This window comes from Capricornis sumatraensis, chromosome 16 (genome assembly GCF_032405125.1).
Source record: "Capricornis sumatraensis isolate serow.1 chromosome 16, serow.2, whole genome shotgun sequence".
In the NCBI taxonomy this organism is placed as follows: Eukaryota; Metazoa; Chordata; class Mammalia; order Artiodactyla; family Bovidae; genus Capricornis; species Capricornis sumatraensis.
Window position 1 is genome coordinate 47,769,328 of NC_091084.1, and position 72,089 is coordinate 47,841,416.

Genomic DNA, 72,089 nt, shown 5'->3' on the forward strand with positions numbered 1-72,089 from the left:
AACTGACCTTTTCCAGTCCTGTGGCCACTGCTGAGTTTTCCATATTTGTTGGCGTATTGAGCGCCGCACTTTCACAGCATCATCTTTTAGGATCTGAAATAGCTCAGCTGGAATTCCATTACCTCTGCTAGCTTTGTTCATAGTGATGCTTCCTAAGGCCCACTTGACTTCACATTCCAGGATGTCTAACTCTAGGTAAGTGATCACATCATCATCGTTATCTGGGTCATGAAGATCTTTTTTGTATAGTTCTTCCGTGTATCCTTGCCACCTCTTCTTAACATTTTTTGCTTCTATTAGTTACACACCATTTCTGTCCATTGTTGTGCTCACCTTTGCATGGAATGTTCCCTTGGTATCTCTAGTTTTCCTGAAGAGATCTCTAGTCTTTTCCAGTCTATTGTTTTCCTTTATTTCTTTGCATTGTTCACTCAGGAAGGCTTTCTTATCTCTCCTTGCTATTCTTTGGAATGCTACATTCAGATGGGTATATCTTTCCATTTTTCCTTTGCCTTTTGGTTTTCTTTTCTCAGAGATTTGTAAGGCCTCCCAGACAGTCATTTTGCCTTTTTGTATTTCTCTTTCTTTGGGATCGTTTTGATCACCACCTGCTATACAATGTCATGAACCTGTGTCCCTAGTTTCAGGCACCCTATCAGAGCTAATATCTTGAATCTGTTTGTCACTTTCACTATATAATCTTTAATCTTTGAGTGTATTTAATATGCACCGTATAGGACAATATATTCCTTGAAATTAGAGAACAACAGTAAATACTAACATATGTAAAATGCTTTTATTAACCCTTTACACAAGGTAATCTATTTTATTCTCAAAATGCCTCCATGAGTTAGTTACTGTTAGATACTTGATTTTAAATATCAGGAAAGTGAAGCATACACAGAGAGATTTAAATAAGTTACCTGAAATTGTGTACCTAATAAATATCAAAACCTTTATTTGAACCCAAAGAATCTAGCTTTTAAGCACTGTGTTAAGTAATATATGAATCTATGATCATAGCTCTCAGAGAGACTTTTGTTAACATTGGTGCCTCGATCAAGTAATTCAGTACATAAGATTTGTAAATGTGATGAAAAGACATGATGGTGTGGTAGTGATGGTGATGGTAGTGCTCTTTTCAATTATATTGTGTTATTGGTGATCAGCTACCATTGATAATAACAATAATTTTGAGCATTTCTCAGTTCTCATCCATGTTTGAAAGTAAAAAAAGTAAAAGTGTTAGTCAGTCAGTTGTGTCCAAATCTTTGTAACCCCATGCACTGTAGCCCACCAGGCTTCTCTGTCCATGGAATTCTCCAGGCAAGAATACTGTAGTAGGCAGCTATTCCTTTCTCCAGGGGATCTTCCTGACCCAGGGATTGAGCCCAGGTCTCCTGCATTGCAAGCAGATTCTTTACTGTCTGAGCTACCAGGAAAACCCTTCAAGGACTATAAGAGCTTATTTCTTATTACAGGAATGGGATCAGTAGTTTCACGAGGGATGAAAGAATCAGTATTAATGTAACTTTTGCAGCTGATATGTATCTCTTGAAACACTCCCTTTTGGGCTCTTGGATTCTTGTGGCCTTTCATGCTATATATGACTATTATAAGCAAACTAAGAGAATAGCATTACAACAGTAAATGCTTGAGCTGAAATCCTCAATACATCAATACAACATGTTGTTACGTACTATGCTGCTGCTAAGTCGCTTCAGTCGTGTCCGACTCTGTGCGACCCCATAGACGGCAGTCCACTAGGCTCCCCCGTCCCTGGGTTCTCCAGGCAAGAACACTGGAGTGGGTTGACATTTCCTTCTCCAATGCATGAAAGTGAAAAGTGAAAATGAATTCACTCAGTTGTGTCCAAATCAGCGACCCCATGGACTGCAGCCTACCAGGCTCCTCCATCCATGGGATTTTCCAGGCAAGAGTACTGAAGTGGGGTGCCATTACTATAGGTGAAAACAAACACAAATTTTCTAAGGCAAATGCAAGTCTTATATATTATTATGGGACATGCTGACTAGATAAGAAAATATAGACTACCAAGAAGAATTCTATAAAATTGATCAAACTGAGGTTAAAATATGAAAACAATAATCAGAAAAAGCTATTACGACTCCACATTTTGTTCATTTAAAGTTGGAGTCTAAAATTTGTCTCCTTTATATTCTAAGCTCCTTGAATATATTATTCAACATTCCTGTATTAATCTTTCTTATCTATTGCTTTTGAAATGTTACTCTACTGTTTAGTAATTCTTGATTTGTATTAAATAGTATCTACTCATCCTAGTCTTTTTTAAAACTTTTTATTTTATACTGGAGTATAGTTGATTAATATAGTGCTAGCCTCAGGTGTACAGCAAAGTGATACAGCCACACATGTACATGTATCCATTCTTTCACAAGCTCCCTTCCAATCTAGTTTGCCACATAATATTGAACAGAATTCCCTGTGCATTTATTTATTATTTTTAAATCACTCTACCATTCATGAAGCTCAATAATGTCTGACATTTTTGCCACCTGAACCAAATCAGCCTTATTTTTACTGATCTCCAATATGAAACATCCATTCTGATATTAGTCCCTGCGGCACACTCAATAACTACAATATACTCATCTTTCTTAACTTCATTCATTCATTATTTCTTGTGCCCCTATTTCTTGCCAAGCTCTGTGGTAGACTACAGTGGACAACAACTACCAAAAAAAACACATTCTTCCTTCTAATAGCTCAGAGATGAGTGAGGAAGATAAAGGCACAATTGCCTCCAGCATTAAGTGTGATGATATGAATAAAGGGTTCTTTGGAAACAAATAATAGTTAGACCTAAGATGATCAGAGAAAATATTCCAGTAGAAGTAGCATTTAGGCTAACACTTGCAGGAATTAGATAGACGAAAATGGTGGACTGTAATAAAGATCAGGGCTTGCAAACATGGAAAAGGGCAAGAGTCACGAGAGATACCAGCACACTGAAAACCTGAAAGATGACTAACACAAAGTGACATAATGAAGAAAGGGTCACAAGAGGAAGCAGATTCATGCTCACCAACCCAAATTTTACTAATTTGTGAATTCCTCTTACCATATAGGTTTGTGGATATACAGTAAGTTCTACAGAGGTATTTTCAGTCTCTGCAAGTAGTAGATCTTCAGCTTGTTGCATTTTTATCAGGCGAAAGGCAGTCACTTACACAGTGAAGCAGGGACAAGGGGCATTGTCTTTAAATATTCAGCCTCGACCAGAGCACCTGTTCATTTTGAATGACAGATGGCAGTTTGTGCTTGACTCTGAGTATATTGTGAGCTTCTCTAGTGCAGAAATTAACCTTATTCATCCTTGAAGCTATAATACCAGCCTCAGCACTTGACAATGCAGATAGATACTTGACTGTCTGTTTCCCAGGTTTAAGCTAGTTTACTGCAAAGAACTGCTTTATCACTTTTCCCCTTTTAGGTTGCATTTCTTGTCTTATCACAGTAAATTAGACTATAAGATCTGTAGAAGAATTTCCCCAATATATTTTCCCAGTTGCTTCTATTTCACACACTCAGGTTTACTATCTTCTAATAAATAGCATAATCAGCCTTTTAAAACAGCCTCACTGGCAGTTGGGTAAGTGGAAAAATATTGGGAAAGTACATGATCTTGTGAGGAAAATATTCAGCTTGAGACTACAGCATTATCAGTAGTTAAATTTGTAGCTTTTGCAGCAAATTAGAATTTTGGTTTCTTTGAGCTTCAGTTTCCTCATCTGTTGAAAGTAGATCATAATATCTACTTCCAAAGTTGATATGAAGGTTAAATGAAAATGGATATATGTGAAGACATCTGGTACAGCATTTGACACATACTAGAGGAAAAGGAAATGGCAACCCACTCCAGTGTTCCTGCCTGGAGAATCCCAGGGACAGGGGAGCCTGGTGGGCTGCCGTCTATGGGGTCGCACAGAGTCGGACACGACTGAAGTGACTTAGCAGCAGTAGCAGCAGAGGAGAAGGGGACAACAGAGGATGAGATGGCTGGATGGCATCACTGACTCGATGGACGTGAGTCTGAGTGAACTCCGGGAGTTGGTGATGGACAGGGAGGCCTGGCGTGCTGCGATTCATGGGGTCGCAAAGAGTCGGACACGACTGAGTGACTGAACTGAACTGAACTGAACTGAACTGATTCTACATTATCCAACAAAATACAAGGCACAGGATTGCTCATAATATCTTTAAAACTCAACTGGAACTGTAAATCATCTATGACAGTTTTTCTGTTTCTTCCAACTTCCTGCTTGTGCTGACTTATGTCTACACCTATCAGGAAGAAATGACTCTAGTTGTGCGTAACTTGTGTTCAGAGTGATGACATCTTGGTTGTAACACTTTTTAGACTCTATCTTATACTGATAATGATTCAAATATACATCTTATTTAAAACACAAGATTATGTTTCTTTATGTCTCACAGTTACTAAAAGTTACTATCATGCATTCAGTGATCAATAGATATATGAGGAATAAATCCCTGTCTGAATGTCAGACTTCCAACTGATAGCCACAGTGCCCATAACTTCCACATTTTTTGGCTTAGTTCCAATTTTTAAACATCCTGTTCACTCCAACTCCTCTAATTTTTAGATTGAAGCAAACATCATGTCTTTCTTCATACCCATTTCAATATTTTCTAACATGTTAAGGCTGGAAAGCTTAAAATTACAGACCTCAGGTTTTTATTAATATTTAGGTTCCTGTATGGGCATCCGGTCCCATCACTTCATGGGAAATAGATAGGGAAACAGTGGAAACAATGTCAGACTTTGTGTTTTTGGGCTCCAAAATCACTGCAGATGGTGACTGCAGCCATGAAATTAAAAGACACTTACTCCTTGGAAGAAAAGTTATGACCAACCTAGATAGCATATTCAAAAGCAGAGACATTACTTTGACGACTAAGGTCTGTCTAGTCAAGGTTATGGTTTTTCCTGTGGTCATGTATGGATGTGAGAGTTGGACGGTGAAGAAGGCTGAGCGCTGAAGAATCGATGCTTTTGAACTGTGGTGTTGGAGAAGACTCTTGAGAGTCCCTTGGACTGCAAGGAGATCCAACCAGTCCATTCTGAAGGAGATCAGCCCTGGGATTTCTTTGGAAGGAATGATGCTAAAGCTGAAACTCCAGTACTTTGGCCACCTCAAGAGAAGAGTTGACTCATTGGAAAAGACTCTGACGCTGGGAGGGATTGGGGGCAGGAGGAGAAGGGGACGACCGAGGATGAGATGGCTAGATGGCATCACTGACTCAATGAACGTGACTCTGAGTGAACTCCGGGAGATGGTGATGAACAGGGAGGCCTGGCGAGCTGTGATTCATTGGGTCGCAAAGAGTCGGACACCTATATTAAGAGAATAATATAAACACAGTAGTAAGTAAATACTTACCTATTGGATTTTATAATTATTTCACCTAGTTTTATTTTTACTATAGGGTATTAATAAATTGATTTACTATTTAAATTTTCTCTTTGTTTTTATAAAAGTAAAATTTTAAAAATTTCTATTTGTTCTGGTTCATGCATTTTAGCCCAGAAAATATGATCCCATGAATGCTTTATAAATGACACCAAAATTATACCTATCAATATATGTATGTTTGTTCATCTTATCTCTAATAGAAAAGCATTTAACAGGAAGTTGACAAAATCTCCATATATTGGGCAGTAACTGTCATCTGCTCTCTCAACGCTTGCCATTTTCAAAGAGAGAAATATACAGAGGGGATATAGAGGGCAAACACACGTTCTATCACATGTTGGATCTGTGTTCTCAGTCTCCTAACTGGTGATCAGGCTGGACCAGATCTGAAACATAAGGTCATTTCTTTTCTTTTTTTTTTAAAAAAACATTTATTTACTTATTTGACCATGCAGGTCTTAGTTGCAGCTCATGGGATATTCAATCTTCATTTGGCATGAAGGATCATTTTTAGTTGTAGCATGGAGGATCTATAGTTTTATCATGAGAACTCTTAATTGAGGCATGTGGGATCTAGTTCCCTGACCAAGGGCTGAACCCAGGCCCCCTACATTGGAATCTCAGAGTGTTAGCAACAGGACCACAAGGGAAGTTTCCATAAGGTCATTTCTTGTTTTACTGGTCTAACTCCTAGAGTCTGAATAGTCTGCAGCAGTCTCCTTGTACTTTCCCCCAGTGTGTGTATGTGTGTATCTGTGTGTGTCTATGTGTGTGTGTTTGTGTGTGTGTGTGCACGTGCAGTCTCTCAGTCATGTCCAACTCTTTGTGACCCCCTGGTCCGTAGCCTTCTAGGCTCCCCTGTCTGTGGAATTTTCCAGACAAGAACTGGATTGGATTGCCATTTCCTACTCCAGGAGATATTCCTGACCCAGGGAACCACCGTCTAATCATGGCCCATAAAATCTTATTATTCTAATGGTAACAGAGGCATGGAAAGGTTAAATGGAGACACAGAAACAGAAGGTTTTAATCTAAGGTTTAGGACAGAGGAGCCCTCAGCTGCCTGATCCATGTGGCTTTTGCCTTGTCTCTTGCTCTCCTTTGCTTTAGAACCTTGCTAATTTTCTTCTCGGATCTCTAAGAATGGATATTTCTTCCTCCACATCTCTTCCTCAGATTATCCTTAAAAACTAACATGAGACATGAAGGAGAACAATGTAAAACAATCCAAAAAGAAGAGCCAAGACAAAAGAAGCTAAAAGTTAAAGAGCCAAAATTACCTACTGGCTCAGTTGGTAAAGAATCCACGTGCAATGCAGGAGACCCCGGTTGATTCCTGGATCGGGAAGATCTGCTGGAGAAGGGATAGGGTACCCACTCTAGTATTCTTGGGCTTCCCTTGTGGCTCAACTGGTAAAGAATCTGCCTACAGTGTGAGAGACCTTGGTTCAATCCCTGAGTTGGGAAGATCCCCTGGGGAAGGGAAGGGCTTCCTGCTCCAGTATTCTGGCCTGGAGAATTCCATGAACTGTATAGTTCATGGGGTCGCAAAGAGTCAGATGTGATTGAGCAACTTAAAAAAAAAATTGCTTTACCAACCAAAACTTGATTCCCTAGCCCTGTGTGCAATTGTTTCTCTTGAATGTTCAGGGGTACTTATCTCTTGAGCGGGTAAGTGGAGGTGGAGAGAAAGTTCTCTTTGGCACTTAGTGTGTACTGTTAACTCTGTTAAATACTCTTTTGGGTATTTTGATCCTCTCACCAGCACCCCCTTTGAATAATATTAATGACTTAAAGTAATAGGTCATGAGTAATAGTTACTTCCCAGACAACCAGAGAGTAGAAGAAAACCAAGCTTTAGAACTAAGATTAGGATAAATCACCAGATTGATATTCCATAGCTGTTACTATTCTGTTTCTCCAACTGATAATCACTCTGTCTAGTGGCCCTAGGAGGTCGCTAGGGAAATTTCTTTAACTTCTTCATTATTGCTCTTGAAAATCCTATAGCATTTGTGAACCAAATCCCCAAGGATATGTCTTTTAAAGAACAGTTGCCTCTATTGAGCAGTTGGCTCATTGCATCCAGCTCTAGGTTCTGCCTGAATGATGTCTGTGGGAAGAGTCAACATATAGAACCAGCCCAAGTTCAGTGGCAGAGAAACAGAACAAGAGTAAGAAGAGGGGAGTAGGAAGAGGTATACATTGAATAGATACAGAGAAAAAGCATATAAAACAGAAAAAAAAAATCTCTCCCACCTTGGGCTCTTACCATCCAAAAGGGTTATCTAACAGGCCCAGAAGTTACTTTCCAAGTTTGGACTTTAAAGTCTTGTCACATATATGTATTAAGTTGATTTTGCCTTTTCTTTGAGTAAACAGAAGAAAAAATTTTCCATTTCCCTAGTCCATCTGGACCCTAGTATCTTTCTCAAGTGAGGAGAATTACAAAGTCATGGAACTCTTGAGTTTCACAGAGAAGCAATTTTCAAGGATTTAGATTAGGTTATTCCAAAACTTCTCCTTTATTTCCCTTCCCTTCCCCTCCCCCTTTTTATCCCCTAACTTCAAGTCCTTTCAGGTGAAGAGGCAAAGACTCACAGGGGTGGCACAGGTGATTTTCACCAAACACCTCTCTACTGGTCAGAGTACTGGACAACTGAACCAAGATCTCCAAGCTAGACTCGACCAAGATGACCTACTTCACTTGCGTTCCTAGAGCAAAAAAACGGAGTGCGCCATGGTGAGACATCTGATCTTAATAAACATCAAAAACTTATTTGCTTATTTAGTGACAACCATGCTTCAGGAACTAAGCTAGACACCTAGAGATAAGAAGATGACCAAGCTCAAAATAGTATAAGATTGGTATTTTCAAGGTGTTCATAAATCTAGTAGTGGTGATAAGTAAGCAAAATGATACATGTTACCATGATATGATGCTCTTTAGTTCAAAATGTTACAAAACCAGAGAGCTGGAGTGATGGGCAGGAGGTGGATAGCAAGGGGTGGTTAGGAATAGTTTGATAGGGAGGATTAATCTGAGTAGGCATTTACCAGGTAGCAAGATTTGGAACGAATTTCAGGTAGGAGATAGAGTATGTGCAACTACATAGAGTCTTGAAGGAGGATGTTGCCCTAAAACACATCAAATTCTTCAGTGGGGCTTAAGCTTGGATTGAGTAGCTGAGAAAGAATATTAAGAATGTGGGGGTCAGAGCCTGAGGCACTTGCTATGCAGTGTAAGGAGTTCAGTTGTACTGTATGGTCACTGAAGGATTTGAACTGGAGAATCACTTGTTTATGTTTATATTTTAGTAAGATCACCCGGTCTGGAGACAGGATACTATTTAGTAATGTGTTGTCTTATATAGGCAAAAGCCCCTGTATGTTCCCAGTCCTTTGGAGTCCAAGCCCACTTTATCTCTTCTGAAACCTGAACTTTTAATTTTCCTTTCCATCTACCTTTCCCCTGAATTGCACAAACCACCTCCCTCTACTTACAATATTTCTCTTGTTCTCATCTAACTTCTTCTTCCTTCTTGAGAAAATCTTTTTCCCATCTGTAGTATCTTCTAAGTAATACACATCAATCCATTTCTTTGATTCAGTAGGTGAGTCCATTCTCCTTTCTGAGACAACGTTCTTTTCCTAACAAAGACTTACAGCTAGGAAATGGTGACTCAGTGAAACATGCCAGGTCAGTGGCTGGATTAGAGGTCAATATAGAGTGGGGAGAGGTCACATTGATGTAGATACATATAAGGGTCAATGAGGGTTGGGGGAAAGATCACCATGAGTATTAGGATGTCTGGAATATTACATGGACTTAGGAGGCATGTTGCTTAAGACAAGAAAATTAGACAAACCAGATTTTGGAACTTTAGACTGATCTCTAAAAGTTCAGATGGAGTGGAAAGGCTAAATTCAAAAGTGAGGAATTTTTGCAAGAAAGACTTGATTGAAAAGGAAATCGATGTCAGTATGGTCAAGACCAGGGATCAGGAGAATGGGTGGTACAGAAAGTGGGAAAGAGCAGACTAGGGATGCACAAAACAGGGGACATTAACTGGGGGTGTGGCAGTGGGATGAGAGGAGGGAAACAATTATTAAAGAAAGAGGAATGCTGCAGAGTAGAAAGAGTATGGACTTTGGAGGCCTACAGTGTTAGGTTATAATTCCATCTCCACCACTTTTTACTTGTATGAATTTAGCCAAGTTTTTTACCTAGTATCTGTAATGGGAAACCAATAATATCTATTAGGTTGTTGTGAGAACTGAGTGAGATGAAGTATAGGAAAGACTGAATACAAATTCTGCCATATAACAGACACCCAGTAAAGGGTGAATATTTTTTATTATTGGACAGGTTATACAGGCAAAGGCAAGGATGAGGAGTGAAGATGATAAAGGCCAAGTAGGAAAACTGCATAAGCATTCAGCAGGGAGAAAGCATAGGACAGTAGTCTCATGTGGGACTCATGTGTGCTCAGAATGGTGGGTGTATGCAGAGATCTTGGTCATGCCAGAGGCAATACTGTACTGGCTCAAAGTTTTAAGAATAAAATGTGGATCTTAAAAATCAAGGGAGTTCAAAGACCTAGGGATGATCATGCTAAGTGAAGTAAGCCGGTTCAGTTCTTGGGTTGGGAAGATCTCCTGGAGAAGGAAATGGCAATCCACTCCAGTATGCTTGCCTGGAGAATCCCATGGACAGAGGAGCCTGGCAGTCCATGGGGTCGCAAGAGTTGGACACGACTTAGCGACTAAACTACTACTACTACCACTACAAAGACCTAGAGATGATCATGCTAAGTGAAGTAAGCCAGACAGAGAAAGATAGACATTGTTTATACGTGGAATCTAAGAAAAGAAGAATGATACAAATGACCTTATATACACAACAGAAATAGAGTCACAGACATAGAAAACAAATTTATGGTTACCAAAAGGGGGAGGGGAGGAAGGGATTAATTAGGAGTTTGGGATTAACATATACACATTACTATATGTAAAATAGATAACCAACGAAGACCTACTGCACAGCACAGGAAACTATACTCAATATATTGTAATAACCTATAAGGGGAATTAGTCTGAAAAAATAGATATATATGTATATATAACTGAATCTTTTTGCTGTGGAGTGAATTATCAACTTGAAACGACCATTACACTGAAAATCTACTATAGTTCAATAAAAAAATAAATATTTACTATCTTTTAAAAAAATTAAGAGGGTTCAGGCTAATGTTAGAGAATATATAAATGGAACTCATTTTGTTTTCCATATGATGTTAGTGAGACAGGAAGTACTCTGTCAGAAACAGATACTGCATGACATCCCTTATATGCAGAATCTAAAAAAATGAATACAAATGAACATATTTACAATGGAGAAACAGACTGACAGAGAACAAACTTATGGTTACCGGGGGGAATGATGTGGGGAGGGGATAGCTAGGGAGTTTGGGATGGACGTGTACACATTGCTATATTTAAAATGGATAACCAACAGAACCTACTGTATACAGCACAGGGAACTCTGCTCAATTATGTGGCAGCCTGCATGGGAGGAGAGTTTAGGGGAGAATAGATACATCTATATATATGACTGTCCACCTGAAACTTATCAGAACATTGTTAATCAGTTGTATTCAAATATAAAATAAAAAGTTAAAAAAAGAGGTACTTTGTCCGATGTTACCGGACACAGTGTATCAGAAATGGAGAGAACTAGTAGAAAGGTATAGGAAACAGTGAGGAGTAACTGTCTATAACCTCATCTTCCAGCCTTGTCTTGATCCATTTCTTCCTTCCAGGCTATCAGTGCTTTCTAGTCAAAATGCAACTCATCCCATCACTAATGTTTTAATGCTTTATTCTGTGTCTTTGCATTTGCTTTTTGCTCTCTTTGGTATTTCTCCTTCCCTTCAAAATTCTATGATGTCTTATTTCAGTTAAAATGGCACTTTTTAATGACATCTTTCCGGGTTCTTTTAACAAAGAATTATTCTACCCTGGGTTCCTAATACTCAGTATCCTATAACGATGCTTATTGCATTATATTCTAATTTTCTGACCCCTTCTTTGTCTCCTTTACTAGACAGCTCCAATGTCTATTTGTCTTGGTGTTTTCAGTGCATGGAACTATTTGACCCATACTAGAGTTGAAGGTGTGGGGAGTATGGTGAGAAGAGTCAGAGATTAAGAAACTAAGTAACCTTTTTAAGATGCGAAAAGCTGCATATTACCAGAGAGGTAGTAACAGTAGAAAGTAAAGGTAAGGCAAGAGAGGGCTTGACGGATGGTATAGAGTTCTGAAGCAGATACAAAAATATGATCAGAAAAGAAGGATTATATTTAGGAAGAAGAATAAATGACCATTCTTAAAAGTTGTCAGAAATGACTCAGATAGGAAGAACCTGCCAGAAGACTTCTTAAAACATCAGTAAGATTAGGTCAGTCAACTGCTCAGAACTTTCCAAAGTGGCTCCAATCCACACAGAGTAAAGGCCAACGTGATTACAACTGCTTGAAAAGCCCATGGTGACCTGCTCATCATCACCTGTCCTTAATTCTCTGACTTCACTTCTCCCACTCACTCTACTCCAACCGTAGTACATCTGTTCTCTTTTTTGGAAAACTATTTCATGAGTCAGATGACTGTTAGCTTCTTCCTGACTCTGCTCAATGAGGCTTACCCTGACCATCCTGTATAAAACATGAACCTGCTACACTGCCACACACTCTTAACTTTACTTACTTTGCTCTGATTTTTTCACAGAATGTGTCAACTCCTACGTTTATATCCCTATTATATTTATTCAAAGTCTTGAGAAGGACTGTATTTACTGCCTGTATCCCTTCACTAGGATGTAACTTCTTAAGATTAGGAGTTGTTTGCCTTCTTTTTTTTTCTTCCTGTTTTGTTCAGTGAGCTGTTTCAAAAGCATCTAGAACAGTGCCTCCTGGCATGTAATGGTGCTCAAGGAATGTTTGTGTAAAGAATTTAATATACAAAAAGAGATAGGATTTCTGACAACAGCTTCCTAAAAAATGAGATGTAGAACAGATAGAGGGACCAGTCTTAGGTGAGAAGCAAGGAAAGAATGAACAGAGATCTCAGAGTTTAGCATAATGGTTTGGAAGTGGAAAACTAATCTCGTTTGTCTTTATAAGAGGAGAAATTGTTTGCTGAGAGTTGGAGGAGAGAGTGGAATGGCAGATTAGAGATCAAAACCAAGAAATCTTTGGGAAATGTAGAGAGTGAATCAATTTAAAACATAGTGTAGGATACCAGCCATTGTCTGTGGTTCAGCTGAGCTACATGACTATAAATTTATGCTGATATCATCTGTCCTCTTTTGTGATTTTTCTCCAGTAGGGCCCACTTGCCCAGGTGCAGATAAAGCCTTATTGCTTTCTTTGAAGGCCACTGATGAAGGCAAGATCTTCCCAGGGGCTACCTATCTTACTTGTGGCTGTAACACAGAGGACTGTAATGGCTTGTTTCCTTATATTATCTTCTCAAGATCTGAATATAGAAATTTGACCTTTTCATCTTTATACTTTCAAAATGCCATGTGGGACCAAGTCTCCAATGAGCATGAAGTAGATCTTTATCTTATGTGCTTAGACACTCAGTCATGTTCGACTGTTTGTGACCCATGGACTGTAGCCGTCAGGCATCTCTGTCCTTGGGATTTCCCAGGTAAGAATACTAGAGTGGGTAGCCATTCCCTTCTCCAGGGGATCTTCCCCATCCAAGAATAAACCCTGGTCTCGTGCATTGCAGGCAGATTCTTTACCATCTGAGCTACCAAGGAAACCTAGATCTTTATCTTAACCACTAACAATTCTATAACAGAGAAGGCAATGGCACCCTACTCCAGTACTCTTGCCTGGAAAATCCCATGGACAGAGGAGCCTGGTAGGCTGCAGTCCATGGGGTTGCAAAGAGTCGGACATGACTGAGCGACTTCACTTTCACTTTTCAACAATTCTATAAATTGTCTGCATCCATAATTTGTTGCATTTTTTAGTATTATAACCTTTTTTTTTTAAGGGAATTAATGTTTGGTAACTTGAAGTTTGCATCAGATTATAAAGTTAATAAGAGAGAAATCGTGGACTAGAATTCAGGTCTTTCAATTATTTGTCCCACTCTACGGCAGTTTCCTTAATGTTGTAGTACCTTCTGAATACTGGGCTTTCCTTTGTCCATGTCAAGTTTCTTGTTGTATTACTTTTTTGTGTTCTGTTATTCCTGAAATATCAGACACAAGTGAGTGTGCATTCACATGTAAAAATTCCTTCACAACCTTGTTCTATAATTGATAGGATTTAGGCTATGTGCTTCCATAGGGCTTCACTCTCTTAGGCAAATTGACCTCCCTGAGAGAGCTGTTAAGCTTAGTTAAAGGATAATGCTTTTGAGTGGAGAAAGAAGTCAAATTTGAATCCATTTTATTGCAATTTTTCCAACACATATAACCAACTACTTTATTAGAGATCTGGGGGTGGGGGAGGTGGGAGGGTTAGGCTACAAAGTACATACAAATAAGAAAAAAATACTAAATATTTGCATGTGAGTGCTCAATCATTCAGTCTGACTCTGCAGCCCCATGGACTGAGACCACTAGGCTCCTCTATCCATGGAATTTTCCAGGCAAGAATACTGGAGTAGGTTGCCACTTCTAATACCAGGGGATCTTCCCAGCCAAACAATGGAACCTGCATCTCCTACATCTCCTGCTTAGGAAATTTCAGATCTTAGTCTTCTTTCCAGTTCCCTGATTTCTATTGGGTTTCTGTTTTTTTTTTTTAACTTTTTATTTTTACTTTATTTTACTTTATAATACTGTATTGGTTTTGCCATACATTGACATGAATCCACCATGGCTATTGGGCTTCTTAAAGAATATGTTTCTTTTTTAAAATTCATTTAACTTATAATCTCAACCCATTTTTATCTGTTCTTTTTCTTCTGTCTCCATTTATGAAGAAAGTGTTCTTAAATTTCCTCAGATTATATATTGTGCCCTGGGAAGCCCAGGACCCTTTCAAATTGTCAAATCTCCTGACTTCCCGCTCCCAAGGCAGCTTCTTAAATGCAACTTGCCCTCAAGTAGTGTCCATAATAAGGAATTTCAGCGTCAGGAAGTAGATAGAATTAGTCAAGTAGCACTTCTTCCAGAAGTATAAAATATTAAGCCAGTCTTTCAAGAAGATATAGATGAATTATACAGATTAATTTGAGATCAACTGTGAACTATTCTAAAAATATGTAACTAGTAGCTATGTATTGCAGAAGGCAATGGCACCCCACTCCAGTACCCTTGCCTGGAAAATCCCATGGACAGAGGAGCCTGGTAGGCTGCAGTCCATGGGGTCGTGAAGAGTCAGACACGATTGAGCAACTTCACTTTCACTTTTTTTCACTTTCCTGCATTGGAGAAGGAAATGGCAACCCACTCCAGTGTTCTTGCCTGGAGAATCCCAGGGACGGGGGAGCCTGGTGGGCTGCCGTCTATGGGGTCGCACAGAGTCGGACATGACTGAAGTGACTTAGCAGCAGCAGCAGCAGTAGATATGTATATATAATATTACATATGTATAAATGAAACTATTATGTATAGCTATTACATATATAATTATTAGCATTAGTGTTATTAGAAATCATCTAAAACACTAAAATATATTTAATTATTCTGAGGGTAAATATTATTTTATTCAATTTTTTTAAGCTGTGGGCCTAAAAATAGGCAGTGAATTATTAAGTACTGTTGCCAGTGTCTTCAAAAGACATAGGGCATAGCTGAGAATAGACCAGAGTCAGCAATTCTTCTGGCCAGGAGGATCTTTCCTAATTGATATTCTGCTTCTATTTTCTCCAGACTTCAAACTTCCTTGCTTCCTGGACAATCCTTGGCACTTTCTTTAATTGTGATGATTTCCTACGTTATAGCTGCCCCTGAAATCTGTGAATATGATGATAAGGGAAGGATTTCCTCCTAGTACTACCTGGAGGCCTCTTCAGATCCAAAAGCCTGAACCCTAAATCTGACCTCATGATCCTACTTTGAGATTCTTAGCTTTGTGTCTACGTTTTGTTTTCAGGTCCTGTTCTGACACCTGATTTTCTGGAGAAGATGTTGTGGCCTCCAGTGACCTAAATTATACCCCACAACCAGATTATGACCCTAGGGTTATGTTTAATGTAGCCTGAGGGCCCCTTGCGCCAATGTGAATTCACTCTTCAATCTGGTGCTGCCATCACTAAATCTTTCGTCTTTTGATGTCCTAATTATGTGGAAGGAAAATATCACTCATATTAGTGAATTTGTCCTGGTGGGCTTCCCTACTTACCCTTGGCTGCAAGTTCTGCTTTTCTTCCTCTTCCTCATCACCTACCTATTTGTGCTGTTGGAGAATGTAGTCATCATCCTCACTGTATGGGTCACTGGATCCCTGCACAAGCCCATGTATTATTTTCTGGGCACCATGTCCTTTCTGGAGACCTGGTATATATCTGTCACAGTCCCCAAGATGCTGGCTGGATTCCTGCTTTGTCCCAATACCATCTCCTTCTTGGGATGCATGACCCAGCTCTATTTCTTCATGTCACTTGCCTGTACTGAGTGTGTGCTCTTGGCTGCCATGGCCTATGACCGTTATGTGGCTATATGTTGGCCTCTTCGCTATCCAGTTATGATGACCACAGAATTTTGTGTTCAGCTAACCATCAGTTCCTGGCTGAGTGGCTTTACTGTCTCCATGGCAAAAGTATACTTCATCTCCCAAGTTTCCTTCTGTGGTAATAATATCTTGAACCATTTTTTCTGTGACGTTTCCCCCATCCTCAAATTGGCCTGCATGGACTCATCTGTGGCAGAGATGGTAGACTTTGTGCTAGCCATCATCATCCTTGTGTTTCCTCTCTCAGCCACTGTCCTTTCCTATGCCTTCATTGTCTCTGCCATACTGCACATTCCTTCAGCCACTGGGCAGTGGAAGGCCTTCTCTACCTGTGCCTCTCACCTTATAGTGGTAGTCATCTTCTACACAGCCGTGATCTTCATGTATGTCCGACCTCGGGCCATTGCTTCATTCAATTCTAACAAATTGATCTCAGCCATATATGCAGTCTTTACTCCCATGCTCAACCCTATCATCTACTGCCTGAGGAACAAGGAGGTCAAAAATGCCATCAGAAAAACCATGGCAAGTGGCCGAGCCTTTTTCTTGAGAGATTCTCTTTGCTGAAGAAATTCAGATTTCAGATTGTCTTCTTTTTATCATCATCTGCAATGATAAACATACTGACTTAATACAATAATTAAGGAATAAGAGGCTATATATCAAAGAAAATTCCCTTTTCTTTCTTGTATTAATTAAATTCTTTCTTTCAGGAGGCAAAGAGTTAAATAATCAGAATTCTAAAACATATACATTAATAAAATCATTATAAAGTAATTCTATTTTTCAAGAAGATATTCAGAAATAGTTATACAGCTAGTCTTTAGAGTTATATTAATGACATTTTTCCAGTTTAACTTTGTTTTATTTAAAAGCCCTTTCTATCTTAGGAGGCATATACAAAAAGAAGTTCTGCAATAGTCAATGTAATGACCTGTTGCTTGCTTCCTAGTGGGTTAGGGGACTTCTTCCTTTTATAATCAATTGACCTTAAGCTCAACATTCAGAAAACAAAGATCATGGCATCTGGTCCCATCACTTCATGGGAAATAGATGGGGAAACAGTGGAAACAGTGTCAGACTTTATTTTTTGGGCTCCAAAATCACTGCAGATGGTGACTGCAGCCATGAAATTAAAAGATGCTTACTCTTTGGAAGAAAAGTTATGACCAACCTAGATAGCATATTCAAAAGCAGAGACATTACTTTGCCGACTAAGGTCCGTCTAGTCAAGGCTATGGTTTTTCCTGTGGTCATGTATGGATGTGAGAATTGGATTGTGAAGAAGGCTGAGCACTGAAGGATTGATGCTTTTGAACTTCAGTGTTGGAGAAGACTCTTGAGAGTCCCTTGGACTGCAAGGAGATCCAATCAGTCCATTCTGAAGGAGATCAGCCCTGGGATTTCTTTGGAAGGAATGATGCTAAAGCTGAAACTCCAGTACTTTGGCCACCTCATGCAAAGAGTTGACTCATTGGAAAAGACTCTGATGCTGGGAGGGATTGGGGGCAGGAGGAGAAGGGGACGACCCAGGATGAGATGGCTGGATGGCATCACCGACTCGATGGATGTAAGTCTGAGTGAACTCCGGGAGTTGGCGATGGACAGGGAGGCCTGGCGTGCTGCTATTCATGGGGTCGCAAAGAGTCGGATATGACTGAGTGACTGAACTGAACTGGACTGACCTTAATGATATCTCATTTAATTACTTTTTTAAATCTATGAAAAAATGAGAAAGAAATACCTTTCAGACTCCAAAAGAAACATTGCAAGATAGTGTGCAAAACTTACCATGGTAGAGAGAAAACAGGATTTTATATACATACATATATATAATATCTTTGCCCATTTTATAATAAAACCCACTTATAAAATGTATTATATGATATGTAATATAAATTTTTAGAATATAAAATACATACAATGTAAAATTTCTAACAAATGGGATATATTTATAAAATACGTAATTTCACACTTTAGTTCTCTTCCTTTATTGGAACTTCTATATACATAATTTTGGGGGTGTTATAGTTGGGGCTTAGACTCAGAAAAACTAGAAGCAATTCATTAAAGCCCCCTAGTTTTCAGGTAAAGTAAGCATTGGCATTGACAAGAGCCACAAAACTGCTTTTGTTAGTACTTGGAGTGGATGTATAAGACTTTTCCAAGTTTCCCAGAACATCTCCCTTCTAAATATTTTTTTAAAATTTTGTAATGGTGAATGCAATATACTAAGAAGTAGTACATGCTTTCATTCAGCCATTATAAAATGACAGAGGAAAAATGGATTCTGTCTGGCTTAGCAAACATATTGGATGAATGAATTAACAAAATATGTTCTGCCAAGAGTTTAAGGATGGCAGGCATGCCATTTCACCCTAACAACTTGGAAGCCACATTTCATAAGTTTTAATTGGGTTGTTAATTTATATACTATATTTGTTTTGTTTTGACTTTATACTATAACTACATGGTCTTCCTATTTTGTATTAAGTTTTTATATAAGATCAGAAGAGGGGCTTCCCTGTTGTCTCAGTAGTAAGAAATCTGCCTGTCAAGGCAGGAGACACAGGTTTAATCCCTAATCCGGGAAGATCCTACATGCTGTGAAGCAACTAGGCTCATGAGACACAACTATTCAGCTTGTGCTCTAGAGCCTGGGAGCCACAACTACTGAGCCCACCCACAACAGCTATTGAAGCCCACTTCAATAAAGCCCAGTACTCTGCAACAGAAGAAGCCACAGCAATGAGAAGCCCCCCTATTGCAACTAGAGAAAGCCCAGGCAGCAATGAAGAGCCAGCACAGCCAAAAATAAATAAATTTAAGAAAAAATGTCAGATAAGATTGTTTTAATTTGGTTTTATAAACTGTGGTAGTTTTCAGCTTATCTAAACCTGATATATTTTCCTGGCCCTTGTGATTTTTAGTCTAACCACTATATAATTTCTAATAATATCCGTCATAGCTCAGTTGGTAGAGCATTCGCCTGCAATGCAGGAGACCTGGATTCGATTCCCAAGTCAGGAAGACTCCCTTGGAGAAGGAAATGGCAACCCACTCCAGAATTCTTGCCTGGGAAATCCCATGGACAGAGGAGCCTGACAGTCTGCAGTCCATGGGATCACAAGAGTCGGACACGACTGAGATACTTGACTACCATCACTACCACTTTTCTTTAGTCAAAAGGTAATGGTATGGGTCATGGCCCTCATATAAGCACTAAAAACAATATAAGATACTTTATCTTGAATCATATAATTCCTATCCAAGTGTTAGACTTTTCAGTCTTTTGTCGAAAGATAACAGTATATATTTATGCTTGAAAACCTTTATTAATCATTATTGTACAATTAATGTTATCTTGAAATCTCATGGGCTTCCCTGTTAGCGTAGAGGGTAAAGAATCTGCCTGCAATGCAGGAGACCCAAGTTTGATCCCTGGGTTGGGAAGATCCCCTGGAGAAGGGAATGGCAACCCACTCCAGTGTTCTTACCTACAGAATTCCATGGACAGACCACAGAGTTGAAAAGTGTCAGACATGACTGATCAACTAACACTTTCTTTCTGCTTTGAAATCTCATGAGATTGTTTTTATTTTAAAAATGTTTTCATTTTAATTAAGCAGCTGTATAATTATTTATTATTATAACCTCAACCATCATCTATATTCATAAACTGATGTTCCTTTTCTGGTTTAGACCACCTGATTTAAAAATTTTCTGTCTAGCCATTAGGTTATATGTTATACAAATCCTGTGTGTCCTTACTTATGTTCTATTTTACTTGATGAATTGTATTTCCAAAGGAGGTATCTTATTGTCCATTCAGTAGTTCATTTTTCTCTCCCCTTTATTATTTTTTGCTTTTAATATTTATTTTACTTTAATATTTTAAAAGTATTTTTTAGTATTAATTAAAGTATTAATATTTTAATATTTTATTTTTAAATGTTTAAATCATACAGAAAAGTAGAGAAAATAGTATAACTGAAAACTTTGTCCACAATTCAGGTTTCCTAAATTAATGATTAAAGGCTGTACACACTACTAGATGAAGTAAATCAGACAGACGAGAAATATTCTATGACATCCCTTATATGTGGACTCTGAAAAGTAATGATACAAATGATTGTTACTTACAAAACAAAGAGACTCACAGACTTAGAAAATGAACTTATGGTTGCCAGGGGAAGGAATAGTTAGGGAGTTTGGAAAGGTTATGCACACAATGACTGCTAGAAATGGTTAAAATGGATAATCAACAAGGACTTCTTGTACAGCACATGGAACTCTACTCAATGTTATGTGGCAGCGTGGATGGGAGGCGGGGTTTGGGGGGAATGGATACATGTATATGGATGGCCGAGTCCCTTTGCTGTTTACTTCAAACTATCACAATGTTGTTAATCATCTAGACCGCAATATAAAATAAAAAATTAAAAAAAAGGAAAAACATTGTACATGGATTTTATAGTTACATTGCCTGTTTAATATTGTACTCCAATTATAACTATGCTACTATATTCAAAATCAGAAGAGTGGCTTTCAAGAAAGAAAGATGGAATGACTTGTAGCTGACTAGAAATCTTCAGAGAAGGATGGAAATAGGTAAAGGTTTTCCTGGACAACCATCAGACAGTGAACCAGAAAAAGTAAGATAAATTGTCAAAGCTGATCATAGCAGGAAATTTTCCAGGTAACTAAATTGGTAAAATCTCCCCTTTGTTGCAGGAAAAAAATGTATTGACTGTAGACCCAGTAGAAGATATGTATTAAAAGATATATTACATGGAACTAACTTATGAAACTGTGGGAATTGGCGACACTAACTTGAAACTTGGAGTGCAGGTGGTTGGGAAGGGTAGCCTGGAACTCTTGGGCATGAGATTAAGCTACTTCTCACAGGCAAAATTTCTTCACCCTCAGTTCTCCTCTTAAGGCCCTTCACTTGATTGAACAAAGTTCCTCTAAATTATCTAGAATAATTTTTTATACTTAAAGTGAATTGAACATGGACTTGAATCACCTCTAATAAAATACCTTCACAGTCACACATTACTGTTTGATTGAAAAACTAGGAAATAAAGCCTAGTAAAGTTGATACATAAAATTGGTCACCATGGTCCTCCCTTGTCAACTTAGAGTTCACATTTATCTCCTTAAATCATGCAATCTCCAAAATAAAGACAATAACAAGGTCATTCTTCCACCTAACACAATACAAGTATCCCGTGTAAAACCAAAACTACGCTAATTCTTTCTCCAGAAGCAGCAAAGTCCTTGGGGATGTTCACTCTTTTCCCTTGATATCTGTAACTTAAACACTGTGGTATAAATTTAATTTATTAATATATTTTATGCTAAATGATATATATACACATATATGGGTATACATATACTTATAACAAAATAAATATTTATAATATTAAACTATTACAAATCTTATTTCATTTCTGCAACTGGTCACATGGTCTTTACTAATGTTTGTAATTGTCTTTAACAACCCATTCCATATTCTCTTTGCTCTCAAAAAAGCACCTCAGCTGTCCATTGTTCTTTGTCTAGTATGGTGACTGAAACCTTCATTCCTGAAGGGTCTGGGCCATTAGAAATCCTGCCTGAACCAAGTTGTTGTAATTTTCCACTAACTTTAATCATGGTGCTAAGAGATTTCCTGTATCCCAGTCATACTCTTTCCCGGTAAGATCAGTGAATGCCATGAGCATGGACACATTGCTGTATTTCATTTTCTGTGAAACACATTTCGTTTATTGATCAGAAGCAATGCATTGTGGAAGAACTACAAGAATGGATAAATCATTCTGTAAATCCCCAGATGGTAGCTTTGACAGAAGTACTGCATTTAGGGAAGGCAATATTATGTCAAAGGTTAGTGTCTATTCCAGGAAGAACATCGTGTTGCCCCTTCCATGTTGGAAGTGGTCCAAAGTAACCAGTCATCATCAGGTAATTGGCAGGAAGTAGTGCCATATTAGGGACTCAGTGTTGGTCTCTGCTGCTGACAGATTGGACACTAGCTCTAGCCAGGTCATCCTTAGCAAGTACATGTCAATGATTCTGAGCCCATGCACAAATTCCACCCCTGCCATCATGGTCATTTCACTTATAAGCCCACTGGGAAATGACAAAAGTGGCTGGGGAAAAAGACTATTGTCCACAGAAAAGGTCATCCTATCCACTCATTAAAACAATAATTTTTTGATGAGGTCAATTTTTGGTGAGTATTCACATGGAACACAAAATATCTTTATGATTTTTTTTCCCATTCAGTTCAGTTCAGTTCTGTCCCTCAGTCATGTCCAACTCTTTGCAGCCCTATGGACTGCAGCATACCAGGCCTCCCTGTCCATCACCAAGTCCTGGAGCTTACTAAAACTCATGTCCATCAAGTCAGTAATGCCATTCAACCATCTCATCTTCTGTCGTCCCCTTCTCTTCCAGCCTTCAATCTTGCCCAATGTCAGGGTCTTTTCCAATGAGTTAGTTCCTTGCATCAGGTGGCCAAAGTACTGGAGCATTTCAGCTTCAGCATCAGTCCTTCCAATGAATATTCCGGACTGATTTCCTTTAGGTTGACTGGTTTGATCTCCTTGGAGTCCAAGGGACTCTCAAGAGTCTTCTCCAACACCACAGTTCAAAAGCATCAATTCTTTGGTGCTCAGCTTTCTTCATAATCCAGCTCTAACATCCATACATGACTACTGGAAAAACCATAGCTTTAATTAGATGGGACCTTTGTTGGCAAAGTAATATCTCTGCTTTTTAATATGCTGTCTAGTTTGGTCATAATTTTTCTTCCAAGGAGCAAGCATCTTTTAATTTTATGGCTCCATTCAGAGAAGTATAATCACATTTCCTCTTCCCTGACTTCCTTGTCTCCAGTTTTTGAATCATGCTCCTTGTAAATCCTGGACCATCCAGAAAAACCATTGATTAAGTATATAGATTTATACTTTTGATCATTTCTCTTACTAGGCAAAATGGACAAACAGGTGTTCTGGTCAAGGTTCTGTCCATTGGGACAAATTACCTTTACCATGGTCCTTCAGAGATATCTGGAAAAGGGCTGTACTGCTGTAACTGCCCATGTTAGGGTGGCTCCTGCATATTGTGCAGAATCATCTGTAAACCGTGTCCAGGTTTTCTCTTCCTCAGTCAACTAACTGGTCACAGAGAATTCCCCAAGATGCTGTATGTGTGGCCTAGGAGATAAAAGGTAATGTAGCAAGAATAAGAGCCACGGGAAATTGGGCCACTTCCCCATGCAACTTATGTCTTCATGGCTTGTTCAAGCCCCACCTCATACATATCACTTCCATTCTATAATGGGGCACTACTGTCCGTGCCTAACCCTATAGCTTGGTGGGTCAGATAACACTCAATTTATAATGGCAGCCAGGTCCTTCATGGCCTACGGTTAAGTGTTCATTGTCTGACAAAGCCCAATAGTAAGCTAAAAGCTGTTTCTCAAAAGGAGAGTAGTTATTCACAGAGATGTCAGGGATTTACTCTGAAATCCTAAGTGTTTGTTCTGTGATTCATATAAAAGGGTTTCTTAAAAGCTCTAAACAGCATCCCTATGTACTACTGACACTTCCAACACCATTGTATCTGTTGGATCATATGGCCCATAAGACAGAGAATCTTAGACCTATTGCAGAGCCTTTTCTTATTCTGCTGCTGCTGCTGCTAAGTCGCTTCAGTTGTGTCCGACTCTGTGCAACCCCAGAGACAGCAGCCCACCAGGCTCCTGTCCCTGGGATTCTCCAGGCAAGAACACTGAAAGTGAAGTTGCTCAGTCGTGTCTGACTCCTAGCGACCCCATGGACTGCAGCCTACCAGGCTCCTCCGTCCGTGGGATTTTCCAGGCAAGAGTGCTGGAATGGGGTGCCATCGCCTTCTCCGTTTCTTATTCTAGAGCCTGCTTTTTGAGTCATTCGGTAGATGAGCTGGAATAGCTCACCCATGTGAGGAATATTGCCTTCAAAATCAAAGCAGCATACTAGATATTATGCCTCATTTTTCCTTACCTTACAAAGGATGTCTTGACACGCCCCTCACTGTAGTGGCGGCCTTCCCGGCCTGAACCCGGAGGTGTGATGCGCCCTTCCCTCCCTGGCGCGGGCTTGTGCTCGTTGAGGCAGCGGCCTCTCTGTCGCACCTGTCCACTGGCAGCCCTCACTGAGCCTCACCTGGTCAGGCCACCGCTCCCGTCACTCACCCACCCCAGGCAGGCAGGCAGGGCTCCGCTCCGGGTGCGTCAGCTCCAGGGCCACCTCGGCACTCATGAGGCTGGCTGCTGGGGCCAGCAGCAGGCTGAGCCCACAGTGCCTGTTGCCTCAGACAGTGATCACGACTGCCTGACGTGTCAGCCATCTTTATGCGGCCACCATGTTGTCTGCAGCCTGCACGCCTCGGCCACCGAGGGCTGGAGGACGACACTGCTGGAGCAACTTGGTACTTTGGACTTGCCGGCTTTGTGGAGTCGCACCTCTATGCTCCGGGTGCAGAGGCAGAGAGGCAGGACCAGCTATTTGCCGCTGCACTCAGCCTTCACCACAGTGGGCCCCTCCCCACAGCAGGAGACTGTTAGTGAGAAACTGTCAACTAGCTGCCATTATCGGCCCTGCTCGGCCATTGGTCAGTGCCAAAATGGGGCCCTCCCCCTCTTGATTATAAAAGGAGCCCCAATTCCGACTGAGGGACAATGTTTTACTTGAGATTGCTAGTTGCTGTGAAAGTGCTGCACTCAATATGCCAGCAAATTTAGAAAACTCAGCAGTGGCCACAGGACTGGAAAAGGTCAGTTTTCATTCCAATCTCAAAGAAAGGCAATGCCAAAGAATGCTCAGACTACCGCACAATTGCACTCATCTCACACACCTGGAGAATCCCATGGAGGGAGGAGCCTGGTGGGCTGCAGTCCATGGGGTCGCTAAGAGTCGGACATGATTGAGCGACTTCACTTTCACTTTTTACTCTCATGCATTGGAGAAGGAAATGGCAACCCACTCCAGTGTTCTTGCGTGGAGAATCCCAGGGACGGGAGAGTCTAATGGGGTTTATGGGGTCACACAGAGTCGGACACGACTGAAGGGACTTAGCAATAGCAGCAGACGCTAGTAAAGTAATGCTCAAAATTCTCCAAGCCAGGCTTGGAGAATTCTCCAGCAATACGTGAACTGTGAACTTCCAGATGTTCAAGCTGGTTTGAGAAAAGGCAGAGGAACCAGAGGTCAAATTGCCAACATTCACTGGATCATTGAAAAAGCAAGAGAGTTCCAGAAAACATCTATTTCTGCTTTATTGACTATGCCAAAGCCTTTGACTGTGTGGATCACAATAAACTGTCGAAAATTCTTCAAGAGATGGGAATACCAGACCACCTGACCTGCCTCTTGAGAAACCTATATGCAGGTCAGGAAACAACAGTTAGAACTGGACATGGAACAACAGACTGGTTCCAAACCTGAAAAGGAGTACGTCAAGGCTGTATATTGTCACCCTGCTTATTTAACTTATATGCAGAGTACATCATGAGAAACGCTGGGCTGGATGAAGCACAGGCTGGAATCAAGATTGCCGGGAGAAATACCAATAACCTCAGATATGCAGATAACACCACCCTTATGGCAGAAAGTGAAGAGGAACTAAAAAGCCTCTTGATGAAAGTGAAAGAGGAGAGTGAAAAAGTTGACTTGAAGCTCAACGTTCAGAAAACTAAGATCATGGCATCTGGTCCCATCACTTCATGGGAAATAGATGGAGAAACAGTAGAAACAGTGTAAGACTTTATTTTGGGGGGCTCCAAAATCACTGCAGATGGTGACTGAAGCCATGAAATTAAAAGACACTTACTCCTTGGAAGAAAAGTTATGACCAACCTAGATAGCATATTGAAAAGCAGAGATATTTACTTTGCCAACAAAGACCCGTCTAGTCAAGGCTATGGTTTTTCCTTTGGTCATGTATGGATGTGAGAGTTGGACTGTGAAGAAAGCTGAGTGCTGAAGGATTGATGCTTTTGAACTGTGGTTTTGGAGAAGACTCTTGAAGTCCCTTGGATTGCAAGGAGATCCAACCAGTCCATTCTAAAGGAGATTGGTCCTGGATGTTCTTTGAAAGGAATGATGCTAAAGCTGAAACTCCAGTTTTTTGGCCACCTGATGCAGAGAGCTGACTCATTGGAAAAGTCTCTAATGGTGGGAGGGATTGGGGGCAGGAGGAGAAGGGGACAACAGAGGATGAGAGGGTGGCATCACTGACTTGATGGACATGAGTTTGAGTGAACTCCAAGTGTTGGTGATGGACAGGGAGGCCTGGTGTGCTGCAGTTCATGGAGTTGCAAAGAGTCAGACACGACTGAGTGACTGAACTGAACTGAACTGAGTCTGCCCTCTGGGTCTTCCCAGTTGGTGCAATGGTAAAGAATCCTCCTGGAATGCAGGAAACACAGATTTGATCCCTGGGTTGGGAAGATCAGATCCCCTGGAGAGGGAAATGGCAGCCCATTCCAGTATTTTTGCCTGAAAAATTCCCATGGACAGTGAAGCCAGGCGGGCTATTGCCCATGGGGTCACAAAGAGTCAGACACAACTGAACACACAGTCTGCCATTTGCTCAGTCTTCTAGCTTCTGATTAAACTCATTATTCCTTGTTTAAACAACTCATCTTTCAATTTATTTGTCTGTTATGGGGCAAGCAGAACAAGCTTGGGCTCGGTAACAACACTGCCAGACACCTAGAAATTTCACTTCCATGGAAGGTACTTGAATTTTTGTCACATTTATCTACAATCATCTGATAGGTAAATGTCTCATTGAAATGTCTAGAGTAATTGCTGCTTCCTGGTGTTGTTGTTCAGTTGTGTCCAACTCTTTGCCACTCCACGGACTGCAGCATGTCAGGCTTCCCTGTCCTTCATTATCTCCTGGCGTTTGCTCAAATTTATGTCCTTTGAGCCGGTGATGCTATCTAACAATCTCATCCTTTGTCACCCCCTTCTCCATTTGCCTTCAATCTTTCCCAACATCAAGGTCTTCCCACTCATTTCCAGTGAGTCTACTCTGTGCATCTGGTGGCCAAAGTACTGGAGCTTCCTTCAGCTTCAGCATCAGTCTTTCCAGTGAATATTCAGGGTTGACTTCCTTTAGGGTTGATCTGATCTTGTGCTCCAAGGGACTCTAAAAAATCTTTTCCAGCACCACAATTCAAAAGCATAAATTCCTCGGCATTTAACCTTCTTTACGGTTGGCCTCTCTCATCCATACATGACTACTGGAAAAACCATAGCTTTGACTATAAGGATCTTTGTTGGCAAACTGATGTCTTTGCTTTTCAATACATTGTCTAGGTTTGTCATAGCTTTTCTTCCAAGGAGCAGCATCTTTTAGTTTCATGGCTGTGGTACCATCTGCAGTGACTTTGGAGCCCAAGAAAATAAAATCTGTCACTGCTTCTACTTTTTCTCCTTCTATTTACCATAAAGTTGTGGGACCAGATGCCATGATCTTAGTGTTTTGAACTCTGAGTTTCAAACCAGCTTTTTCACTCTCCTCTTTCACCCTCATCAAGGGGCTTGTTAGTTCCTCTTCACTTTTTGTCATTAAAGCAATATCGTCTGCATATCTAAGGTCGTTAATTTTTCTCCTGGCAATCTTGATTCCAGCTTTGATTTATCCAGCCAGGCGTTTTGCATGAAGTACTCTGTGTATATGCTAAATAAATAAGGTGACAGTATACAGCCTTGTCTTACTCCTTTTCTAATTTGGAACCAGTCAGTTGTTCCAGGTAAGCTTCTAACTGTTGCTTCTTGATCCGCATATAAGTTTCTCAGGAGACAGGTAAGGTGGTCTGGTATTCCTTCTCTTTAAGAATTTTCCACAGTTTGCTGTGATCCACATGGTCAAAGGCTTTAGGGTAGTCAACAAAGCAGATGTTTTTCTCCCTTGCTTTCTCCATGATTCAGTGAATGTTGGCAATTTGATCTCTGATTCCTTTGACTCGTGAAAACCAGCTTGTACATCTGGAAGTTCTAGGTTCACATACTGCTGAAGCATAGCTTAAAGGATTTTGAGCATAATCTTACTAGCATGAGAAATGAGAGCAATTGTCCAGTAGTTGGACTGCAAGGAGATCAAACCAGTTCATCCTCAACGAAATCAATCCTGAATATTCATTGGAAGGACTGATGCTGAAGCTGAAGCTCCAATACTTTGGCCACCTGATGCAAAGAACTGACTCCTTGAAAAAGACTCTTTTGTGGGGAAAGATTGAAGGCAGGAGGAAAAGGGAATGACAGAGGGTGAGATGTTTGGATGGCATCACCGACTCGATGGACATGAATTTGAGCAAGCTCCTCGAGGTGGTGAGGGACAGGGAGACCTGGTGTACTGCAGTCCATGGGGTCACAAAGAGTCAGACATGATTGGGTGATTGAACTGAACTGTCCAGTAGTTTGAACATTCTTTGTCATTACCTTTATTTGGGATTAGAATGAAAATTGACCTTTTCCAGTCCTGTGGCCACTGTTGAGTTTTCCAAATTTGCTGACATATTGAGTGCAGCATTTTTACAGCATCATCTTTCAGGATTTCAAATAGCTCAGCTGGAATTCCATCACCTCCATTAGCTTTTTTTGTAGTAAGGCTGCCTAAGGCCCACTTGACTTCACCATTCCATGATAAGAAAAAACAATAAGCATGATATCTTTGTAATAGAGCCAGACAAGTGCAGCTCTTTTCATGAGGCCATTGCTGTGCCTTATTCCTCCCGTCTTCCCCTACGGTGTTACCAGGCAACAGTTTTCATGGGACTGGTACTGAGAGGATAACAGGCAGGAATGCCAGGGGTCTCCAAATGGAGGAAATAGGCTGCAAGTGTTAGACATTTTTTGTCTCTCCCTTAAGCAGCAGGAGGAAACAAACTCTCCAAGGAAAGGTTTTTCTTAAGCTGTATTAATGAAACTATGTGTTTTCTTTGGAATTTGCCTTTCTTCAAAATGAGTCCACCTAAGACTAACTTTTTTTCTTTTCTCAAACCTTGGGCTGATAATAATTCGACAAATCAGTATTCATATTGATTATTTTATGCCTGGGGGATGACACACCTTGTGCCATCCTATCTCAAAAACGCATATTGTGGGGGAGGGGCCTGGTGAAACTCCCTCAGCCTTGAGGTGTCTATCTTATCTGATTAATAACTTTCTAAGTTGGGAGGAATTGGGGGCAGGAGGAGAAGGGACGACAGAGGATGAGATGGCTGATGGCATCACTGACTCGATGGACGTGAGTCTGAGTGAACTCCGGGAGTTGGTGATGGACAGGGAGGCCTGGCGTGCTGCAATTCATGGGGTCGCAAAAGTCGGACACGACTGAGCAACTGAACTGAACTGAATAGACATAAAACTGCTTGCTAAAACTAGCACGGGGGTCACTCTCCATCCCATTTTTGATGTCAATGTCAGAAGCTTTCTCAGTCCCTTTTCACTTTAATAAAACTCTGCTATCTGGTCCCAAAGCTAAATCTTCTTCTTTGGAGATCATGAATCCATGATGAGCCATGTTAGTGAGGAATTCAGCCAAAGTTCCAGTGGGAGTGGTGGTTGTCAGTTGGAGAGCGAGGTGAGAGAAGGATCCTGGCCTTCTCCCTAGAGTCTTCCAGCTTGCCTGGCCCTGGGCCAACGGTCGAGTTGAGAGACCAAGGAATGAGGCTGGGGGCTGTGTCCTGCAGATCTCCAAAGCCCTCACCAAGGCTACCCACTGGCTTGACCCAGGCCTTGAGGTAGTGGTGAGCTTCTCCCCCATCCCTGTTTCTGTGACCTAATAGCAGTGGCTATTAGTGTGAACCTAATAGATTGGGTTCACAGTCTATGGGACCTAGCCGACTCCTGACCCCCACCCCACTGTTTGGGGAGCCTGAGAGCCAGTTGGGTCCTGGGTGCCTGGTTCCCTCAGTGATGACAGCTGGGCAGGGCCTGGGGACCTGGTCCTGAGGAAGCTACCAGCTGAGATCTACCTTCTCTTAGTCAAGACCAGGACCTTGGCAGGGGAGAGTTGTGCCTTGGCACCTTGCCTTTCTTGTCAGATCAGAAAGTGACATTTGTTTGGTGGACATTTATAAGAATGTCATTAGCTGACCATGACTTAACCTCAAGAACAAAGGATTTGACGCCAAGAAGTTATTTTCTAAGAACATCATCATCAGCTAACCATTAGTCTCTGTGAGTCAGACTGCTATGCTTACTGCTTTCACTCTGCCACCCATTACAACAGCCACGTTCAACTTATCTTTGGTGATTAAGATATGATGATGGCCATGCCACATGAGATTCCATTATCCCATTGCATTTAGAGATCCCAGTTCAGTGGTAGCAGCTCCCACTATAATTTCAGACCTACACAGAAGAGCAACCACAGGGCCCTTAAACGATGCTGGATCTTCTCTCATAAATTTGTTTCTCACAGTCATAGTGAAAGATGTATTCTCCCAGAGTGGTTGAGCAGGCCTTATTTGATAAACCCATTCCAACAGTTTATCTCCCAAAGCCTTTGGACAGCTTACTCTACAGTATATAAACGTAAATCTTACACCTTAAATTCTATTTACTGTGGTAGACCTACCCTTGCACTCATGTTTTAGCCAGCCAACTAAACAATCTGTAGAGCACTTTCTAACCTCTTGAGCTGAAACGCTGAATCCAAGGTCTCTACATAGTGGGCCATATCAATAAGTTTAGCCTTATCCAACTTTTTTCCTCCCACCATAATTCCATACCCATGAGCTCCATCCCCACACTTATCTCCCAGATTTCTGTCTGTATACTTTGGAAAAATCATGCTGCTTCTTTGATATATATAACAACTCTCACCCTTTGAGTTTGCTGGAATATGAGTCTACTTACACGTTTGGAAGCAAAGAGGGAAGATGAGAGTGGTCCCTGAGGAGAATCTGCAGTGTCTTAATGGCAACAACCTCAGGGGTGTTTATTATATGTTTCTAAGGCAAATGAGGGCCAAACTTTTATGAAACAGCTAATTATTGGTCAAAAAATTAGCAGAACAGTGTCCTCAGAGCCCTGGGAATCTATTTGTCCCTAGTCCAATTGTCAGGTTCCCATTCCTCCCTAAACAATCCCTCACTTTAACAGAAGACATCCTGGAAATTTAGGAATACAATTTGCATTATAATTGAGCTACTAACATACTGAGACTCTGGGTTTGGTTTTAGGGCCATATAAGGAGAATAACATTTCTACCCTTTTCCTCACACTTGAGAGTCATTGAGGCAACATCTGTAGGTCTTCTGACTCAGCAAACATCTACTCTTTGAACAAGAAGTGCTCTCCTCTTGGAGATAATCATGAATTCCCTGCCCTCTAATAATCTGCCCAGGGAACAGAAGGGAATATGGAATGATGACTTATAGATCCCACTTTACCTTAAGAAGATGACTAAACCATGTTAATACAGACCACTAATGTGTGTGTGTGTGTTTCTAGGAAGAGCTTGGTGGTGTGCTATTGTGGAATCTACAGAAATCCACCTCCTTCACAAACTAGACTGTCTAGGATCTTCTGTATTAACATGTGAGCTTTGACTACAGTTTTCAATATCTTCCCCATAACCATATAAGGAGGGCAGAAACTACATACTTTCAATAACGGGGTCACTGAGCCTGGCACCATAGCTAGTACAAAGTAGAAATTAAATAACATTTGATGAATTCATAAAGAAGCTCAGCATCAGAGAAAATATTTAATGGACTAAAATAGAGGCCATCAGCACTAAGTTCTAATCACCTGACTTAACTGAGCAGCAGCAAGCTGACAATACTGACATTTAAAGATACACACATCCTTCCTCTGAATATATCCAGGATTATATCACTTAACAACTCTTCCACTGCCACCCCTCTGGCCCAAGTCATTGGCTCCTTTCTGGGTCATTGCAACAGGTTCCTAAACAGTCTGCCTGCTTCCTTTCTGGTCCCTGTAAAGTTTTTAACAGATTAACAAAGCAAAGTCTTTAACAAAGTGACAATTCCTCTTAAACAAAATTCAAATTATTTCAGTTTCCTATTCAAAGACCTCCAATAGTTCCCTGATTCACTTAGAACAAAAGTCGAAACCTTCACAGTGCTTCTACATGCTTACTCCGCTTACTCTCTGACCTCGCCTCCTACTCCATCCAACCCAGCTTGCTCACTCCAGTCCAGCTCCATTGGTCTCCTTGTTTGCCTACCTCAGCTTGACCTCAGAACCTTTTCAGTGGCTCTTCTCTCTAAAATGATCTTCACATTTTTGCTCAAAGGACATTTTCTCAGTAAGATCTGCTCTAACCTTTCTATTTAAAGTCAACAAATTCTTTCCACATTCTCTGTTCCCCTTACCTTTTTTTAGCTCCAAAGCACTTGAAAACTCCTAATATACAATGTGACACTTATGATATTTTATTTCTTGTTCTCCGCCACCTAGAAGGTAACATCCCTAAGAAAGGATGGTTGGTTATTTTTTTCTAGATTATTGCTATATAATGTGTTCCGTGCACAGTTGAAGTTAATACATATTGAATGAGAAAAAAAGACAGAATCATGGAAGAAAACAAAGCATGCAAAGTTAAGGTTACATATTGAATGAGAGAGAGAAAAAAAAAGAACTATGGAAGGAAAACAAAGCAGGATACATTGTATGCTTTAGTCTTAATTTGCTCTGAGATACTCGCTTCTGCTCACTGCAACAATTACCTCCAGAGGAAAGACTGAAATAGAGCCCTGCTTTCACAGCTCTCCTGAGACCTCACTGGCTCTTCTCAAATCCCTGTGAATTTGGCACAGATGCACAGTACTAGCCCAAGGCCTGGTCATTAGGTGTGAACTCAGGGATTGTAAATAGCCCCCCTTCCGTTTCCTTTACTGGGGTGCAGAACTCATTTACTGAGAGATGAAAGAAGAGTTAAGAGGTCAGGAATCACACCCAGGAGATTTATTAAAATTCCTGTCTCCCAGCACTTCCAGGAAGGGATCAGTTCAGCTGGGGAGAGAGTTCCTTTTAAGCAAAGCTTCTGAGTAGAGGGATAAAGTCATTGTCATCACATAGGGAGGCAGAAGAGCCACCCCGAAGGACAGGGCCCTGTCTCACTGTGGCCCCTGAGAAAGTGAGGCCAGGCATTGCACACCTTCCTTTGGGTCCTCTTCCTGGATCATCTGCACTGGTTTTCCTTTATTCAGCTTTTCCTCCAGAGCCAAGTAGGAGTGAAACTGTTTTTAAAAGTTAAGCATTCACCTTAGTTAGACAATTGCTTTATGGCTAGGAAAATTCCTTCACAAGGTGACTGGGCTAGAGACACAGCTTGTCTTAACCCTTCACATAAGAGAGGGGACAGGCTGTTTCAGGTTCCTATGAGACCCTTCTCTCTGAAATGTAGATCATTCAAAGACCAGGTGGCCCATCCCAGAGAGGCCCTGCAAAGCCAGATGGATGGGAACGCCCTGACCCACTGATCCCACATGCCTCCTCACAGCTGGTCCCCTTCATGCACTGGTACAAAATCTACTTTATTTACTCAACCAATTTCTATTTGCACTTCTTCACCCTCCAAACAAGATACACAGCCAACGGTGAAATCTACCAGCAGTATCTCCTGTCTATCAGAGGTAAGGATTTTATCTCTGTTTGGGGGGTATTATGAAGTTTCTGTAAATGAATGATCAGGAAATGGGAGCAGGACCCTAGTTAGGAAATGTGGATGGTTAGGAAATGTTATTTGTTCCCTAGGTCTTGGACATGTCATTAATGTTGGTCTCATTTATTCAACAAATAATCATTAAGGATATTCTCTAATTAAGGAGCTGTGCCATATACTGAACAATCACTGTGAATAAGACATAATCCTTACATTTAAAGATTAGCGTTAAAATATTTGACTGCAATAGTCAGTGAAGCTACTTACTCTGAGAGAAGCAAGGCAAACTTCTGGGAGGTAGTAACAGAGATGTTCTGAAGTACCAGGAAGTTTTAATTGAGAAAAAGAATTAGAGCATGTGGAATGGGAAAGGGGAAAGAAATGGCGCTTTCTAGGAAGAAGGAGCTGCAAGAGCAAAATCCTAGAGGCAAGAGGAAACACAATTTCCTGGAGAATTTCAGCTGGATCAACATGGAGGAACTTGGGGTCCGGACAGGGATGGAGGAGAGTGGAGAGGCTAGGAACCACAGGCAGAAATGAGGCAGGGGAGGTCAGCTGGCTAGATGATGAACTGATTTTGAGGGCAACTGATAAAGTATGTTTATAGCCAAAAGGGGGGAACAACTTAAATGTCCACTGACAGATGAATGGTTAAAGAAAATGTGATATAAATATAATGGAATTTTATTCAACTATAAAGAGAAGGAAATCTGGTCCTGTGCTACAACATGTAAGAAACTGGAATACACTGTGTTAAGTGAAGTCAATCACAGAAGTCTAAATACTACATGATTCCAATTATGTCATCTAAAGTAGTCAAATTGTAGCAGAAAGAATGGTGGCTTCCAGGGGCTGCTGGGATGTGGAAATGGAAAGCTGCTGTTCAGTGAGTATAAAGTTTCAGTCATGCAAAATGGAAAAGTTCAGGAGATATACTGTACAACATTGTGCTTATAGTTGACTGTACTGTACACTTAAAACTTTAAAAGAGTAGATCACATGTTGTTTGTTTTTTACCACCAATTAAAAAAAAAGAGAGAGTAATTGAACAAAAATCTCTGTAAACTGGTTTCTGTATACTGCTCATACTTTAAATTTATTGAGAATCTATCAACATTCAGAAAAGATGGTGATTGCAGCCATGAAATTAAAAGACACTTACTCCTTGGAAGGAAAGTTATGACCAACCTAAATACCATATTAAAAAGCAGAGACATTACTTTGCTGACAAAGGTCCGCCTAGTCAAGGCTATGGTTTTTCCAGTAGTCATGTATGGATGTGAGAGTTGGACTGTGAAGAAGGCTGAGCACCAAAGAATTGATGCTTTTGAACTGTGGTGATGGAGAAGACTCTTGAGAGTCCCTTGGACTGCAAGGAGATCCAACCAGTCCATCCTAAAGGAGATTAGTCCTGGGTGTTCATTGGAAGGACTGATGTTGAAGCTGAAACTCCAATATTTTGGCCACCTCATGTGAAGAGCTGACTCATTTGAAAAGACTCTGATGCTGGGAGGGATTGGGGACAGGAGGAGAAGGGGAAGACAGAGGATGAAATGGCTGGATGGCATTAGCGACTCAATGGATATGATTTTGGGTAAACTCTGGGAGTTGGTGATAGACAGGGAGGCCTGGTGAGCTGCAGTCCATGGGGTTGCAGAGTCGGACATGACTGAGTGACTGAACTGAACTGAACTCTGTAACTACAGCCATAAAAATATAAGTTAAAATATGACATGTAAAATAGTTATGAAAATAAAAAAAATCATGAGACCACTGAAACAGTTGCATAGAGCTAAGATCACTCCTACTTTACAAGCGAGAAAAATGTGACAGCTACATGTTAAAATGAGATCATGTGATCAGTAGGAAAGATATAACTCAAGCCAAGGAATTTGACCTTGCCTTGTGTTTTATTTACATCTTAGACAAGTCAAAGTATTAGGTATAAATCATTATCACAAAATATCAACAAAAAGAGAGTGAGTGCTAAATTGGTGGTGGTAAGAAGGACACTGATTGTGCTGATGAAGAATCAGCAAACTATGCACCTTGCAAGAGAAAACAGTCCTTGAATTCCAAGCTTTCACATAAAGTCCTATCCATTCTATTCACCTACTCACTCTGAGAAAAATAGATTCTCCGTTCTCATGAAAATTTCTAATCCCTTAAACATACTCAATTCTTCTATTTATCAGCTACCAAATTAGCCCCTCATGACTGAATTCCATCTCAAGAATCATATCAGTCATCAATTGTTGTTGATTCGACTTCCAACATGAATCTTGACTCTATCATATCTTTGCCATGTCCCTGGTCCATCTTACCTAGATGACCACAATCACCTCTGCACATATCCCTGGGTCTGTTCTTGCCCATCTTCTACTTCTACTCCTCCATGGGACTCTCAGAGTTATCTTTTAAAAGTATGAATCACTCTTGTGTATACAGATTAAAGACATCCCTTATATGTGGAATCTAAAAAGAAGTGATACAAATGAACTTACAAAACAGAAACAGACTCATGGATTTAGAGAATGAGCTTATGGTTGCCAGAAGAAGGACGAGGGGAAAGGATAGTTTAGGGAGTTTGGGACAGGCATGTAAACATGTTTATATATGGCGGAATTCCTTCATTGTTTACCTGAAACTATCACAACTTTGTTAATTGGCTATACCCCAATACAAAAGAAAACGTTTAAAAAGGAAAAAAAAAAAAAAAAACAGCTCTCAATTATAGTCTGTATGGGATTCCATGGAGACTCAGTGGTAAAGAATCAGCCTGCAATGCAGGAGAGGTGGGTTCAATCTGTGGGTCAGAAAGATCCCCTGGAGAAGGAAATAGCAACCCACCTCAGTATTCTTGCCTAGAAAATCCCACAGACAGAGGAGCCTGGCAGGCTGCAGTCCATGGGGTCGCAAAAGAGACAGACAGGACTTAGTTAACAAATAACAACAGTAGTCCATATTCCCTGAAAGGCCAAACATAACTTGGAACATGTTTACCTCTCCACGTGTCTCTCAGTCAGTACCGTCCTCACCAATCTTACTTCAGCTTCTTAGAAATTACAAGCTCTTTCAAATATTCTGCATATTATATATCCATTGCTCAGGTAGCTCTTCATCCCTCCTCAACTGGGTAATTTACATTTGTCTGTCAAAATTGAGCTTCGAATTTATAGACTCAGAAGGCTTTCTTTAACTACCAGTCTACATGAGAACCACTGTTCACTTTTTTGTGCTTTAGGACGCTTTTCACAATTTATAGTTACATCTATTTTATTTATTTATTGGCTATGTCATACAGCTTGTGGGAACTTAGTTCCCTGACCAACGATTGAACCCAGGCTCTGAGCCGTGAGAGCGGGAAGTCCCAACCTCTGGACAGCCAGGGAATTCTCCACCTACCTTTCAATGCTCCTCATGAGTGTAACTGAATGTGGTCTGGCATTTTATATACTACATACTTCCCTGTAAGAATGGGAGCTAGCACAGTGCCTGGCACATAATAGGCATGAGAGGGAATGGTTCTTTCTCTCTTCCAAAATGTTCTTTTACATCAAGGTAACATGGGGAAGGCATTGGCACCCCACTCCAGTACTCTTGCCTGGAAAATCCCATGGATGGAGGAGCCTGGTGGGCTGCAGTCCATGGGGTTGCTAAGAGTCGGACACAACTTAGCGACTTCACTTTCACTTTTCACTTTCATGCATTGGAGAAGGAAATGGCAACCCACTCCAGTGTTCTTGCCTAGAGAATCCCACGGATGGGGGTGCCTGGTGGGCTGCTGTCTATGGGGTCGCACAGAGTTGGACACGACTGAAGCAACTTAGCAGCAGCAGCAGCAGCAACATGGGTTTGGGTAGACTCAGGGAGTTGGTGATGGACAGGGAGGCCTGGAGTGCTGGGATTCACGGGGTTGCAAAGAGTCGGATATGACTGAGCGACTGAACTGAACTGAACTGAACGCTAATCCTTAGTCTCTACTCTCTCCTTTCTTCTCAAGTTTCAGGGAGGAAGTTAATCTAATTGGAGAATGAACCGGAATACAATTCTCTTTTTTTCTTAGAAGATACAATGTATCTCTTGTTCTCCTATTCCACCGGTCCTTCTTCAGTGGGAAGTACTGACCTGGTCTTGCTTTGCTTGTGACTGCAAAGGTAATTATGTTCATTTTGAGGTTGGTTTAGGAAGTCCCATTATCCACAAACACAGAAATTACATTCCGTAATTTCTGCTTTATGAAAAATAGGGTGATGTTTTGGCTGCACAAATATCTCCTGTCTCAATTGTTTCACAACCTGGATGCGAGAGAGGGAAATATATGTTAGGCCTTCTCAAAGATGCATCTCCTGAAAAGAAGGGAAGGAAAAAGAAGCTGGATACCATATGTCTGGGCTTCCCAGGTGGCGTTAGTGGTAAAAAATCTACCTGCCAGTGCAGGAGACATAAAGAGACGTGGGTTCAATCACTGGGTCGGGAAGATCCCCTGGAGGAGGGCACAGCAACCCATTCCAGTATTCTTACTTAAAGAATCCCTTGGACAGAGGAGCCTGGTGGGCCACAGTCCATGGGGTCGCAGAGTTGGACACAACTGAAGTGACTTAGTGCACTCCGTATGTCTATATGCCTAGATTTTCCCTTTAATGTTTCCCATTGGTTAAGTTGCTCCTGTTTCTCAAGAGAAGGAAGTGGGATGGTGAAGCAGAGCAAATGCAGAATTACTGCCCAAATGGGACTTGCCTAATATTGAAGGAAACATCAGAAATGGGAAAGAAATGTGCTATTTTAACAGTATGTTATCAGTACATACTTGATATAATTTATGAATGAAAGACTAATACATGTTAGGATAAACTGAGCAACTAATTTCTTTCGATCAAGGGCTGTAACATTGTAAAGGCAAGGAGTCCCTAGTGACCACATCAGAACTACCTTATCTGATATTTCATAATTTCAGATAATGAAAAAAGAACACCACAGAATGGAGCTCTATAACTCCACCGTGGAAAGTGGTTTCATCTTGGCGGGGATTCTGACTGACAGTGGGTCTCCTGGACTGCTCTGCACTACAATCTCAGTCCTGTACATGCTGGCCCTCACCAGCAATGGTCTGCTGCTTCTGGTCATCACAATGGACGCCCGGCTCCATGTGCCCATGTACCTCCTGCTCAGCCAGCTTTCTCTCATGGATTTGATGCTTACATCTGTAGTTATTCCTAAAACACTTGTGGATTATCTGCGTGGAGAGAATGCCATCTCCTTTGAGGGCTGTGCCCTTCAGATGTTCCTAGTACTGACCCTGGGTGGTGCAGAGGGCCTCTTACTGGCCTTCATGGCCTATGACAGGTATGTGGCCATTTGTCATCCTCTGAACTACATGGTCCTCATGAGGCCCAGGATCTGCTGGCTCATGGTGGCCACCCCTTGGACCCTGGCATTCTTGAATTCTGTAATACACACTTCATATACCATGCATTTTCCTTTCTGCATGACCCGGGAAATCAGGCACCTCCTCTGTGAGATCCCACCCTTGCTGAAATTGGCCTGTGCAGATACCTCCAGATATGAGTTCATGGTGTATGTGTCAGGGTCCGTCTTTCTCATGCCTTCCCTTGCTGCCGTCCTTGCCTCCTATACGTTTGTCCTAGTTGCTGTCCTCCACATGTCCTCAGGAGAGGGAAGGCAGAAAGCCCTCTTCACATGTTCTTCTCACCTGACTGTGGTGGGAATGTACTATGGAGCTGCCATGTTTATGTATGTCCAGCCCAGCTCCCACCACAGTCCCCAACAGGACAACATCCTCTCTGTATTTTATATTGTCATTACTCCAGCACTGAACCCTCTCATCTATAGTCTGAGAAACAAGGAGGTAATGGGGGCCTTCAGGAGAGTATTAGGGAGGTTTTCTCTTATCCAGGATGGTGGCTGCCAGTGTCCTATTGAAGCCCTATAACTCCTAGATGGTGCTTCATATCCGCTCTTGTTTTTTTTTTAATATAAATTTATTTATTTTAATTGGAGGTTTTATGTGGTTCTTCTACATTATGAAAATTCTGAAAATTTGCCACATTAGAACTAAGTCCTCATTTGGTCTTAGAGACACAATTTTGTCTCCATCAGCTCTGTATTTTGATAGTTAAGAAGCATTCATTTCTCTGATCAATATCCCAGGATATGCTTGAAATTCTTTTTCTGTTCTGACAGAGTGACCTTACATTTTATTTCAGTTTTTTCTTTTCTTACCCTATGACAATCCTACACCTAATCACAGAGAAGTTTAGCCAGATATTTTGGACAGCTCAATTTAAAGCAGAAGTAAAAATTAGAGAGGAAAAATGAAGATACAAATGTTGAATTTTACTTGTTGCTATTGACAGAATTTCTCAGTTCTTACCTTCTTATTAGTGAGCATTTGTAGTCATATAATACTAGATACTTTACTGTGGGCAGAACTTCCCAAGTTTATATCAGAGTCCTAGACGATGGAAAAAAAAATTCTTATCAGTTACCTATGCCTTGGTTTCTGCATCGACTCCTCAAACTACTCATGTTGTATTAAGACAGCAAGTACTTTCTTTTCACATTATTTACAAATAAATTGCATTATAAATTATCGATGCCTTAAATGTCATGTGTGAAAGCAGCCAGCACACTTGGTAATGAGCATCTAAATTCAAGAGCTCCTTGCTGGGAACAGACTCCTTTAAAGCCTCAGCCCTGATTGGTACTCCTGAATAGGAATTAATGGTTAAAATCAACATCTGAAATGGAAGCAGTCTTACCAATATCTGCATCATCACCACTTACACTTTGCCCAGTGACCTTGTTTTTCCTTTATTAACTCCTTTCTGCCTCAGACCCTTTGAAGATTTCTTAAATTCTGGATTTAAAATGGACTCCTTTGCTCCATCTACCTTGCCTGGAAACTTTTAGCTACTCTATAATGCTTGAAGCTAATTACATAAGGAAACAAATTTTAAAAAAGATAGCTTTCCATGAAAAAAAAAAAAGGACTAATATTTCCTTTGGACAAGATTTAGCAAAGATCCAATCTATCAGCAAGTTCTGTAGTATTTTTCATTCCCTAAAATCATCCCAGTTTTCAACACTCAAATATTCCACTCTGGTCCCAATTACCATTATCTCTGCCCTGGACTTTTACTATAGCAGATTACTAACTGGTCTTCGTAACACCAGGAGCTAGATAATATACCCTTATTTTAATGCATAATGTATCCACAAGTAATATATACATACGTATGTATGTATAAGGGCTTTCCTGGTAACTCAACTGGTAAAGAATCCTCCTGTAAGGCAGGAGACCCTGGGTTGGGAAGATTCCCTGGAGCAGGGATAGGTTACCCACTCCAGTATTCTTGGATTTCTCTGGTGGCTCAGACAGTAAAGAATTCGCCTGCAGTGTGGGAGACTTGGGTTCCCTGGAGGAGCATGGCAACCCACTCCAGTATTCTTGCCTGGAGAATCCCCATGGACAGAGGAGTCTGACAGGCTAAAGTCCATGGGTCACAGAGTCAGACGTGACTAAGCAACTAAGCACAGCACAGCATGTATATATATGAATAAACTAGTTCTATATATGTACATAAAACATTCTTACGTATTCACCATCTAGCATTACCAATACCACCGACACCTTGGCGTCTCTTCCCTAGTCTCATCTTTTTGCCTCTCACCAAATGTTCCAGGTCCTGATGGCAATAACACATGCCTCAGCTGTTTTGTCTCACCACACACACAACACAATCTGGATACATAGCTAGGTCTGTTTATTACATTTTTCTCTCAATTTTTATGAATTTATTTTAAAATTTTTATTTTATTTAAATTATATAAAATATTTGCCTGATTAAAAAATCAACCTATGAAGTAATATCTATCCCAAGAAGTCTAGCTGGTGTTTTTGCCTTCTCCAAACTTCTCACTACCATTCCCTATAGCTAATGATATATACATGCTGCTTGCATAGTAACTATTTCTTTGAAATTTATTGAGATTATGTTTGTAACAATATTTGTGAATGTTCCATGTACACTGGGAAGAGATATAATTTTTATTATGATAGTTTGCAGTTTGATACATATTTGTACTTTTTAATTGACTGTATCTTTAGCTTTTTTATTTTTGCTATTTTTTTGTCCGTTTGCTCTGTCTTGAATTGGGAAAGGTTTATCAAAATCTTCTCCTTTATATATATATTTCTCTATTCCTCTTTGCAACTTCTGTACAGTCTGCTTTTTAAAAGTTATTATTGGATATATGAATATTAGTTACTTTTAGCCTTTAGAACTATAAAGATTAAAGCAGGAAAAATACTATCCCCATTTCACAGATAAAATGACTGATTCTTAGAAAGAGTTGATGGTTTTCCATATTATACAACTATTAAATGTTCTAACTAGAAATGGTCTCTCTTTTGTTTCTGCTGGACAAATTATCTTTATTCAGTGCTAAATGAGTGAATATTGGCCTAATTTTCAGCTTCCTTTAACAGAGAAATAGTCACTGAGCTGTATTGTTCAATTACCCTTTGACATCATTGTAAAAATGTAATATTGTTGATTGTACAAAAGTAAACACAAAGTAGCATTAATGAAATAACTGTGAATGAAAAAAGTCCATACACATCGCTATAGAATTGTGACATATTTTTGAAGATCTATAGCTAACAGAGGGCCTCCCTGGTAGCTGAGCTGGTAAAGAATCCGCCTGCATTGCAGGAGACCGCTTCAGTTCTTGGGTTGGGAGGTTCCCCTGGAGAAGGAAGAGGCTATCCACTCCAGTATTCTTTGGCTTCCCTGTTGGCTCAGATGGTAAAGAATCTGCCTGCAATGTGGGAGACCTGGGTTAGATCCCTGGGTTGGGAAGATACCCTGGAAGAGAGCATGGCAATCCACTCCAGTATCCTTGCCTTGGAGAATCCCCGTGGACAGAGGAACCTGGCTGGCTGTAGTCCATGGGGTCACAAAGAGTCGGACACGAATGAGTGACTAAGCACAGCACACAGCACATAGGTAACAGGAAAGAAAGTGAAAGTCACTCAATCGTGTCTGACTCTTTGCAACCCCATGGACTATACAGTCCATGGAATTCTCCAGGCCAGAATACTGGAGTGGGTAGTCATTCCCTTCTCCAGGAACAGGAGAAACATATCAAAATATGTTTTTGATATATTTTCAAAAAATAGCAAACAGGAGAAACATATCTGCCGGGGTCCACCCCCGGTGGATCCAGGGTGATTTGAAGCGGGGATGGCGTTGGCGAGGAAAAACTTATTTATTTAGAGATATAAGATTAGATTAGGAAGAAATAGTATAGTAGGAAATTAGGCGGAGAAAAGGAGGCTGAATAACTTGGTTTACGGGGAAAACCAATAAAACCTCAAGACAAGAGGTTTGCACCATCTACGTTAGGCCACCGGCACCCACTTGAATATCGAAGGGAGCTCCACCTTAGGCTCCCTTTCGTGTGGATCTTAGCAACCAGGGCAAGTAAGTAGACGTGGTGAGCCTCCCCGCTCCAGATGGGAATTCAGCCAAAAAAGGGGAGAAAAGAACGACATGGGGAAACCCAGCATCGGTGCAAGACTCCAAAAACTTTATTTTTGAAAGTCAGCTTATATACCCCAAGTTGTACATAAAGAAATAATGGAATATGCAGAGTTATGCAGGGGCAGCAGTCCTGACCCTCGTTGAGGCAAGGCTTTCTTTTTGCATACCCTCCCGTATACAAAAGGTCTCAGGTGGTTTACATTATCTTCTGGCCAAGAGGCCTGTTAATATTTTTATGTCTCTCTTCCTGGATAATTGTCTAACAACCAGAAAACTCCTTCTCCCTAGAAGTGTTTTTTCTTTACTCTGCATCACCCTCAAAGTACTAAATAAAGTTACATTCCTGTAGAACAAAGGTGCAGTGGGTTATAACAAAGAAAGTACTTAACTCAAAGATCTAATGTTGCTAATACCAGGTCTACTACCTGTTTTTCTATATACCAACTATATCTACAAATAAAATATATGGAAATTTGGCAGCAAGTATTGGCTCAGCAAATGAAACCTTTAATCAGTCCTATTCTAATGATTTTGACTCCTCAGAAGCCCCTACATTCCTAGGATGTTTTAAGCTTCCTGTGCCTCCCACGGTCGGGGAGGCCTCAAACAATCACATGTGCAGCTGTACAAGTCCTGGCAGGCAGGCTAGAAAGCCATCAGAGGGGTTTTTGGATTGAAACACCCTTTCAAAAGCAGAAGACTAAAGCCCTGAGTTGACTTTTTCCAGAGTGTGTCAGAAGAGTGAAAAAGTACAATACAATAAGGCAGGCATATTCTTACTTTTGGAGTACATGCTCAGGAAATACCAGGGGAAAACCTGAGATCTGACTCAACCTTGCCCATCAGATCTCTGCCGCATGACCTTGTCATGGGTGGGATTCCTCACGTTGGCTCCTGGCACATATCAAAACAAGAAATAAATCAATCAGTAAGTACACAATCAGATATGTGTGCCCATGAGTGTGTGTATGTGTGTACCCCAAGATTTACACAACAAGAGTTTTTATTCCCAGATGAAATATAAATAACTTGTGTGAGAAATAAATCCTGATCAAAAGTCCCTAGACTTTGATTGTTCCTATAATTGCCATCATAAGACTTTTCTTCACCCATTAGCCCTAAGGATAAGATATTCCAATAGCTAATTTTCTACTCCAACAATTATAAAGTTGAAATTGATTAAATATGTTCCCATTCCTAGAAGAAAATATAGGGTGAAATTCCTTAACACTGGTCTTGGCAATTATCTTTCGGATCTCAGACCAAAGACATAGACGACAAAAGCAAAATAAACAAGTAGGGCTACATCAAACTAAAAATCCTCTCCACAGCAAAGGAAACCATCAGAAAAATAATAGGGAAACCTACAACACAATGGGTGAAATATTTTCAAATTGTATTATATATGTGTGTAACTTATCTTACTAAGCATCATATTTTCTAGTGCCATCCATGTTGATGCAAATGGCAATATTTTTATGGCTGATTAATATTTCAGACAGAGAAAGATAAATACTATATGACATCAGTTACATGAGAAATCTAAAAAATAATCTAGATGAATCTTTGTGGAAAACAGAAACAGACTCATAGACATAGAAAACAAATTACAGTTACCAAACAGGAAAATGAGGTATGGAGGACAAATTAGGAGTATGGGATTAACAGATATAAGCTACTATACATAAAATAGGTAAGCAACAAGTATTTACTGTATAGCACAGAGAATTATACCAAATATCTTATAATAGCCTATAAAGGAATATATTCTGAAAAAAAATCACTCTGCTGTACATTTGAAACTAACACAATATTATTTATTAAAATAATTATTTTAATTAAACCTCAATTAAAAAATTAAAAAAGAAAGATAAAATTTTCTTTACAATATACTCACAAAATGAAAATAAAACGTGACAAACAGATTTGAATAAAGAAAAAGCAACAAAGATGTAGTGGAGATAATTTGAGAGTAAATTAGTCCCATTTCTCTGGATAGTTGTAAGGATATATGAAATCACAAGGAGATTTCATAAACCAGAATACATAATGATTTGATTGAAAAAAGAGGTAAAAATTGACAAGAAGGAAAGATAAGAAAAATTTAATCACGTATCTATAATATTAAGAATGCAGTTTGGATTCAACAGAAAAATTACAATGAGAAATATAACTTGACTAATAAATTTTAAAAATTACCTCTGAGCAATAAATAAATAATTTTCCTACTGCCAGAATAAAAGGGAAAGAAAGATGGATGGGAAAATTTAGTAGCAAAGATAATAAATGACTACAGTATTTTTCTTTTATTAAAAAGAACTAAATATCAGTGAGTAAATAAAGCATTGAGTAGTTTAAATGTAGCATGTTTCAGAAAAATATGGATCTGTCTTTAGCATATAGTTCAAACATTTGATTTTTACACAAAGTATCTCAAACCTGTTATTTTCTAAGATGAGTTAAGCTTTTGTAAAATGTAGCCATAATATCCTCAGATTAACAATAATTTTAAAGGCAGTTAAAATGAGAAATATGGGAAAGGATGCATATTTCCACTTTTCTAAGGATTTAAATTAAAGGATGGACAAATGCCTGTTGGCATATATTTTACATATTGCTTCTGCTCCCAGGAAGAAAGACTTGATTCTTTCTCATATTCAGAGCCTATAGATTTTTTTTCTTTGATTAGAAAACGTCTGGGAATTAGAGGATATTCACAGAACTCTATGATTATAAACAGAAGAAAGAAAAATCTACAAAAGATCCCATGGTATCTCATTGTGTAGAGATACTAGAAGGAGCTATGCTCAGTGATACCCTGGGGACCTCCTGCTGGCATCATCTCTCAGGACCTCATCTTTTATGATCCTCTCAGAGAAAGACTCAATTCAGTGTTGGTGCTTAAAAAGTAGTGTAAAATTCACCCAAGAAAACAGTCAGAGATTGAAATAGAATCCACAGAAATGTCCATTTCATACCCAGCTGTTAGGAAAGGAGAATCACTGTCATACAAAACCAAACTCTGGATGTGCAGATTGGATATCTGGATCTCACTCTGTTGGACTCACTGGCATGTCCACTTACCTACAGTTCCTCATCTCTAGAACAAACTCATCCTTGGTCTCCAGGTAAGGAGGAAGATGCTGAAGGCATCAAGTCTCTGCAGAACCAAAGTTTATCCTGGGAGAAGGGCTGTGTCTTTATTTTTTACAATCCACAGTCTATTTAGGAGAAGAGATTTTTCTTTATCTTTCTTCTCATGAATTCTCACTCTTAGAAATCTTGCTACTAGGCACTTACTGAGGTGGTCAGTTTGTGTGCTAAAAGGCACAAGAAATCAAAAGACCTATTGTCTCTCAAACTTGCTACGCCTTTTCAGCTATAAGAATCTTCCTGTGTTCTTACCTTTCATCCCTGCTACATAGGTGTTCTCTTCCTGTTTCACTTTTTCCACACTCTCTGGGTGATTCCCACTGAACTCATAGGAAAATACCTAGGACACAAGACAGAGCTTCTTGTAACGTACTAGGCATTATCTGGGAGGTAGGAAGAGTCCAATCACAGGAGTGCTAGTGTGAGGTGTGTGCACACTTCCTGCTCCAGTACCTAGTATTCAGGCTGCTGCCACATTGCACATCTGCTCTCATGGGTAAGAATGAAAAAGAGAACAGGATGTGTATTGAGGGTCTGTTCCTATTTCTACTGGAAGAGGAAAGGCTACCACTGACGCCTCTCTCTTATACCAGGTGGTCACACCTAGTGTTACTCCCTCTTCGTGGTCACAGGATCTCCCCATCCCAAAGATAACGTGAAGCTGGACCTGCATCACCTGTGTCTTCCAAATTTCATACTATGCTTTTAAAAGGATTATTAGCTTAGGAGTGTTTGAGTGCAGGTTTGTGACAGTGCCTGTGAGTATGAGAGGAATCTATTCATTTCTGCATGTATTCAGTCACTCATATACTAATTCAGTCAGTAAACATTTCCTAAAAATTTACTATATACTGGGTGATGCAGTTATATGGATTGAGATTGGATTTTTACACCAAAGAAACATAAAACCTAGCCTGGGAGACAGGCTTGTAAACAAATAATTATGTCTAAATTAATGAGAACTTTAAAAAAAACATGTAATTATATACATATATCAAAACTCATCAAATTTTACACATGAAATATGCACAGTTCGTTACAAGTAACCTTACAATGATGAAGCAGTGAAAAAAACGTGCTTATCAGAAAGCACTGGGAAATGAAATCAGTAGTGGATTATTTTGGCTACTGAGGTGGCAGTTTATCAGTGATTCTCTGTGTATTCCCTTTACATTGTATCAATGGAAAAGATATTCCTCATTTTTTTTGGCAATTCCTCAAATTACTTCCTGACTCTGCCTTCCCGGTCCCTCAAGGCCAGTACATTATACAGTTGGTTCAGGCTGGCTCCATTGCATTTCCATCTGGATATTTATGAATAGAGACCTCACTGTAACCATGTGGTCTTTGAGTCCTGCTTAGCAGGTCATGAGCAGGTGGTCCAGTCACAACTGATCAGGCCACATTTGTCCTATATTGCCAGTTAGATGTGTGTTTTTATCCCAAGAAGTCCCTGCCAGGTAGCTGACTTTCTTCCCTGACATCTCCTTCATTGTAAAGGGCACTTCTAGGACTAGTACTTCAGCCTTTCCCTGGAATATCAGACTCCAGCCCTGATTCCTAGACATTTGCCCATGACCCTGCTACCTTCCCTAAGTCTTTCTAAACTCTTTCTCCAGGAGCTTGGATTCAGCAGGTTATTCCTTGCTTGTTCCTGAGGTAAAGCTATAGACTTTGCCTAGTGTTTCTTGCCTGGCTGCAGAGCATTGAACCAGTGCCTGATGCACCTCTCCGACTGATGGGATTTCTGATACATCTGCAGCATGAAGGAGCTCAAACATGATTATGCCAGATAAGACACTGCAACTCTGTAGGCAGCTGTTGTGGCTGCATTGAGTCACCACAAAAGGCCCTCCCTATTTCCCAAGTGCGTGGTGCTGCCTAAGTCTGAACTGGTCTCCACTGTCCCGCCTCTCTCATGCAGAAGTCTGATCATGCCTTACTCTTAAGCACTTCCATTAAACCTTGATTTTCTGATCCAGTGAAGAATTTAGGACGTAATCAGGACTGTGGATTATAAAATCATATAAAATGGTCTCATAAAATTTACTTTCTACTTGGAAGGATGATAAGGCATCTCTTGGAATCACAAAGGAAAAATTAATGATTTGTTCTGCTTCTTAATGAAATAAAAGTGAACGTCTGCTGACTAAAAAGTAAACTACAAAAAATAAACACCTGGGTTCTCTACTAAATGCAGAAAACTTTATAATTTTTCACATCCACATAATATGTTAGTGTTCTTTTTAGACAGCTTCAGTAGAAATATTGTGGTGGGAATTTTTAGACATTCATGTCAAATATTTACAAGAATTTTTAAAAATCAAATACATTTTTTATTCCAGTAAGATCTTTATTTTCAGGATCTGATGCTCAAATGTAGTCAGATTTTTATAGCTCTATTGATGCTTATTGTGTAGACAGGAATAAACATCCATGGGTACAAAAAACCAAACCTATCTGACTGAATTCATCTTGCTGGGCCTTTCTGCAGATCAACAGACTCAGATTGTGCTATTTGTGATATTTCTCATCATCTACCTGCTGACTGTATTTGGGAATCTGCTCATCATACTGTTAATTCATATTGACTCTCGACTGCATACACCAATGTATTTCTTCCTTAAAAACCTGTCCTTTAGTGATCTCCTTTTCTCTACAACAATTGTCCCCCAGATGCTATTCCATTTGCTGGTAACAAGAAAGACCATTTCCAAGTCTGGGTGCTCTATTCAGATGATTTTTTTCCTAGTAGCAGGGTGTACAGAAAGCTCCCTGCTAGCAGTGATGTCCTACGACCGCTATGTGGCTGTCTGCAAGCCGCTTCACTACTCCACCCTCATGACCCAGAGGATTTGTGTTCAGCTGTCCATAGGATCTTGGACTAGTGGAGCACTTGTGTCTCTAGTAGATACAACATTTACTTTATATCTCTCATACCACGGCCAGAACATAATTAATCATTATTTCTGTGAACCTCCTGCACTCTTGAAGTTGGCTTCAGAAGAAACCTACAAAGCTGAGATGGCCATCTTTGCCATGGGTGTGATAATTCTCCTCGGTCCTCTCTCCCTTATCCTTTTCTCTTACTGGAATATTATCTCCACTGTGATTCAGATACGGGCAGGGGAGAGGAGACTCAAGGTCTTTTCTACATGTGGTTCTCATCTCATTGTTGTTGTCTTCTTCTATGGATCAACAATATTTACCTATATGCGTCCAAATTCCAAGAAAATGAATGAGGGGGATAAGGTGATCTCAGTGTTCTATTCAGTCATAACATCTATGATGAACCCATTCATTTATAGCCTGAGGAACAAAGATGTTAAGCAGGCATTTAGAAAAGTATTTGGAAGATAGAGTCCCTTAGAGCCAGTGGTCTCTGTATTGACATGCCATCATGGGGATGAAGACATGTTAAAGTGATTCAACATCTGTAACAGCTTTCTCTCCGAGTGTCTCTAGGCTGATACATCAGTAAGGCACACACAGGTGCCCTTGTACATCTAGAATGCTTCAAGTTTGTCCATTGCATCTTGATCTAGATTATTCTTTGTATTTATAGATTACTTGCCTCATAATAGATTATTATTATTATTATGAGGCAAGTAAAATAGAGCTTTGCTCTTATATTGCATAATATAATATTATATTATATTGATTATATTTATACATTACATTATATGAATACTTAAAAATATTGAATAGGATCTTTGTTTACACTGTACTAATCCATATTCCAGAGAAGGCAATGGCACCCCACTCCAACACTCTTGCCTGGAAAATCCCATGGACGGCGGAGCCTGGTGGGCTGCCGTCTATGGGTTTGCACAGAGTTGGACACGACTGAAGCGACTTTGCAGCAGCAGCAGCAGCAATCCATATTCACCCAGTGATATTGCCTTTTGATTCTAAACTTCACAGCTAGTTGTCAGTCTCCTCCAATGCTAACATCAAATACAGTCTTCTACACATCTTGGAGTCCTATGCTAGACTCTAAAAAGTTCTAGTGAGAAGATATTAATGACTTTTTTAACCCTGAAACTCTGATACTGGACTCTTGGTTTTTTATTTGTTTCATTTCCTGCAGTCTCAAAATACTCCTATAGCCAATTCAGCTGCACATGGTGGCGTTGTTGGCTCAGACAATAATGTGTGGGACCTCAGATTCCAGTAAATATGATACATCTTGTGTATATCACGCACTGTTTCTCTCCAAGCATCGTTGCTGGCTAAGGGAACTAGAATGGAGAGGAACACTGCCTACATCAGAACACTCAGGTCCTTTACCTGTGACACCAATATACCACAGTTGCTCCCCCTCAGACATGCTCTCCCCTCTTCTGCAGGTTTGACTTGCCAACACCCATCAGTCAGTCCTCTTTTTTGGAAAGTGGAAGAGAATCACTGACATATGACAAGCAATCCTAGAAGGTGAAGATTGCTCTGTAGGATGAAAGGATGCCTTTGGTCTTTTCTAACTCTGCTATAACCCTCTGTAAGAGCAGAAGCAGCATCACTGACAGACCTGTAGCTTCTAATCAACTTCCAGCCTGGTACACTGCCCCTCCCTTAGAAGAAAATCCACCGTCCTCTTCTCCCCTGCCCTGAACTCTAAAAATCAGGAGTCTGAGCAAACTCCCAGAGATGGTAAAGGACAGGAAAGAGTGGTGTGCTGTAGTCCATGGAGTTACAAAAAGTCAAACATGACTGAGTGACTGAACAACAGCAAAGATCTAACTGCAAGTTTTAAGTGAAATTTCTTAATGCTTCATTGGTAAGTGTGAGAAATCCCAGTTCACATCCATGGCCTGTTTCAGGGCTTATGAGCTATGAAACATAGTTGGGGACCATCTCAATGCTGCCCATTTGCTCTCATGGTTGTCCATTTCTCTTGGCAGAGGTCCCATGACACAAACTCATTCCATTCCTTTTTCCTCCATTTCCAAACTTACATGTACCTCCTGACTCACCCCCACCTACCTTCTGTGGAGCCATATGTAGGGATTCTTGTCATGTGAAGACGAGTGCTGCTAACCATAACCAGATGATCCTTTCACAAAGTGAGAAGATTATGGAAGCACTTATCTTTTACTGAACAATTTCCACTTGGAATTCTGCTCTCACTTCATGACCTTCTCTTTAGGCATCTGCAAGGTGATTGTGGGTGAAGGATGGCATAAGCCAGGAATAGTGAGAAGCTCTCATGAAAGTCAAATTTGCCACACTGACTTCTGGCAATTCCAGCTTCCACGTCCATGGCCTTTTATGAGTACCCAGTGCTGTTCATTATATGTGGCAAGGTCCTTGCTGAATTGAATGCATCATGTAGAATGATCCTACATGGGAGAATAAATCTGTGCAATACTAGATTCACCACGTGCATAGATGTATATTGTTTTCAGATTATGTGAACCAGTATGCACCTATACAAGGACACAAAATCCTGCTCCAAAGATTATTTGAGAAACTAAGTTATAAACAACAGCAACTAGTTAAACATGCTGCTGCCTCACGACCATTCGTAAGCTCAGTCCATCACTTGCTCTTTTCTTTCCATTTAGTTAAAGGGAAGCTGTAGCACATAATTGGAGTGATTCTTGCAAAAGTGGCCATGGGTCACTCTGAGTTATAGAAAACTCAAACGGAATAAGAAAATACAGATACTTAAACAAGTTTTTAAAAGAAAACACCCACCTCTGACTGGATGCCAGACTATTGATGACTGTGCAGCCAAAGATAGATGAATTAGAGCATGTGAGAAACGAACAAGCTCCTGAAGTCACAATCTGGGAACTACTCATGTTTTCTAGAGCAAATAGTTTTCCAAGTTTTAAAAGAAATAAATTTCCTTTCATTATGCTACAGGTTGTATGACAGTTATTTTTGTATTAAGTCAACCCATATAATATTGCTTTCAATAGCACAGTTTGAGCTTATTTACACAATGAATATCTAATTGACTTATTAACTAAATATTTATTGAGAACTCTTCTAGGTGCCGAATATATAAGAACGAACAGTTTAAAATTCCTATCCCTGCTGAATTTACATTTTAGAAGAGGGTGATAAAAGTGAATAAACAATAAAACACATAATATGTCTGATGGTAATAAGTGCTTTGAGAAAATAAAAGCAAGGAAAGGTAGGTTGCAGTTTTAAGCAGGTGGTCAAGAAAGACCTTTCTGAGAAGGTGATATTTCATTAAAAGAGATCTTATATTTTGTAGAAATCAACATTTGTGCTGTGACCAGAAGGTTGAGAAGAAAGAACCAACCAAGAAGAGATTTAGAGAGGAGGGTTTGGGGAAAATATAGAGTCTTGGATTGGAATGAGTTTCTTTGCAATAAGGACAGAAACAGATCAGAATGTTTGGAGGCTGATGAGTGACAGGGGGAGTGTGATGAATGAGGTCATAGACATAAGCAGAGGACAGATTGGTAGGGTCTTTGGTAGGCAGCCTTCTTAGGGCTGCCATAACAAATTTCCACAAACCCTGTGACTTAGATCAGAGTTCTATGAATAGAAATTTCTATGAATAGAAATTCATACTTCTGGAAGCCAGAAGTCTGAAGTCAAAGATATCTGCAGATTATGCTCTCTCAGAAGGCTCTAGTGGAGGAGACTTCCTTGGCTTGTGGAACCATAAATCCAATCTGTGCCTTTGTATTCAAAATGCCTTGTTCCTTCATTTACTTTGTCTTCCTCTTTTCTTAAAAAGGTATCCTTCACTGGGATTAGGGTCTGAGTGCGGAAGAATTGATGCTTTTGAACTGTGATGTTGGAGAAGACTCTTGAGAGTCCCTTGGACTGCAAGGAGATCCAACCAGTCCATTCTGACGGAGATCAGTCCTGGGTGTTCTTTGGAAGGAATGATGCTAAAGCTGAAATTCCAGTACTTTGGCCATCTCATGCAAAGAGTTGACTCATTGGAAAAGACTCTGATGCTGGGAGGGATTGGGGGCAGAAGGAGAAGGGGACGACAGAGGATGAGATGGCTAGATGGCATCACTGACTCGATGCACATGAGTTTGGGGGAACTCTGGGAGTTGGTGATGGACGGAGGCCTGGCGTGCTGCAATTCATGGGGTCACAAAGAGCTGGACACGACTGAGCGACTGAACTGAACTGAACTGAGCTCAGGATGATCTCATCTTGAGATATCCCGTAATTACATCTGCAAAGAATTTGTCCCAAAAAAGTCACATTCTGAGATGTCAAGTAGACATCTTTTCAGTTCAGTTCAGTTCAGTTCACGCTCAGTGATGTACTCTGCATAGAAGTTAAATAAGCAGGGTGACAATATACAGCCTTGACGTACTCCTTTTCCTATTTGGAACCAGTCTGTTGTTCCATGTCCAGTTCTAAATGTTGCTTCTTGACCTGCATATAGGTTTGTCAAGAGGCAGGTCAGGTGGTCTGGTATTCCCATCTCTTTCAGAATTTTCCACAGTTTATTGTGATCCATACAGTCAAAGGCTTTGGCATAGTAAATAAAGCAGAAATAGATGTTTTTCTGGAACTCTCTTGCCTTTTCCATGATCCAGCGGATGTTGGCAATTTGATCTCTGGTTCCTCTGCCTTTTCTAAAATCAGCTTGAACATCTGAAGTTCATGGTTCACGTATTGCTAAAGCCTGGCTTAGAGAATTTTGAGCATTACTTTACTAGCATGTGAGATGAGTACAATTGTGCGGTAGTTTAAGCATTCTTTGGCATTGCCTTTCTTTGGGATTCAATGAAAACTGACCTTTTCCAGTCCTGTGGCCACTGCTGAGTTTTCTACATTTGCTGGCATATTGAGTGCAGCACTATGACAGCATCATCTTTCAGGATCTGAAATAGCTCTACTGGAATTCCATCACCTCCACTAGCTTTGTTCATAGTGATGCTTTCTAAGGCCCACTTGACTTCACATTGCAGGATGTCTGGCTCTAGGTGAGTAATCACACCATCGTGATTATCTTGGTATTGAAGATCTTTTTTGTACAGTTCTTCTGTGTATTCTTGCCACCTGTTCTTAATATCTTCTGCTTCTGTTAGGTCCATACCATTTCTGTCCTTTATTGAGCCCATCTTTGCATGAAATATTTCTTTGGTATCTCTAATTTTCTTGAAGAGATCTCTAGTCTTTCCCATTCTGTTGTTTTCCTCTATTTCTTTGCATTGATCGCTGAGGAAGGCTTTCTTATCTCTTCTTGCTATTCTATGGAAGTCTGCATTCAGATGCTTTTATCTTTCCTTTTCTCCTTTGCTTTTCATTTCTTTTCTTCTCACAGCTATTTGTAAGGCCTCCCCATACAGTCATTTTGCCTTTTTGCATTTCTTTTCCATGGGGATGGTCTTGATCCCTGTCTCCTGTACAGTGTTACAAACCTCAGTCCATAGTTTATCAGGCACTCTATCTATCAGATCTAGGCCCTTAAATTTATTTCTCACTTCCACTGTATAATCATAAGGAATTTGATTTAGGTCATACCTGAATGGTCTAGTGGTTTTCCCTACTTTTTTTCAATTTAAGTTTTAATTTGGTAATAAGGAGTTCATGATCTGAGCCACAGTCAGCTCCTGGACTTGTTTTTGTTGACTGTATAGAGCTTCTCCATCTTTTGCTGCAGAGAATATAATCAATCTGATTTTGGTGTTGACCATCTGGTGATATCCATGTGTAGAGTCTTCTCTCGTGTTGTTGGAAGAGGTGTTTTTATGACCAGTGCATTTTTTTGACTAAACTCTATTAGTCTTTGCCCTGCTTCATTCTGTATTCCAAGGCCAAATTTGTCTATTACTCCAGGTGTTTCTTGACTTCCTACTTTTGCATTCTAGTCCCCTATAATGAAAAGGACATCTTTTTTGGGTGTTAGTTCTAAAAGGTCTTGTAGGTCTTCATAGAACCATTCAAATTCAGCTTCTTCAGTGTTACTGGTTGGGGCATAGACTTGGATAACTGTGATATTGAATGGTTTGCCTTGGAAACAAACAGAGATCATTCGGTTGTTTTTGAGATTGCATCCAAATACTGCATTTTGGACTGTTTTGTTGACTATGATGGCTACTCCATTTCTTCTGAGGGATTCCTGCCCGCAGTAGTAGATATAATGGTCATCTGAGTTAAATTCACCCGTTCCAGTCCATTTTAGTTCACTGATTCCTAGAATGTCGACGTTCACCCTTGCCATCTCTTGTTTGACCACTTCCAATTTGACTTGATTCATGGACCTGACATTCCAGGTTCCTACACAATATTGCTCTTTACAGCATTGGATCTTCCTTCTATCACCAGTCACATCCACAGCTGGGTATTGTTTTTGCTTGGGCTCCATCCCTTCATTCTTTCTGGAGTTATTTCTCCACTGATCTCCAGTAGCATATTGGGCACCTGCTGACCTGGGGAGTTCCTCTTTCAGTATCCTTTCATTTTGCCTTTTCATAGTGTTCAGACATCTTTTAGGGTGACACAATTCAATTCTTTACAACCTTGGAAGTCCTGAAAAAAGTAGTTGATTTTATGTTCAATAGAAAGCCACCCCAATATGCTTTTTAAAGGTCCCTTTGAGCAATATATAGAGACTGGATTGTAAGTGGACAAGGATAGAAGCAAGAAAAGCAATCGGTAATACTGAGCTTTGCTATGGTAACCCAGGAGAGAAATGATGGTCTTCTCTAGACTTGTAGCAATGGAGAGGTAGAAGAGATTGTAAGACTTAGGAGTAGATAAGAAATAGAGATTAAAAAAAAAAAGAATGCAATATCTCTGCTGAGGCTTTGAGCAAATCTGTGTATGATGAAGAGGATTCAAAACAGAGGGAGTTTCATTGGAAAATTGAGAATTCTCCTTTGGACTTGTTTATATAGTCCTGTATCATATGTTTAGTTCTCAAACAGTCTTCTGTATTTGAGTAGTTATAATAAAGCTTTAATTTAAACAGTCATGACATCTTAAATTGCATCTTGTACTTCTAGTTTTTTTCCCCATTAGTGGAAAATAATTAAAGCATTCTTAGTATAGTTGCAGACAGGGATTCTGAAATCTCCTGGCACTTTTAACTTGGGAGGTATCACCAAGATAATGCAGCATACACATATGTCAGCTGTATTTTATATGAGTGATACCATCATTATTGAAAACTATTTTAAAAATTCTGACAGAACTTGGAGACCTCAGAGTTCCTCGGACTGATCTGAAAAACAGTAGTGAAGAAATTCACATCAGGTAAGATTCAGGTATTTCTGTTTGTGATTACCATAAAAAATGCCCCAGGGTATCTGTCATTGTAGAAAGTTTAAAAAATATAAAAATAGTAAAAGTGCAGGTTGTTCCAGGGGATGCCCTATTTACAGTAGCTCTTAGGATATTAGGTCTAAAAAGTTCATTCAAGGAAAATCCTCCAGAGAAGTTTGGAATTTTAACAAAAAGGCACACCTTGGCTTGATATAGAGTAAGACATAAAGCCCAGGTAATGTCTAAACCTTCAGAATACTTTGCAAACTGCAGTGGAGGTTGACTGTTGGGACATGGATTAGCAGACTGAAGAAACCATGGCTTTCTTCATTCATTAACTTGTCTCTTCATCACTGATCCCACTGTCTTGTGTTTGCCTCAAGGACCCATCATCCAGGTGAGAGTGGGTAGGGTAACTATGGAGCATTGATTCTCTTAGGGACTTTGAAATCTCAAGTCTGTTCTTTGGAATTGGGCTTTGCCTTTTACTCTCCTGTTCCTCTCTCTTTTCAACCTGGTTTCTAGAGAGAATACTTGCTCATATTTTGCTGCTTCTCCTGAACAAAGGCCTCATGAATCCTTTTCCACAACTCCAAGGAGGAGGATTAAGCTATTAACCAGGGATACTAGAGTGACTGCAAGGCTGTGGATACTCACTGCCTCTCTTTTGGCATCAAAAGCTAATTTGCCAGATTCTCCCCTGCCTATTGCTCTCTCAGTGCTCTCCTCTCAGAGACTGCTTCCTCCTTCCTTTTAACCACTTAGGTTTGAACACTGGGAGGAAGAAAGACCAGGATGGAACCTGAGCTTCCTGTCCTGGCAGGATCTTGTTGTGTTTGGAGGTCCCTGAATGGCCACACAAGGCTACGTGGGTCTGTTCATTTGTGTGTGCTGACATACACAGATCTTGGTATCTTGTCCTTTATCACACTGAACTTGTCCTACAATAGCAAAAGTGAGAGATTTTAAGAAATATTTATAGTTAAATTATGCCAAATTCCTTAGACATTGAAAATGATATGGGATGAGAAAAACGTCATTGAATGGACAAGAGTATCTTTGATTTCAACACAATCATAAAATTTAAAAAAGAGACTGAAGTTGAAGAGTCAATGATATGATAAAAAAGTAGAAGTAATGGGTAATGAGTAACTGATGAATTTAGGAATAGAAGTCAGATAACATCAAGGAATAGTAGGATGAGGCAGGTTATGCTGCTTCTCTTTTTTTTTCCCTAGAGGAAAAAGTTAAGGTAGTTACAATTTAAAAGTTACTCAGCTATCTTAAGGCTCACTATTTATGAAAAACGATTGGATGATATTACCAAAGAGTAAGGTCATTCTAAAGAAGGAATGGGATAGTGACTATCAAGAGTTTAATGCGGGACTTCTCAATGAAAAGCCACTTGAAGAAACAATATTTATACTGGTCCAGAATATAAAGTCAGAGGATAGGAAGAAGCAAGAGATGAGAGTGAAGAGGTAAGCAGGCACCAGATAACAAAGGATTGAGTGAAAGATTACTGATTTTCTGCATACAAAATAATTTGTTTTTATTAAAGATATAAAATCACATAAAAATGGAAAGAAAAAATGTTTATAATCCCATCACCCAGAAAGACACACACATGAACACCTTGGCTAGGCAAATTATAAAATATTTTTATAACTCACACTTCATCTTAAATATTTTGCAAACTTTTGATATTAAATAATTTTACAGTTTTTCAGGGGCTGCATAGTATTCCATCATTTGGATGTTCTATATTTGATTTTTTGAGATTTCTTCTTTTAAAGTGTTGTAGTTATAATATTGTAATAAAATCCTCCCAGGTTTATTTTATCCATATTGTTTTTTGACAAAATATTATTATATTTATTCATGACAAAATAGTAAGTCTGAATTTACTTTATCAAAGTATACTGCTCATTTTAATGCATTTTCTATATGTTGACAAATTACCCATCATGCAGGTTTTAATATTTTTGTTTTCCAAAAAACAAAAACTTCATTATCATTGAATACTACAAATTTTAAAAATTCATGCCAATGTGATGGTCAGAAAAGACATCTAATTTTAATTTGTCTTTTCTTATATTGAGATTGAAATTTACTAATTATGAATTGTCAATTCATGTATATATCTTTTCCCTATAATATTTATAATTTATTTTCTGATTATTATTAGACTTTTTATACTAATTATAAATTTAATATCAAGGATATTAATCCTTGATCTCCTACATTTGCTAAAGTTAATTTTTCCATGTTGTTGTTTACTTTCAGTTTTTGTTTTATGAATGTACTAAAAGATTTTCCCCAGCTTTACTGAGGTTTAATTGACAAATAAAAATTGCATATATTTAAGGTACAGTGTGAGGTGTTGATGTATGATGTATATATTGTGAAATGATTACCAAAATCAAGTTAATTAATATATCTGTCTCTTCACAGTTACTTTTTGGGGGGAGAAAAATTAAAATCTAGTCTCAGCAAATTAGTGTATAATACATTATTAACTGTAGTCACTGGTGCTATATGCCAGATCTTCAGAACTTATTCATCCTGCCTGATTGAAACTTTTACCCTTTTATCAACATTTTCCCATTTTCCCTACTTGCCAGTCCCTGGTAACCACCATTCTACTCTCTGCTTCTATGAGATCAATTTTTCAGATGCCGCATATAAATTAGATCATAAAGTACTTGTCTTTTTGTCTCTGGTTTATTTCAATTAGCATAGTGTCCATCAGGTTCATCCAAGTTGTCACAGATGGCAAAATTTCCTTCCCCTTTAAGACTGAATAATATTCCATTGCATATGTGTGTGGGGGTCTGTATCACAATTTCTTTATCCAATCACCCATGAACAGATTCTTAGGCTCTTTCCATAATCTTGGCTATTGTGAATAACGCTGTAATGAACCTGGGAGTGCAGATGTCTCCCTGAGATACAAATTTCACTTCTTTTGATCATATATCCGAAAGTGGGACCACTGGATCACTTGGTAGTTCTATCTTTAATTTTGAGGGGAAATTCCATATTGTTTTTCAAATAGCTTCCTACCAACAGTGTAAGTGGCCCCTCTCCTCCTTCTGTCAAAATGTGTTATCTTTTGTCTTTTTAATAGTAGTTCTCCTAATAGGTGTGAGATTATTTGTCATTGTGTTTTTATTTACATTTCCCTGATTATTAGTGATATTGAACCTCTTTTCATATCCCTGTTGGCCATTTGTATGCCTTCTTTTGAGAAGTATCTATTCAGTTCTTTCATTTTAAAATCAGGTTATGTATTTTCTTGCTATTGTGCTGTTTGAATGAATGTGTAGAGATTAAAATTGAAGTAAAATAAGTTGGGTTTTTTTATAGTTTGCACTTTTGTTGTAATGCTCAGAAAGGTATTCTACTACATGAGATTAATGGATAATTACCTTATTTTTAAATGTTTAAGGTTATTTCTATGTGTGTATCCATGTGTAATGAACAGACAAATATCCTTCACCCTTCTGGAACGGTTTCTTTGTAATGAATGAAGTGGACACATTTCATTTGTTTGTCAACTCTAGGCATACCTCAGAGACACTATGGGTTCAGTTGCAGACCACTGCAATAAAGTGAGTATTGCAATAAAGTGTCATGTGAGATTTTTGGCTTCCTAGCACATATAATAAAAGTTATATTTACACTAAATATACTAAAGACTATTAAGTGTGCAATGACATTATGTCTAAAAAAACAATGTACATGCCTTAATTTAATAATACTTTATTGCTAAAAATGTTAACCATTATCTGAGTCTTTAGCAAGTTATAATCTTTTTGCTGGTGGAGGGTTTGAAATATTGTGAGAATTACCAAAACATAATATAGATACACTAAGTGCAAAAATGCTTTTGGGAAAAAATGGTGCAAATTGACTTGCTCAACTCAGAATTGCCACAAATCTTCAATTTATTAAAAGCAAAATAAAATAAAAATTAAAATTAAAAAAAATGCAATATCTGCAAAGCACAGTAAAGTGAAGTGCAGTAAAAAAAGTATACCTGTGGTCAATTATTCCAGCATGATTTGCTGAATAATATGTGCTTTACTGACTTTACACAATTCTTGCACAGCCTTTAAAGGTTCTATTTCTATTCTGATCCAGTGATATATCTTTCAGTTTTTACATTATTCTAATATTATTTTCATTGTTACAATTTGTATTGCTTGTACTGTATTATCATCGCAATTCATTCAGGTTTTTCATTTTAAATAATTTAAATTTTCTTTTTTACTTAGAAAATTCAGGCTACATTGTACAAGTCAAACAATACAGATAGGCTTAAAAAGTAAAAGTGTGATCTCAGTCACTTGCCTTGCTCCCTCAAGAATTCTACTTTCTGGGGATAATCACTGTTAACAGAATAATTTCTATTGATCTACAAATCATGTATACAAACTATTCTTCTATAGCACGATAGACTTTGTAAGAATCCTTAAATATGGTTTTTATTTTTTATGCTTGAATTTTGAGAAAAAGCTAGGTTCTGATGTAAGACTTATATGACAATAATTTTTCTTTTAGACTTTCAATAATAAAGGAGCTTTTAGAACTGATTCAAATGAATTCTTTTTAACGGCTGAGTAATACTCCATTGTGTACATGTACCAAAGCTTTCTTATCCATTCATCTGCTGATGGACATCTAGGTTGTTTCCATGTCCTGGCTATTATAAACAGTGCTGCGATGAACATTGGGGTACATGTGTCTCTTTCAATTCTGGTTTCCTCGGTGTGTATACCCAGCAGTTCTGATGAGATGGATGAAACTGGAGCTGATTATACAGAGTGAAGTAAGCCAGAAAGAAAAACACCAATACAGTATACTAACACATATATATGGAATTTAGAAAGATGGCAATGACGACCCTGTATGCAAGACAGGAAAAAAGACACAGCTGTGTATAACGGACTTTTGGACTCAGAGAGAGAGGGAGAGGGCGGGATGATTTGGGAGAATGGCATTCTATCATGTATACTATCATGTAAGAATTGAATCGCCAGTCTATGTCTGACGCAGGATACAGCATGCTTGGGGCTGGTGCATGGGGATCACCCACAGAGATGTTATGGGGAGGGAGGTGGGAGGGGGTTTCATGTTTGGGAACACATGTAAGAATTAAAGATTTTAAAATTTAATAAAAAAAATAAAAATAAAAAAAATAAAAAATAAATAAAAAAAAGGAGCTTTTAAATAGCTATATTTTATTATGTCAAACTCTAATAAATTAGATGATCAAATTATCAAAACTGACTAATGCATTTGAATCTTATTATTAGGTATTTGACATTTTATTTACTTTTCTCTTCACTTTCATATATGTTTGGAAATTTCCATAGTAAGACTTTCAAAAAGAGAGAAAAACATGACTGAATCAAACTATGAAGTTTGTCTTTGCCCTTCATTCCATATACCTAGAAGCCTCTCATCATCCCCTATCATATTTGGCCTTACTGTTGAATTCTGCTAGCAACACAGATCCAGTTCCAAAGGATGAACAAAGGGAAAAAGAAGGAAAAGTGTAAAAACAGGGAGAAGAAGCATTTTCGTCACTCAGACCTAGCAGTCATGTGTTACTATGCTTTGTCCTTAATTTTCCTAATCTTTCAGTTACTTCTAGATTACAATTCCATTACTGTAATGGGATATTATATAATATTATGGGCTAGCTTTGTTTACTGTCTTAATTTCTTTAAATGCTTTGTATGTTATTTAATGTTTACATAAGCACTATAAGATATGTATTATTAATCTCATCATTTTGCAGATGAGGAAAGCAAGGCACAGAAAAGCCAAGAAATTTGCTATTGGTCACACATCAACCAGAAAAACTAGGATTTCAACCCTGTAGTTTAGCTACAGAGCCCCAGCTGCCAATCAGTGAGTTATGCTGTCTCTTGACAAATGGCAGCAGCCCATGCAGCCCATGAGCAGTTGACTGTCACTATAGGAGAAATGACTGTGGAAACACACATATACCGCAAATATACATGTATACACAGACACACACACCCATTCACACTCGATTTAAAAGATTAAAATGATGCATCACATACAAAGTCTGACAATTTGCCTATGTATGTATTTATGTTATACAGTTATATATAATTGATTTAGTAAGTCCTTTACATATTAAGGATAATTTTAAAATTATTACAGTGTTTGCAAATATTTTCTCAGATTTATTTATTTTAAATTTTGTTTAAAGTGGCATTCTGATATTCTTAAATTGCCAGTTTTGTGGGCATTTTTCTTTATGATTTCTTTCTCTTTGCGTGTACATGTGTGTGTGCTTGTTTAGGAAAGTTTTTCCTACCCAAAGATTGAATAGACCGATAGATAAATCAAAAAATAGGTAGATTATCCAATTACATAGAAAATTAAAGTGTTTTTAAAAATTAGATAATTCAATTGGGATTTATTATTGCTTATACGACCATTCCTGGGTGTTCATTGGAAGAACTGATGCTAAAGCTGAAGCTCCAGTACTTTGGCCACCTCATGTGAAGAGTTGCCTCACTGGAAAAGACCCTGATGCTGGGAGGGATTGGGGGCAGGAGGAGAAGGGGATGACAGAGGATGAGATGACTGGCTGGCATCACCGACTTGATGCACATGAGTTTGGGTGAACTCTGGGAGTTGGTGATGGACAGGGAGGCCTGGAGTGCTGTGATTCATGGGGTCACAAAGAGTCGGATACGACTGAGCGACTGAACTGAACTGATACTTACATTATATGTATATACAAATATGTTTATATAAACATATGTATGTTATATTCTAAAGTGAATATCCAATTGTTCTATATCTTTTAGAAGTGATACACTTCAGATGCCACATTTGTCAAATATAAAATTTTCATACATACAGGAAATGTTTCTGTTCTATAACATATTTATTTGTCAAATGCTTTATGCCAGTTCAGTATATACAATATTATTAAGGAAAGAAAATTTTATTATATATTTTATGTCTGGTTGGATATGTTTCTTCTACTCCCTCATTTTTCTTTTCCACACCTCATTTTCTACTATAAAATTATGAATCTAGAAGAAATTAAAAATAAGTTTATTAAATTCCATTACAAAAATCTTCTGTGAATTTGGTTGGAATTTCAACCAAATTACGGATGAATTTGGATGAAATGAACATCTTTACAAGATTATGTTCCAAGTAAGTCGGACACAATTTAGCGACTGACTGAATTGATGCATAAAATTAATCTGCTTATTCACTTATTCAAATATAATATTTCATGGTTTTCTTCACACAAGTCTTAGAATGTTTCTTAACTGCACACTGTTACATTTAGCAACTGTGAAGGGATTCTTTTTTTTACTAAAATTTCTACTTATTTTTCACTTACTCAGCTTACTAAGCTTGCTTTGGATCCCTTTGCGTTTTTTAAAGATGTACAATTAGAGATCTGCAAATAATCTTTATCAGTTTTCTCAATATTTTTCCTTGAATTCTCTCTGTTGTCCTTTAGGCATTGCACCTCAAAATGCTTTAAAATGTGTTCAAATATGCCTGTTATTTGTGTGCCTATAAATATGAATTTGAGTTAACTCTGGGAGTTGGTGACGGACAGGGAGGCCTGGTGTGCTGCAGTCCATGGGGTCACAAATAGTCAGACACTACTTAGTAACTTAACTGAATTGATAAATAGCTCTGCCATAGTGGATGAGCTCTAAAACCCTTAAAATGGAGAAAGTATGTGGATTTATCTTCAAGGAGTGGAGAGAACTGGGCTAAACTTTAACCTTCTCTACAACCAGTTTTTCAGTAAGAAAGGAACATAATTGCAGGATATAGAAAGGATGACAAAGGCTTAGATGAACCAGTTTGAAAATTTCTGAGTCCTTGTTTCATCATCTGTATTTGGGGGATAATAATAATTAACTCATGGAATTAAGATTTAAAATTAAAGGATAAAGGAACAATAATGACTAGTCCCAAGAGAGTGCCTGACACATGATAATTAGTATTATTCTTGCCAAAAGGCTTTGTGCAAAGAGAGAGAAAAGAGTGTTGAGGACAGAATAGGGCATATTTAAAGGACACCACAGAGTACAATGACCAAAGAGGCAGCTATTTTTACTGATGCACCTTAGCGTCTTCTTCACGTTGAGAACAAATGACAGATGAATTTGTTTAAGGGCTGGGATTACAAACAACAATATCTTCCTTTAACTTCCCTTTCCTGGCTTCAGAGCACTTGTTTAGGATTACTTTGTAAATATAAAGACAAAAATTTGCCTTCACAAATGTTGTCAGTTTGCAGCATAAAAATCTAACTGGTTTAAAGCAACTGGAATATGTTTGTTTCCCAAATTTATGTACAAGAAAGGATGCACTGTGAGAAGCTCTTAAAATCTTCTCAGAACTATGTGTAGTCCAGCCAAGGCTTGGTCACCTAGTATATTCAAGATGATTGCTGGCTCTCTAGTTCTACTGAAAGATTCAAGGGCAGAGAAAATCAGAAATGGATTTCAATTGTCAGAACTACCAAGAAAAAAGAAAACTCTTCTAACATATGGAAGCAGATAAAAGTTGGAAGTCAATGGTCCAGTTTTGTATATTGATTGATAAAATACTTGTTACTCATATAGTTTTTAACTGATCGATATGTGTGTGCTTTTTTTTCTTGGTGCTGACCTATAAAGAATATTAAATATTCATGGGAGAAGGAAACCAAACATATGTGACTGAATTTGTCTTCCTGGGCCTTTCACAGGATCCACACACACAAGTCCTGCTCTTCTTCCTTTTTCTGATCATCTACCTGCTGACTGTGCTGGGAAATCTGCTTATTGTTGTGCTCATTCACATAGATTCCAGGCTCCGTACACCCATGTACTTTTTCCTTAGAAACTTGTCCTTTGCTGATCTTTGTTTTTCTACTACTACAGTTCCCCAGGTGCTAGTCCACTTCTTGGTAAAAAGGAAAACCATTTCCTTTGCTGGATGCTCAACACAGATAGCTGTTTTACTTCTGGTTGGGTGTACTGAGTGTGCACTGCTGGCAGTGATGTCCTATGACCGGTATGTAGCTGTCTGCAAGCCCCTGCGCTACACCACCATCATGACACATTGGGTATGTGCCCAGCTGGCGATAGGATCCTGGGCCAGTGGAGCATTCGTGTCTCTGGTGGACACCACATTCACGTTGTGTCTGCCCTACCGAGGGAACAATGTCATTAACCATTTTTTTTGTGAACCTCCTGCCCTCCTGAAGCTGGCTTCTGCAGACACCTATAGGACAGAAATAGCCATCTTTGCAATGGGTGTGGCCATCCTCCTAGCTCCTGTCTCCCTGATCCTGGTCTCCTACTGGAATATCATCTCCACTGTGATCCAGATGCAATCTGGGGAGGGACGGCTCAAGGCTTTCTCTACCTGTGGCTCCCATCTCACTGTTGTTGTCCTCTTCTATGGCTCAGCAATATTTGCCTACATGAGACCGAACTCCAAGATAATGAATGAAAGAGATAAAGTGATCTCTGTTTTCTATTCAGCAGTGACACCCATGCTGAACCCCATCATTTATAGTCTGAGGAACAAGGATGTCAAAGGGGCTCTCAGGAGGGTGATTGCAAAATAGTTTTTTTGAAAGTGGGAATCTCTGATTTTGATGACAATTTTAGGGATGTGGAGAGAAGTGACTTTATTATAAAAATTTTCCCATTTTCATTCCATTCCTACACTTCTGTTTTCTTCTCTTATTTTCTCACATGTCTTCTCAAATAAGTTCAGCATATTGCCTAATCAAAGCAAGGGACCTTGATAGACACAGGAAAGTAACACAGAAAGGAAAAGAAGAGAGAAAAATATAGGAGGAAAGGGAAAGAGAAAAGAAAGGAAGGAAGGAAATGAAAGGTTGATGAATAAACAGTCACTACCCTTCAAGCCCATACAAGCTAATAAGGAAATCAAAACAAGTAGACAACTGTACATCAAAAAAACAAAGAAACAAACAAAACTATCACAAATACAAGAATGTATTTCTGGCAAATGGATTCATTTTCTTCATACTTGCATGCATTCATCAAATATATTTTGAATACAGCATATATTTCAGGTGTATTTCTGGAAGATGAGGCTATAGATGTAAAAAATGTAAAGTCTTGATGGTGTAATATTTCTAGCATAGCTTAAAATTCTAATTTTAACAATATCTAAAATTTTAAAGAGAGAATATTTAAGGAACAGCAAATGGCAGAATTTTTCTAAGAGTATGTATATGTTAAGAAAATGAGCGATAAAGATGAAAGTAAGACAGAGTCTAGACTGAGAAATACTCTTTTTTTGTACTGAAGAATTTGCCCAGCATGTAATTCTGAAAATGCTGAATATGGGTAATTTATAAGACAGTAATAGATAATGAGGATGAAGTTAAGAAAATGAGAACTGTGGCACTACTTTATGCCTTGGTAAGGCATCTATAATGTAGACCATAGTTTTACATATTATGACTTAAAATGATTCCTAAGTCATTTTTTGAAAATATTGTTCAATACACAGTGGAGTAGGGAAGTTGATCTTAGGGATCTCCTTTTGTAACGAGTCCCAAGTGATTCTTAAGCACACTAAAAATTGTACACTGCATTTTAGGTAATGGAATGGCTTTTGTAGAAGCAAACTGTGTAATTATTTGCTTAATATCTGATTCATCCATTAGGCTGCAAATTCCACAGTGGTAAAAACTGTGACTGCTTTGTTGATCTCTATATTATCACTTATAGTAAACTATCCAGCCATTGTTATTGCTCAAGAAATATCATTTTCAAATGAATGGATAAAGCTAGAGTTTAAAAGAGAGATATGGGCTGGAGAAATAGATCTTCAAGTTTACTGTAAATAATTGCAAGTGAAATTTGACATATCTCAGGATATGTGCCAAAGGTTTTAATCAGACAACCAAGCTTATGCATTGCAATCTTGAAGGAGTTATATTAAAATGCAAATTCTTGGTCCTATTATAGACCACAAGGGTGGCAAAGATGGAGGCAATACAGATGTTTTGTAACAATATCCCAAGGTAATTCTGAAGTGCAATCGTGGATGAGATGTGATGTTCAAGGAAGATAGTGGGAAAGAATCCAAGACAGAACCTTGCAGTTACCAACATTTCGAGGTGGAAGTATAGCCAATCAAGTCTGAGGCAGCAAGAATCAGAGAAACAGATGGAATGTCAGATGTGGTGAAAGGAGTGACCATCCAGGAAAGATTTCTCAAATGACTCAGAGTTTTATGTATTATTGATAAAAGCCTATAATTTGTTGATTTGGTCATTACTGACCTTGGCAACGATTATTACAGCAGAATAATTGAATGGAAATCATACAGAATCAATTTGTGAGGAGGCAACTTTTAAATTGAAAACTGAAGGATGAAAGAGGCAACCAGATAAAGGTGTGATGGAGGGGGGGGGTGGTAAAAGGCTAGAATCCTTTTCTTTTTACTAAGAGAGCTTTTCTCACCCTTAATATAACAAAAATATTCTATGTCATCTTCCAGTTCTAGTTCTAGTTTTGATACCCCAAATCTGGATTCACCAAAAGACACAGCTAAGGCAAAGTCAAGAGAAGGAAGGATTTCTTGTTTTTCTTGCCTTTTCTGTATTCTTTTGCTCCCTTAAGATCATTAATTACTGAGACCTGCTCAAGGGCTAGCAATATGGCCAAACTTAGAGCACAAAGTGGTTTAGGTGAAAAATGGCTTCTTCCTATGTCAAGAAAGCCATGCCTGGTTCTCTTTATACAGTGATCCCCTACCTTATCTGCTTACAGTTTTCCTTTATGTAAAATAATACTATTTGCTTTAGCATAGTAGTCAGCAAACTTTTTCTGTAAAGGGGTAGAAACTAAATATGTTTAGGCTTTGCAGGCCATACTGTCCCATCACAACTACTATTGCCGTGGGACAACAAATCATAGACAATACAAAAATGAATGTGTTCCCATAAAACTTCCCCAGGTGTGTTTACTAATCCCTGTTCTAACAGATAAATCTCAAATCTCAGTGGTTTAACAAGCAGAAGCTTGTTTTTCACTGACACAAATCCTAGTTGAGGGATAGAGTGGAAGATGTGTAGGCCTAGGTTGACAGAAGTTCTGCCATTTGCAGCTTCCATGGTTATCTTGCATGTCAATATCCAGAAAAATGAAGATTAAAAGGTTTTTCATTGGTAGGTTTTGTCCCTTAGAAGGAGCACACATCATATTCCATTGGTTGAAGTTCAATCACATGGTCCCACATATGCACAGAAACAAGAGGTACATGAATCTGGAGTGGACACCCTGACATTAGACTGTGTTTTAACCATTAGATCTTAAAAAATCTGAAATTTATTTTAGGAGAATATACATATATTCATGTGTTATGAATTAACATGGTACTATTTTCCTAAATATTTAGCCATTTTTTTCTAGCACCATGGTTACTCATCTTTTCCCATTAATATCAAATACACTATAAAATATACTAAAATTCAATATGAATATTGCCTATTTATCAACTACTACACTTTGTTATATTTCAATTACTGTAGTTTTAGTTGGTAGGACATCTCTCTTATATATCACCTGTTCTACAATTTTCTACTTCTTAGCTTGTCCAAATTCACTTTTTAAAATGCCATTAAAGTTTTGATACTTGTAAATTTGAATTTATAGGTTATTTAGCAAAAAACTAATATATTGTATTTAAATAAAATAGTAATCTCTGTATGTACGAACATAGCATATTCCTCTATTTCATCAGTGAAGATATATACATGCATTTACATGCATATACATTGCTATTGTAGAGACTATTCTCTATACATACCTCAATTTTTATGGAGAAGAAGCTATGACACACACATAGCAGAGTCCATGCTCTCACAGAATTTTCATTTTGGAAAGTGGAAACAGAGAGTGAGCAGGTAAACCAAGGTGTAAGAAAGTTTTACATAATGATAAATACAATGAGAAAAAATAAAACAGTGTGTGATAATGCCTTTTGATTTGGGTGCATGCCACTTCAATCGGTAACCTTTTTGAAAAGTTAAGATTTTTAAGATGAGATGTGAATGACAAGAAGTAGTAAGACAAGCAGATTTGACAGAAAAACATCACAGGCTAGGAGAATAGCTACTAACTGGCTCTAAAGCAGAAATAATTTTGAACTGTGTAATGGACAATAAGAAGGTCAAAGGAGTTAGAGTGAATGTAAGAGAGCGCAGTCTCAAATATGGACTGACCGGTAGGCACAGCAAGATCATGTGTATCCTTCTTGAAACGTGAAATGCTCTGACATGTTTATGATGGTCAATCTTAAACCATCATAAATAGTCTAAGGAGGGAGAAAGGGAGAAAGCAGATTATAGAGGGACAAGAATGGAAATAAGAAATAGCTACTGTGGAACAATAGGCAACAGAATATGGTGACTGGACTAAGACGCTTTGAAGAGAGACTGCAACAAGTGCCCACATTTGGAATGTATTGTATAGATGAAACCAACAGGATTTACTGGCGTCAATAAGCAAAAAGAGAAAACAATGTCTATCATTTGTTGTATTATAAGTGGTAGCCCCATAGCATATTTAAGCTACTAGAGAATAAGCATGAGTTTGTATGTGCATGTGAGTCCTTTTCAGCATAAATACATATCTGTAGACTCACACATCTACACACGTCAAACACCTTTTGCAAGTCTAAGGATATTTCAATATAGCCTTGAGATAAGGGAAAACTAGTCTTGTTTGTGTGCTTGTTTAAGGAAATGGCAACCCACTCCAGTATTCTTGCCTGGAGAATCCTATGGATGTTGGAGCTTGGTAGCCTACAGTCCACGGGGTCGCAAAGAGTTGGATACGACTGAGTGCCTTCACTTTTATTGTGAAATGATAAACATAGCTGTTTACTTACAGCCTTTGCTGATGCCTTGTTTTTCTTTTACTCATTTCAGTATTTTTGGAATTTTAGGCAGCATTAAAAAGTCTCCATGTCAAAAGCAAAACAAGAAAAGATAAACAAATAAAAAACACCTGTTGGAGTGTCCAGACTGGGGAGTTTCCATGATGGCTGATGTTTGGAAAAAGGAGTGAACATGATGCAAATACATCCAAACCACCACTAGCGTGGGCATTAAACTAGGCTGCTGACATGATCTTTTAAGGGCATGTGTGCATGCTCAGTTGCTCAGTCATGTTCAACTTTTTGTGACTCCCCTCCCCGCCCCGCCCGGCTTCCGGGTCATAGCCCAGCAGGCTCCTTTGTTCATAGAATTTTCCAAGCAAGAATACTGGAGCAGGTTGCCATTTCCTCCTCCAGGGTATCTTCCCGACCCAGGGATCGAACCTATGTCTCCTGCATCTCCTGCATTGGCAGGCGAATTCTTTACCACTGAGCCACCTGGGAAAGAAACCCTTTTAAGAAGGTCAGTTGGTCTAAAATTTGTACAAACCTCAAGTCAGCTGTATGGTCCTTGCTTAGGCTTCCCAGTTGAAACTTTCTCTTTTGGGACCTTATATTGGTTCAATATGGACTCCTCCAAGTCAGAGGTCATGTCTGAAGTTTCCAAAACCTCCTTCCCCATTTAACACTGTAGTTAATTGGGAAAACAAAGAGTGAGTTTTAAATACAATGTGATCAAATAACAAATGCTGGAGAGGGTGTGGAGAAAAGAGAACCCTCCTACACTGTTGGGGGAATGTAAGTGTAGCCACTATAGAAAAAAGTATAGAGATTCCCTCAAAAGAGAAAAATTGAATTAACATATGATCCAGCAAGCCCACACTTGGGCATCTATCTGGACAAAATTACAAGTCAAAAAGATACATGCACCCCTTTGTTCATGCAAGCACTATTCACAATACCCAAGATGTGGAAATAAACTAAATGCCCATTAACAGATGAATGGATGAAGATATGATATAGGTATATAATGGACTACTACACAGCCATAAAAAGAATGAATTAATAATTAAGCATAATTACAATATTTAATTATGATATCAGTTCAGCTCAATTCAGTCACTCAGTCGTGTCCGACTCTTTGTGACTCCATGAATCGCAGCACGCCAGGCCTCCCTGTCCATCACCAACTCCCGGAGTTCACTCAGACTTACGTCCATCGAGTCGGTGACGCCATCCAGCCATCTCATCCTCTGTCGTCCCCTTCTCCTCCTGCCCCCAATCCCTCCCAGCATCAGAGTCTTCTCCAGTGAGT

The 72,089-nt window shown here is 39.2% G+C and overlaps 4 protein-coding genes across 4 annotated transcripts; all 4 read left to right on the forward strand.

Annotated features, from left to right (window-relative positions):
- The first annotated feature begins 15,791 nt into the window (after positions 1–15,791).
- On the forward strand, positions 15,792–16,748 carry LOC138092124 (olfactory receptor 6B9). Its single transcript, XM_068987992.1, has one exon. The coding sequence runs from the start codon at positions 15,792–15,794 to the stop codon at positions 16,746–16,748; it is 957 nt and encodes a 318-aa protein (XP_068844093.1).
- A 22,120-nt stretch (positions 16,749–38,868) lies between these two features.
- Positions 38,869–39,840, forward strand: LOC138092125 (olfactory receptor 2AG1-like). The gene has a single exon (XM_068987993.1). It carries the CDS (start codon positions 38,869–38,871, stop codon positions 39,838–39,840), a length of 972 nt encoding a protein of 323 aa, XP_068844094.1.
- A 9,205-nt stretch (positions 39,841–49,045) lies between these two features.
- On the forward strand, positions 49,046–49,969 carry LOC138092881 (olfactory receptor 2D3-like). The gene has a single exon (XM_068988938.1). The coding sequence runs from the start codon at positions 49,046–49,048 to the stop codon at positions 49,967–49,969; it is 924 nt and encodes a 307-aa protein (XP_068845039.1).
- Positions 49,970–65,510: 15,541 nt separating this feature from the next.
- Positions 65,511–66,476, forward strand: LOC138092885 (olfactory receptor 2D3-like). The gene has a single exon (XM_068988943.1). It carries the CDS (start codon positions 65,553–65,555, stop codon positions 66,474–66,476), a length of 924 nt encoding a protein of 307 aa, XP_068845044.1. The 5' UTR covers positions 65,511–65,552.
- The last annotated feature ends 5,613 nt before the right edge of the window (positions 66,477–72,089 follow it).

Coding starts and splice junctions, on each gene's coding strand:
- LOC138092885 (XM_068988943.1), top strand. CDS start 65,553: ATGGGAGAAGGAAACCAAACATATGTGACTGAATTTGTCTTCCTGGGC.
- LOC138092125 (XM_068987993.1), top strand. CDS start 38,869: ATGGAGCTCTATAACTCCACCGTGGAAAGTGGTTTCATCTTGGCGGGG.
- LOC138092124 (XM_068987992.1), top strand. CDS start 15,792: ATGTGGAAGGAAAATATCACTCATATTAGTGAATTTGTCCTGGTGGGC.
- LOC138092881 (XM_068988938.1), top strand. CDS start 49,046: ATGGGTACAAAAAACCAAACCTATCTGACTGAATTCATCTTGCTGGGC.